The 72089-nt window shown below is 40.3% G+C and overlaps 1 protein-coding gene and 1 pseudogene across 2 annotated transcripts; one reads left to right on the plus strand and one right to left on the minus strand.

Moving 5' to 3' along the window:
* Positions 1-10759: 10759 nt before the first annotated feature.
* OBI1 (ORC ubiquitin ligase 1) lies at positions 10760-54620 on the minus strand. 2 transcript variants are annotated; one of them, XM_032151066.2, is made up of 6 exons: positions 54500-54620; positions 40387-40522; positions 37661-37752; positions 35058-35306; positions 31288-31376; positions 10760-13602 (listed from the first exon to the last, which is right to left on the minus strand). In XM_032151066.2, the coding sequence occupies exons 1-6, from the start codon at positions 54569-54571 to the stop codon at positions 12060-12062; spliced, it is 2181 nt and encodes a 726-aa protein (XP_032006957.1). In that variant the 5' UTR covers positions 54572-54620; the 3' UTR covers positions 10760-12059. The 2 variants fall into 2 exon arrangements, with proteins under 2 accessions (XP_032006957.1, XP_032006958.1); XM_032151067.2 differs by lacking the exon at positions 40387-40522 and having other exon boundaries at positions 54500-54575.
* Positions 54621-69312: 14692 nt separating this feature from the next.
* LOC116810428 (large ribosomal subunit protein eL21-like) overlaps positions 69313-72089 on the plus strand; it is a 100212-nt pseudogene continuing 97435 nt past the window's right edge.

Raw genomic sequence — 72089 nt, forward strand, 5'->3', positions numbered from 1 at the left:
CTCTGACCGCGCAGAGCGCCGCGCGCCGGCCTCGCGGTCCCGCTTCTCCGAGAGCTCTAGCCTCGCGCGCCGACGGGATGCACTCCTCTTACACCTGAGCCCCACTTCTCGCGGCCGTCCCGGGGAGCTCTCGCGAGAGCTCGCGGCCCCACCGCGCTGACAGGCATCAGCTGTCTCCGTCTGTCTGGCGCGCGCTCTCCTTCTCGGCGGCCCCGTGCGTCTCCGCGCGCGCGCGCTCGTCCGGCCGCGACCAGCGCGTGGGAGCCGCTCTTATAGTGACCACCAGCAAGGACAGCGCAGGTGATGCACCTGTAGCTACCCGGGCATGCGCACTGCCCGCCTCACCTTTCCCACCGTGGTCTGGAAAGATCAGAAGGTCCAGCTATTGTCTAAGGGTGGGCACCTTTTAGAAGAAAAAAGAGATGCGCACGCCCCTCTGTGTGTGTGTGTGTGTGTGTGTGTGTGTGTGTGTGTGTGTGTGTGTCTGTGTGTTTCTTCCCCCGATCGCAAGCCTTGAATATATGCGCATTACTTAGGCATTCCTCCTCTTCGGGATGCCTAACAAGCTGTTATATAATGTATACAGCTGGACATTTGTATGTTAAATTATGCCCGCGCATTCCTCTGTATACAGTATAAATAACAACACAGAAATGCAGAAGGTGCTGTCTTTTGCTGCAAGAACCTGTTTCTTTAAAGGTTCATAAATAGGTTCCTGGAGAATAATCGCGGTGACAGACATTTGTTTGAAGCAGTCAGACGCTATTGATTTCCATATAATTTAATTTCCTCCGCATACTTTTTTGTTTTTGTTGTGAATATAACTGTGTCAGGCACCGCCAGTGACAGCCACTTAGGAGCCACAAGGAGCGTGTGCTTTCTACTCGGGAAAAGCTGTTGAAATGAAATTGTGCATTTCTCTTATTGTTTGTCTCCTTCAACCATGTACAAACCCACGTTTCAAACGAGCTCCGGGTGATCTAAGGCTTCTAGTAATCAAAAGGAAAAAACAGTTAACAGGGTGTAGTTGGGATCCTTCCTCCCCTCAGCGTACACACACACACACACACACACACACACACACACAGTTTATGCTGGGAACTTCAGGAAAACTGCTTCAGAGAAAAGGGAGTAAGATGTTGAAAAGAGAACTTTCTTTTCCCTTCCATCGTTTTGGCTTTTTGCCTCATATCTCTGCTTGCTTATATATATATATTTCAATAGGAGACAGATCAAACTAACTTATAGGAAAGCTTGATTCAAAAATATTAAATCAAGCCAATTTGAAAGAACGGGTGCAAGCTCTGGTCCAGTTTTTAAATTTTTAAAAAATTATTGTGAAATTAAGACCTAAAAAGAATAAATCAATTAGCCAACCTGTTATATGGCCCTTATGTGGCAGCAGATCAAGAGACTCCCAGGGGAGCCACAGCTCAGGTGCCAAAGTCCCCAGGGAAGGAGCACTTGCTCGCGGTGATAATAACCTAACAGCCCAGATGTTATCACATCTGCGGTAAGAGAGCTGGAGAGCAGCAAGGGGCTGCTTATGGAAAGCAGAGATCAGATAAATAATCTTTCTGTTCTCTCCCACACCAAGGAGGTCTGTATTTCCACCAAAGAGCAGATCTCATTTCTATAAACCTAAATTTGCGTTCCCGTGGATTTTATCTTTCCTCTGCACAAACGCATGTGTATTTAGCATACCCACTCACCTACTCAGATTCCAAGAAGAGCCCACAGGCGTCACCATGGCTTTTTCTTTCTTTCTTTTCATGTTCCCCCCCACCCCCTCCCTTCCTTCTAGCTCCAGAGGGAAGTGAGAAGGATGTTCACTTGCTGGTGAGAGAAGGAGCTGGTTCCATCCATTATGCAGTCCCCTGGGAGCGCTAAATGCAACTTTATCTCAACGGGGAGTGGACGATGAGCAGGACGTCGCTAGAGGGAAAGAGTGAGTCCTACGGTAGTCATCACACCGGGAGTCCGGGCTTAACCTAATCCTTCCTGACACCCCTGGTGGCCGTTCCCTGCGCTGTCTCTTGAGGGGAAAGAAAAGGCCTCCACAGAGGGTGAGGGCCTGGAGCCTGCCCCTCCCCTCTCAAGGAAGCGCTGGTCTTTAGGGACCCTGAAGGGTACAGGGGCGACAGAAAGGCAAACAGTATAGGTTTGTGGCCGGGTGGGGCCTCTGAGAGCCAGGTGAGCTCCTGAGTACCCAACAGGCACGTCGGTTCACCCTCCAACCCTGGGAGCCTTCCATTAAACCCAGAGGAGAGATGCCACCTTAGCCTGAAGTTAGGAGTTAGTCCCACCAAGATTTCCTTCCCTGTTTACCTCTCTTTCGACAATAGGAATACCCCATCTTGGGGTGAGGCCAGATCTTTGCTCGGGGTATTGGGTGTTTTGATGGGACCAGAAACATGAGGGCTATGGGTACAATCTTCCCTCCCCTCCCACCATGGAAAGGAAGCCCATCTAGGATACATCCATCTTCACTATAGCACTTAGGGCGGGGTTTGTAACAGGAAAAGTACCCCACCAAACAACACATGTGTGTAGGAAGGAAGAGAGGCCAGTTTCGGGTAGCCTGGGGGAGAGGTGGTGGCCTAGGGGCTGTTCGACAATCCAGGGCTGGTTGGAGATTGCAGGAAGAGCCCTGGGTGGGTGGGGGAGGTGTCTACATTCTCCTTAAAAAGGAGGAGTGTGTTTTCCCCAGGCAGAGCTGTAAATTTTGATTCCAGCCTGTTCTTTTTCAGGAGCCAATTATTTCACTCCTCCCTCATTAACTTGCTACCTTATCTTCCTTCCTCAAATGCTTGCTGAGCAGTAGTCCGGCCCAGTACAAGACACTGGAGATAAAATGAGGTATACAATATGAGTACCTGCCCTGCAGGAGGTGACACTGTATGTGCATGGGGCAGCCACGGATAAAAGGCATCTATGACCCAGGTATAACCGGTGTGATGAGAGGGATGTGTATAGAAATATGGGGCGGGTGATGCCTGGACAGTTATCATGCCTCATCCTTGTTGGTTCTCAGTCCCAGGCTAAAGAATAGGGCATGCTGGCACATCTGCAGGCAGTTCCCTGGACCATATCAAGCCTCTCCCTACTTTCCTCCTGATGCATAAAAGGAAAGGGTGGTGGGCTTGGGCTCAGCTCACCCATATGTCACTGTTTTGTTTTCCTGGTTTGGCAACTGCTGTAACTCGTTGGCCCGTGCCTGTGCTAATGATACCCACATGGGGTCTGAGCCTTGGCATAGATTCCTGGGCAATTTTTTTTCCTTCTTATTTAATGACCAACACAGATCTCCTCCTCCTCCTCATCTCATAGCTTTGCATTTTATCAAGAGAAGGATAATGAATGCACAGCTATTGATTTCCAAGGAATTTCCGCCCCCAGGGACAGGGAGTCTATCATCTGGATCAGAGACACATTTCTTTCCCTCATTAATTAATTTTCTCCTCCTCCTTTGGCAGGCCTCACTTCCCGTTTCCTTTGGCAGCGCCCTATTCCCGACCTAAGGGAGCAGACCTTCGTTGATTGGAGTGAGGACTTGGGGGGAGAGGTTTTGTGCGAGGATCCGCACTGTCTGGGGTGAACGCTCCTCACCTTTGACCTGAACCGCCACCTTCCCATCCTCCACTTCTGGTGAGCGCACCTGATAGCTGCTGCCCACCTGGGCACTGACTTCCTCCTTCCAACGGGGTGCGGAGAAAGTTAGTATTTGACTCCGCAGCCACTACTCGCCCCACCTTCTCACCTCCGGGGTGTTGAACCCGAGTTGTCTGTCGGGGTTTAGGGACTCAGGATCGGGTCTGAGGGACGTCGACATAAGTGCGTGGAGGTAGTGAGTATACAAGGTAGGGGGCCGGGCCCCTCGCTCCTTCTGGAAACCGGAGTTCTGGCCCCACCTGCAGGCCCGGCCACCTCGGGTTCTGGTGGCCGAAGCCGGAGCTGTGTTCCTCGCAGACTCGGGGAGCCACACTGTGCGTAGGCAATTGTTTAGTTTGAAAGGAGGCACATTTCACCACGCAGCCAGCTCCCTGCATGGAGGAGAAGCCCCCAGGGCCCAGGGTCGGCTGGCTTTAGAGGCCGCTTAGGTTGTTTTAAGCACGTGTGAAAGGGCAGACAGCAGGGGAGCAGGGTATGGGTAAGAGCTTCGGGTCTCGGAACAGGGGCTGCCCTTGGGCTGTCCCGGCGCCCTGGGCTCTGACACTGAAAGGTGGAATGGAGGAAGGAATGGAGAAAGGACGGTGGAACTTTCGCTTCTCCTCTGGGCCGCCTTCCCAGAGTCATGCCTCAGCTGCTTTGATCCCAGTGTCGCGCATCTTGGTCCGCTACCTCCCGGGCGATGGCTACTGGGCACCTCGCTGGCCTCACCGGGGGCCATCCCGGGCAGTGGCCCTGCCCTCCGAGGCCCGCGGGACCCAGCCCAGAGCTGAGGTTGGAGTTTCCCGGGCCGCGCTCCGGGTCGCTTAGGCTCGGAGGTTTCCCGGAGACCGTCGTCCTCCCTTTCTGCTTGGCACTGCGAAGCTCCCGCGGCCTCTCTCCTCCTCTGGTCCCTAAGGCCCGGAGTGGTTGGCGGTACTGGGGCCCGTGGTCATCTCTGCTTCTAAGGCATTCAGACTGGGCTCCAGCTGGGACCGGCAGAGGAGGTTCTCAAGGAAACCGGTGGGAAATATACTGTTTTCTTTAGTCTGGTCGTTTAATTTAAATGCAACTTCCTTTGGGGACATTTTCCTGGACGTTAACCAGCCCACCTTGAGATGTCGTTGATGACTTAGCGACCCAGATGATGTGTCCCAGGAAAGTTCAATGCTGACTATTGTCACTCTTGGCGTCATATCTATAGATATAGATCTATGTATATATCTCCACCCTAATCTCTCCGTGGACATGAAACCCACCTACCTTGTGAAAGCCCTACGGGTGACACATGATTACTACGTCTCTGTCCCAACAGGGGCTGGGCCTCCCCTGCTAATAGTTGCCAGAAGTTTCGCAGCCCAAGTGAACAATGTCTTACGGCTGAACATGGCCACGGACCCCTGTGATTTAGGTCCCAGGAGGAGCAGAGGCCTCCCCGCCCCGCCTGGGCCCTGCCGCATTCAAAGCTGGAAGAAGGCGCTGATCAGAGAAGGGGCTTCCAGGTCCTGGGTTAAAACAACAACAAACAAACGAAACTCCACAACAGACACGCCTGCCCATGACCCCACGCAAGGACACGGGAAGTTCTGTCGCCTTCCTGCTCCGCGGATAGCTGCCTGCCGGCTGCTGCCACCAGAACGCACGGACGCTCCGGGTGGAGGGAGCTCTGCGGTAGTCAATGGGCAGGAGGGGATCCCCAGCCCCCACAAACGCGGCTCCGAGGACCTGGAAGCGGGTGCCTGTCGCTCTCCGCAGGCTCCGCTCTGCCTCCAGGAGCAAGATCCCCAAACGGGTCTGGAAGCCGTGGAGAAAACCGCAAGGACGCGAGTCCAAACCCGAGAGTGCAGAGCTGGGTCCTGTCGCCCGGCTCCAACGCTCGCCGGTGCCGCCGCCAGCCGCCCCTCCTTCCCGCCGCCCGCACAAATCAAAGCCCCTTGCGAGGGACTGGGAAATAGTTGCCTTGTCATGTAACACATTGCCCTGATTTATTATAAAATTTTAACGAAATCATGCATATTTTAACAGCCTTTAATCACTGCATGAAAATTTAATTCATGGACTGTAGCGCGTTTAAATAAATGAAGTGTTAATTCATTAGGATTAATTAATTTGTTAAAGGATTGTGTGCAAGGTTAAGGTGGAAAGAAAACTCTTTGTTGGTTTCGCGTCTTAATCGCCAGGTTTCACGAGTAGTAATAAAACGAAAGGAAACCTCAGGTCGGGCCGTTCGGGTGGGGCTTGGGCGGGACCAGCCGGGAGTGTCCCCGAGAAAGTGGGAAAATGATGCTGCAAGGGCTAGGGCGCGTCTGTCTTCCTGAAACTGGGGAGTGGGGTCCGGTGGGGGCTAGAGGGGAAGGGAAGAGCGGGCACCGGCGGCGGGAATCCGAGAAGGCCGAGTTCGCTGGAATCCCAGGGAGAGAAGAGGGCTCAGAGCCGAGGCTGGCGGGCCGGACCCCATCTCCCCAACCCGAACACAAAGATGACCCGGTGGGTTAGGCGAGGTCGCCCCTTCCTGCCCTCAAAAGGTCAAGTCTCGTCTTAATGGACAGATGATGGGCCAGCTCGCCACCGCCTAAGCCTTCCAGCGCCCAGGGAGCCACTGTCTCGCCATCAGGCCGCCGGCTCAGGAGGTTGGGGCAAGCCCAAGAGCCTCTGGGGACTCCGAGAGGAGGCGGAGCAAAGCCAAACGTGTAAACCCAGGCTGGAGCAATCCGGGAAAACTTTTTTCAAATATGAGCCCTGACGTTAAGGAATGGTTTCTTCAGCACCTCTTTTGAGACAGAGGCTAAATAGGCGTACCCTCCAGCACAGCCCGACACGCAGGAGAGAAGTCCGCTTCCGCGCAGAACTCTTACTCACCCTTCAAGACCCAGTACGAATAACAAGTCTGTGAAGACACCAGACTTTCTCACTGCTCCACGCTATCCCCAACAGGGGCATTTTTCTACTCACAAATAATGTAAGTATCAAAATGCATTAGAATTGCATCCTCCCACCTCCCAGTAAGTCTCAGTAAAGGGCCAAGCCAAATCTCTTGGGAAAAGGATCTTTATATCCCCAAATTACAAATGTCACATAAGGCCCACACTTCTACACACCAATAAACTAACATTTATTAGAGAGGGTCTGCTCCTTATTAAGACATAACACTTAGAATCTAGGATAATGAAAAGAAAAAGACACAGCAGGCCTAAGAATCCGCCTTCTTTCTGAAGTGGAGCTGTAACTCAAGGCATTCTAGACTGCCTCAGTCGTATAAAACTGAAGATCGCCCTAACTTGCGCTCCAGGTGGGTTCTGTAAAGAAATCTGCATCTTCACAGATGCTTCCTAGCTGAGTGGGGTTCCGAGAATTAGGCAATAAATGTTCACTGTGCACTCAGAGATCATTGCTTAAAAGGTTTTCTCTGCCAAGTATTATTAAAAGGATCAGGTTACATCGTGATAGGCAAAAGCTGTGTTGTAGGACTCCCACAAATGGGAATGAAAGACCTTCTTATGAGGCTCTGGGAAACCCTCCCAATCTAATAAAGTACATCCCATAAAGTTAATCTTAGTTTGATTCTCTACAAATATCATCCAAAGGTACAAAAGGGGGAAAAATCTAGGGTATGTATTTCACTTTGAATCATTGAAAACCATTCAAGTAGAAACAAGAAGTTCCTGAAATATTATAGATTCAAGACCAAGTTGTCTTTTTCAGTAGTTTTTTCAAACCAATGTAGATGGCCAAGAGATGATTGGGAAACAAAGCAGACTTGAAATTAAGGGACTGTAAATCTTACTGTACCATGTTCTTTTTTTGTGTCAGCTAACTCCATAAAACAGGAAAAATACTTGTCATTTTTGGATGGAATGATTTTAAAAATAAAAGATGAATGCTAAGTCATGACCAAAAAACAAAACTGCTAGCATCCTGTCACATTCCCATAGCCAAAGCATTTTAAGCAGTCAAAAGATATTTTTCTAAAAACATGAACTGTCTGCTTCCGTATCATGAGTACATCTTTTTCTATCATAGCCTTAGTGAAATTAACCAAGACAGGAAGGTTAACTTAATCTAAGTGTCAGAGTCAGTGTGAATCTCTTAAGTGGCACACACACAACTCCCACCATTGAGCTTCTGTTTAGTAGTCAGACTCAGGAACTAAATGCTACTGTAAAAAAAACATGCTAAGCCCAAGAGGTCAAGGCTGAAGTGAGCTGTGTTCGCACCACTACACTCCAGCCTAAGAGCGAGAGACCCTGTCTCAAATGTAAAAATAAAAAATGAACATGCTAATACTTCCAAAATACTTTAAAAATAATTCTTGGAAAATTTCAAATCCCTTTGTCCTTTAGTCTATAACTGTGAATTCTTTATTACACAAGAAGAGCAGAAGCTCTAGAGCCAGAGACCCAGCTCCAAGATATGGTTCATATCTATTCCAGCTGTGTTATTACTCTTTCTCAATTTGTTTTTCTGTAAACTGGGGACGATAGTACTTGGTTCACAAAGTTTAAAGAAGGGATTGGATGAAATAAGGAATTAGATGAAATAGAGGTTAGCTTAGCAAGATACTTAGTTTTAGTATAAGATAGGGTTGTTTTTTGTTTTTGCCTGTAGTGTGTGTACATAATATATGTAAAAATTTACGAAACCACCATATTTACCATGACATCACATTATGGTCGAGTACAAATGAGAATGTGTGATTAAAATCAAATCCTACACAGATTAGACCCTTTAAATAAATGGCACACATTTAATACGTGGAATCCTGTTTTAGGGAGAATGGAGGGATGTTTCTGAATATAAGCAGTGGGAAAATACCTTAGTCCAACATAGATGCTTTCACCTAGGTTAGTCATTAGTAAATCAGGTTACACACTCCAGATATCCATGTCACAGTGTCAGTGTGTATTTGGACTAAAAAGACACATCCTTGATTACAGATAGAACTACAATGAGGCTTACCGCTTGTCTTCGTCCGTCCGTACTGCTATGACGAAATGCTTTGGACTAATTTTTAAACAATACAATTTTATTTCTCATTGTTCTGGGAGGTCCAAGATCAAGGCACCAGCAGATTCTGGTGAGGTCTCACTATCTGCTTCAAAGATGGTACCTTCTAGCTGTGTCCTCCTCACATGGCGGAAGAAGCAGGGAAACTACCCCAGGCTTTTTTTTTTTTTGCAACCTCGACCTGTCACCCAGGCTGGAGTGCAGCGGCGCGATCTCGGCTCACCGCAACCTCCGCCTCCCGGGTTCGAGCGATTCTCCCGCCTCAGCCTCCCAATTAGCTGAGACTACAGGCGCCCACCACCATGCCCAGCTAATTTTTTGTGTTTTTAGTAGAGATGGCATTTCACTGTTAGCCAGGACGGTCTCGATCTCCTGACCTCGTGATCCGCCTGCCACGGCCTCCCAAAATGCTGGGATTGCAGGCGTTGAGTCACTGTGCCTGGCACCCAGGCCTGTTTTATAAGGGCACTAATCCCATTCAGAGAAAGCAAAGCCCTCATGACCTAATCACCTAACAAAGGCCCCACCTCTTAGTACTATTACCTTGGGTGTTACAACATGTGAATTTGGAGGAACATAGATTTAGATCATACCACCCCTAAATTTAACCTGTGACAGAAAATTTTTAATTTCTATATTTGAGTTTCTAACATGTAGTCATATTATCGAAGACATTTAAAGTGCCAATAGCTCTGAATGTATCCATTAGCTTTAACATATCAGAAAAATGATTGGAAAATATGTAACATAAAACAAAATTCTGCTTTAAATTAGCTCTTTCTGGCTTTTTTTTGAGACGGAGTTTCGCTCCTGTTGCCCACACTGGAGTGCAATGGCATTATCTCCGCTCACTGCAACCTCCGCCTCCTGGGTTCAAGCGATTCTCCTGCCTCAGTCTCCCAAGTAACTAGGATTACAGTCATGTGCCACCACGCCTGGCTAATTTTGTATTTTTAGTAGATACAGGGTTTCTCCATGTTGGTCAGGCTGGTCTGGAACTTCCAACCTCAGGTGATCCGCCCGCCTCAGCCTCCCAAAGTGCTTGGATTATAGGCATGAGCCACCACGCCGGCCTCTGGCTATTACTTCTATAAGTGGAGGACATGATTCTTCAAATTACAAATGTGAATTGTCACTTTTATGGTTTCATTGAATCCTCAGTCTATTATAACAAGGGTTGGCAAATTTTTTTTGTAAAAGACCGGATAGTAAATATTTTAGATGTTGTAGGTAATATGTAAACAAATGAGTGTAACTGTGTTCAAGTAACTTTATTTAGAAACAATGAAATGTGACTTTAATATAATTTTCCTGTTATGCAATAATCTATGGATTTTTAAAAACCATCTAAAACTGTAAATTCCATTTTTTGCTCACAGGCCTTTCAAAGGAGATTTTTAAAAAAGATTAAAATGCATAAAATTGAATTTTATGATTGGCCAGGTGTGGTGGCTCAGCACTTTTGGAGGCTGAGGCAGGAAGATCACTTGGGCCTGGGAATTCAGAACCAGCCTGGGCAACATAGTGAGACGCTGTCTCTGCAAAAACTAAAAAATCAGCCTGACATGGTGCGTGTCTGTAGTCCCAGATCTGTGGGAGAGTGAGTGGGGAGGATGGCTTGAACCCAGCCCACCCGAGGCTGCAGTGGGCCATAACTGTACCACTGCACTCCAGCCTGGGAAATAGCCGCAGGCCAGATTTGGTCCATGGACCACAGTTTGTCAATGTATTATAAAATCAATTAAGAAATGGTAGTTTTTTGTAATCCCAGCACTTTGGGAGACCGAGGAAGGAGAATCACCTGAGGTCAGGAGTTCGAGACCAGCCTGGCCAACATGAAGAAACCCTGTCTCTATTAATAAAAACAAAGATTATCTGGGTGTGGTGGCAGGTGCCTGTAATCCCAGCTACTCAGGAGACTGAGGCAGGAGAATTGCTTGAACCTGAGAGGCGGAGGATGCAGTGAGCAGAGATGGTGCCACTGCACTCCAACCTAGGTGACAAGAGTGAGACTCCATCTCAAAAAAAAAAAAAAAAGGTAGTTTCTCCTGGTCTTTATAGGCTAATTCAATATACGAGACAAAGAATCATCATCAACATCAAGGAATACAGTGCTTATGACATTCTTTATTCAATTCACATAGAAAAGCATGCAGTATTAATGTAAAACAGTACAATATTAATGTAAAATGTTCAGTGAACATTAAACAGCATACAAACCCATTTTTAAAGGCCTATATAGGCATACCAAATACATTTAGAACAATACACTTTTTCAGAGCCTAAATTAAAAATTGTGCTTACCTCTTACCTATCTTCACCCCCTCAACACTCTTCACAGAAATGTTTTGTCCTACATAAAAGATATTCTATCAGCCAACTGAAACCTCTTTTTCTTAAGTATGGAAAACACAGCAAGCAAAAATGCTACCATGCATAGTTTCCACAAAGAACAGTAACATGCAAACAAGAAACATACTACTCAAAAGAAAACTCCCCTGGAATGCAAGTGGATCAAGAACTTGGCGATGAGCTCTTTCAAACCTGTACATCTGGAACAATGAAGCTATGTTTTAGGTTCCTGTAAACCCAAGTGCTCCATGCCTTCTTTCCATAGTATGCTAAATTTCTGATTTTACACACATACACACACACACACACACACACACACAGAGGAGAAAATATAAGCTACCTAACATAAAACAAATGTCTTCATACAGAAAATGTATTCTTTCATACTAGCAGAACATTTTCACAAAACTGGACAAAACACAATGCTAAAAAATGCAAACATATATATAAAACCTAAAAAAAAAAAGTAAATCAATATTGGACTAAGGCTAGAGTGCTATTTCTCCATCATGGTCCTGCAGAAAAATTAGGCCATCACTAAACATAAATAAAAAGGGACAGGTAAAATAATTTCCACCCTAGGAAAAGCTTAAACTCAAGTGTCTTATTGAGCAGTGTATAGACAACACTAAAAGTTTTATTTAAGAAATCCAAGTTCTGAAGACAAGTGGGGCTTATCAACAGGCCACTGTATCTAACAGTTAAATAACATTTTTTAAAAAACAATGTACATCCAACCGAGATACATACCAAATTCAGTAAAAAAAAAACAAAACCAAAAACAAAACCAACCAACCAATCCCAAAACACAAAAATAACCTCCTCCCTAACTTCTCTGGTCACAAAGACTCCCAAATAAAAATGAAAAGAACAAAGTCTTTTTCAAAGTGAACAAAAAGCATTCTGGGTACAGGTTAATCCACCATCCTGACTTGATACTTGACTAAAGATTATCAATTCCAATTTGTATAGAACTTTTATGAGGAAAAAAGGTAACTTTAACAACTTTTCTATTTCTCTCAGGACAAAACCACAAATGACACCTTTCTAATGAGTCAACTTTTAGTTGCTTTTGATGGGCTGGCATTGGAAAGGCTGCTCTGGATTTTTCTTTTTGTTGATTGATTCACATTTTTATTCCTCTTTTCAGGCACAAAAGAAGTAGACCAAGGAGACTGAAGGTGGTTATGAAGACTGTGCATCTCTGAGGACATCTTAAACAAAGATGACCCAAACCTTTGATCTTCAAATAGTCGATGTGAACTGCTTAACAAAATGCCCTGGGAAAACTCTGTCTGAAATAAGCAGCTTGGGGGTTTGATTTCATTAGTTACTGGACAAGAACTTGAATGGAGTGAAAAATCTTCATTCATTTCTTGGTCAGATGGAGAGAGGAGAAAAAAAGAAGTGGGTTTCCATTCACTTCCATTTTCTAACTGATCATTAGTTAGAGAACCTTTGGAAAGGTTTAGCTCAGTTTTTTCTTCCAACTTATCAGGTTCCTCAAGAAATTCACTGCCTTGAGATGACTTTGATAACCCATCCAAATCCAGTGACTTAAAACCGTTATTACAAGGGCTCTTGCTGTTGTCTGACTCTGACATCATTGAATCCAACTCAGAGATTTTGTCAAGGTAAGCAGCATCCATCGATGCTTCACTGGATGTTCTTGTCCGGTTCATTTCAAAAGAGCGAATAGAATTCAACCTTTTGGATACACATGAGCCTGATTTCTCACTCAATTTTGAAGATATTTCTCCAACAGAATTTGCTATCGTGTTCCCCTCTGAACTTTCAAAATCTAAGTTTTGGGCATAGCTTGTGGAACAACAGTCCCAAAATCCTGTCTTTGGGGAAGAAAAACATTCTGATTTCTTTTCATTTTCACTTCTACTTATATCATCTTCTGAAGAATCTTTATTAGAAACATTTGAAGAATCACAAAAATCATCAAACACCAACTTTCTGAGATGGTTTGAGTGCTTTTTGGAACCTCCTGCTTGCACCACAGAGCTCTCTCTATTTTCTGGAGTACTGAGCTGAAGGCAACTAAGGGACAAAGGAGTACAAGGAGCTGGAAGATCATAGAGTTCTTCGTCTTTGTAGGGTACACAATCACTTGGTTTATTCCCCCATTCTCTTTCCAAATAAGTATCCATACTTGTATCTGTCACATCTAACATTACTTCTACCTGTTCTTGATATAGGTCTTTGTTCTTAGAACAGTTAAGTTCTGCTTTGCTGGTACTTTCCTGCCTCGCAGAACTGGTGTCACACAGTCTGCTGCTGGAAGGCTTTGCTAGGTGAGAAGAACTGGAGGTGGATGAGCCAGGCTGCTTTCTGGCACTATCGCCTTGATTCTTTGATGCCACATCCTCCTCACTGCCTTTGCTCCCTTTGCCATCTGCAGAAAGTGCTGTCTGGCAAATGGAATTCATAGCTTCCTTCTCCTCACTTGAATTTTTTAGCTGTGCAACTTGAGATTCTAGTTCCTCTATATACTTATCACTTCGTTCCAGGGCTTTCTTGAGGCGATTGGTTTCACGCTCATACTGTTCTACTTTGGACTGAAGAGCAGCAACTGCAAACCTTCCAAACCTACAAAGAATGGAAAGATAGTTAATCTTATAACTCAAGCTTTTTTCTTTTCAAGGTTTGAGAGTGCAAACTGTCCCAGGCTATTCTAATTTCACCTAACAATGACATTTCAGACCACTCAATGAGTAGGGAAAATGCTAGATGTATATTTTCAAAAAAAGGTTTCCCCACTTACATAATAATAAACATATGATAATAATAGCAAAACCTAATAGGATATTTTTGTGGTTGAATCAGACCTATGGTAGCAGAGAGGCAGAAATGCACTGATGATTTCCCCTCGAAGAGCTGGCTCTATCAATTCAGCTCATATATGCATGAAGAGTTATCCCCTAAAACAATGGCAAAGATTTATGATAACATTTGAACAGTGGTCTACATCTTGAAATATTTACATTCAATCATTTTCCTATCATACAGCAGTGTTTTACAATACATTTCTTATACAATGTCACCTTGTCAAACATAAAATGCCAATTTGAAATTCAGAAATCTTAGCAGTCCCAGGAGGGGTGGTTTTAAATACTAATTTGGGCCCTTTCAATTATAGCCACCCTTGATCTGAAGCTTTTCTGTGGCTTTTCAGAGCACTGGCCTTTAATTCATGTCAGCACTACTTATTTTTGGCATTTTACAGCTGTGTGGGACATCAATCTCATTTCTTTCAACTTTGAAATACGAAGTCAGTGCTTGTGATTCTAATATACTAGGCAAAAAAAAAAAAAAAAATTTTTGTATACTTTCTGAAAGAGAACATTTTGGAGAGTAACTGAAAAAGAATTCCTTTGTTCATAAAAAATCTACTCCTTTTACACCAGGATTATCTTGCTCTTATTTCCATCAAGAATGAGTACTGTGTTAAGCTCAGGAAACAATTTTTGAGTACCTAGTATAGGTTAGGTGGTATATTTGGGGCTGGGAACACAAAGATAAAAAAGACTGTCTAGATAAAATATCTACCTTAAATTCAATCTTATCTCCAAAAATAAATTCTATCTTTCAGGAAACTTCTTATGAGCCAATAAATAACATAAGCCTTACGTTCTAATCCCATGAAAAATACCTTATCTCCTCCAAAATTCTTTTCAAAGCCTGTTCTTAATCATCTTTTTGATGATTTATATATTGGCCTATTTCTAAGAATTAAGGGATTGTCTGTTTGGAGGAAGCTATGAGAAGGTGACTTTCGAAAATTATTTTTATCTTTGGGTTTATCATTTTCTTCCTTTTTTCCCCTAATTTGAAAAATAATTATGATTAAGAACATGTATTTAGTATTGAAAAAAAAAAAACTACAAAAAAAGTAGAAGCCAATAGCAATTGCCCCTCTCAGAATCAACCACATGTTTTCAACTCCCACTTAATGCCTATCACCTCCTAAACTACTAGCCCAATTCATTCCCTATCTCAACCCCTACATAATCCCTGCACTCTTATCACTGAAGGAAAAAGCAGAGGCAAAGGTAAATATAGAATCATAAAATCTCAAGATTAGAAAGGGCTTTAAAAGACATGATTGCTGAATATTGATCTACTCACTGCAATTAACTGAACCCCCAGAGAGAGCATGCTCCCTTCAACTTCTAAAAAAACACAGCAAAAACCACAGGTATAACAAAAACAAAAGCAACTATAACAACAAGCCTCCCCATTTTAAAGACAAAGTTTACTACTGTATTTGGTTAAATGACCTGGGATTTTTCCTCTTTGTTAAAAATGTTTTGGCTTATAAATGTAGTACTTCACAGAGTTGTAGTTCTGTAAGAGAACTTTTAAAAAGTGGGCAAAGACCTTTCAGTACATTAAGTACAAATGTTTGTGAGTTCTTGATTGTAACTACTCTGGCATAATCAAATAACCCACGTTTTTAAATGGAAAAACTGTGTAGTATGTTTATTTAATACAAATAAGCAAAAGTGACAGCCTTACATTTGCTTACCAAGATAAATTTTTTCAAGTAAAATGTTTTATAATAAAGGTATCTCCTCAGATAAAAAAATCAAATGACTTAAAATCAAATAATGCTACTAAATACTAAGTCAGTTGCTACCAAAGGATATCTTTGGGAACTCAGAGGCCTACACACAGAAAGACTACTCAAAAATAAAGAATGCCTCCCAAAATATCACCAGCTTCTTGTTCCAGGGTTTTAGCTTGGAATTTCAAATATAGTATCATCTTAAGATACTGTATTTGCCTCTATATATATATATTTTTTTTTTTTTTTAGAAATTATGTTTTTAAAAGAAGTAACATATGGTTTGGAGTTGAAGTCAATGAGAGCCCTAAACATAATTTTTGTGTTATTTCAGAGAGAAGTAACAAAGGCCAGCAGATCACATATGAGAGACAAGCAAGCAGAAGTCACTGATGGCGTTAGGCTGTTTTCTAAAAGGCCACTGCCCCCAATTTTCTTAAGTTTCATTTCAATACTGTATAAATCTATAATACTTTCGGTGATCAGGCTCTTCTCCCATGCTAATAAGGGACCTGTGCTGGTGGGCAGACTGACAGAAATGTATACTAAAAGCCACGCAACTGATCAATTAATCAATTCATGTAATTTATTTGCTTTCTTTCTCCCACGTTAGAACAGAAACTCAAGGAGAGCAGGTAGTCTGTCTTATATTCACTGCCAGATTCCTAGAACAATTCCTGGTATATGGCACTTGCCTGTTGTGTATTTCTTGAATAAAAGTCATCCTCTCACTTTAAGATACACTAGTGCCTTACATTGAGACAGGGTTGACACCACAGGATAAACTAAAGGTCCTTGGCCTTCTTTTACATGTTAAGTATTATGAGTCACTGTATTACTGAACTAAACATGTTTAGTTTACTACATTTGACTGTTTACTTTATTTCACTGACACCCAGGAAAGCAACAGACTGACATATATACAGTACAGCCTTTTTTGCTACAGGCTTGGCATTCTATACTGCTCCACCCCAAAAAACTTCACCTTACTGAGACTGCAAATAGATGGGACTTTTGACATGTGTCAGGAGACTTTCAGCTTATCCAAGATAACTATATTAAATTTGGCAAAGGGCAATTTATCTTATTATAGAGAAATAACAATTAGGGATAAGTATCTGATGCTATACTTCCATAGAAGGAGGATATGAGCTTATTTATCTTTGGGTTTTAATACTTTTGTATTCACACTAATTCTAGATATTTCAAGTACATAACACTAAATGAAGCTATGCCAAGGCAAGCCGGAGGGATTTCTAATATCATTTACCATACTTCCTCCTTTTCTTGAGCAAATTTCAAAACGGAGTATTTTTATAAACATTCCATTAGAGACCAAAAGGCTTTGATTTTCAAAGTAGCAGTGATGGCCAAAGGCTTCATTGTGCCAGAAAAAACACTGTAGAGCAGTTTGGGAGCTACAACTGGTATGGGAAGTGTATTCTGCCAGAATCTAACAGAAGCTTAAAGGATTTTTCAGCTTGCAATATTAACTGATACATACATTCTGGATGAGAGAAAAGGATGCGAGTTCCCCTTGTCCAAACAGCTCTAAGAGATACAAGATCATTTCTGTCCCTAGTGAAAGAGAAATGGAAGTCGTATTGGTATGACCTTTGAGGTGGTATAACTAAACTAAAGAGCATCTCTAACAACAGAAAGTTCCTAAGACCGTATTTTCTCATAGTCTATCACACAGAAAAACAGGATGTGTTTGAAGAAAACAAATGTGGTAAAAGAATATCACACCTGAGTACCAAAAAACTAATACGCTCTAGTGCTACGCTACTATCCTCGAGCAATTCACTTTGCCTTTCTGGTTCTCAATGGCAATTCCAACAAAATGGGTAAATGCAGCAAGCCCAGTGGGTGGCCAAGACTGCCAAAATTCAGAAATGCCTTCTTGAGGAGGAACAAGGGGGACACTGGGGAAGTCAGTCCACTTGCCTCATCAAACTTTGACTTTATATGTTTTCCTCACTTGTTAGCTGGGGTGATGAAACAAAGTGAAAGCTGTCTTTGGACCTGGACCAGCTTTTGTGGTCTGGCCTATCTGACAGGTTTTCAGTGTTGATATCCTTGCTTAATATGGTTCCAATATGCACAAATTTCAGTAACCATGGTTTAATTTACCAGTCACCCAGCAACATGGTTCAAATTTCAGTTACCACACCATTATTAATGAGTAACTGCATGAAGTAAAACCTTCACTTCTAGCTTTTCAGTTCAAAAAACACCACATAAACAACAGACGTGCTTCATGATCAGTGACCCATCAAGTCACTTCTTTCAAGGTCAGTCAGTGATTAGTCACTGTGCATCTACCTGTTTTTCAGTTAACATACAGATAGCAAAGCGTGCAGCTGGGATGCTCCTTGTCTCCCAGTAAAAAACCCACATGACATTTAACAAAAACAGTAAACAAAGAGACAGAACTGGTCAACAAAGATGAAGGTGTAACAAAGAAATAAACAATGATAACACTGGAAGTGAAACTGAAATCAAATGTAAATGTAGTTATGGAAGAAATCACTGACTGTGGGAATATTACAACAATGTCAGTCCATTCAAGAAATTCTAGATATGCCAGAAGCACTTTTGGAGGCAAACTTATTGACATGGATGAGAAAAGTGGTGGTGCAAAGGATGAAGATGTCCAGAGAAAATGACAGGCTGACGAAACACTTCACACTAAAGCAATGTGGAGCTCTTTCACGATATTGAGAGCAAAGGATAAAATGTTGGAAGTTGATGCAAACTTAGGTCTGTGAAAATTCATCAAGGTATCAGAAATGATGCTAGCTTCATATCATAAATTATATGAGAAGGGAAGCACTATTCAAATAATTCTCCAGAAGTTTTTCACAAAAAAACCACTAATTCTCAATATTTCTCATGTTTCAAATTGTACTGCATAAATATAAATGTACTAAATATTACTTTTACTGTTTTTGCCTATCCATATACATATATAATTGACAATAAGAGTTAAAAGTTTTGACAAAGTTGCTAAAGGTCATCGAACAATTGTGATTTTTCCCATTAATTACTAAGATTGCTTTGGTCCATGGCTCATGCCTGTAATCCCATTGCTTTGGGAGGTGAGGCAGGAGGATGGCTTCAGCTCAGGAGTTCAAGACCAGCCTGGGAGACATAATGAGATCATGTCTCCACACACAAAAAAATATATATATATATATCAGGCACAGAAGCATGCGCCTGTAGTCCCAACTACTCAGGAGGCTGAAGCTGGAGGATCGCTTGAGCCTGGGAAATCAAGGCTGCAAGTGGGCATCATAAAGTAATGGTTGATATGGGACAAAACCAAATACATTTATGTGTCTCAAATATTTTTCTTTAAAGAACTGCCACTTAATCTGAGAAAGAATGATCCATTCATAGAATGGATTTTATTGTGGACTTGCCTGTCTACATAGCCATAGTAGCTTCTCATTTCCTGAATTTCAGAAATATTAGTAAAGTATCTTTTTTATTTTAAACACAGGGAGGTAAGGTTTCAGAGAGAAGAGCTTTCCATTTGCCCTTTCCTTTCTTAATTATATCTCCCAACGCACAATCTACCAGTTTCAGATTCTCTGAGTTTCCTAACTCCTCTTTTTGATTACACTTAATAAATGAGTAGCCTTAACAGGAGCTCTGTAGAAATCTGAGTTTTGACAGAAGCAGGAAGAAAAATGAAAAGGTCCTGGTACTGGTATCTATCTTGTGTACATGTGTGCAGGGTGGGTGGTGCATATTTTAGGAAAAGCGGACAGGGAGGACCAGAGCTGTAGGAAACTCAAAACTGTATTAGGTGGTGGGGGAAAAGGTTCAAAGCCTCTGGCATCTCTTTTCTCTCACCTGCTTCCTATGGATTATTTGTGCATTACCCATCCTTGTATATGTGTTGGGAGGGTAGAGAGGAAACATTCTGTCTTTAAACTACTAGGGAAGTTTTGGGAAGCAACCCATACAATTTATACTGTTGCTGAGCTGTATAATTTGCCAATGTTTCCTCAAGAGAGTTTTCTCTTTTTAAAATTAAGCTCTCAGTTACAAAACTGCTACATTCCTAGAAATTTGTTAATCATATAAGTACTATCTATGGTCAATCCTAGTCACACTTGTTGGTTCCACAAAAATGTTAAGTGAGATATACTGAAAGAGAACATTTTTTTTTTTTTTTAAAAAAAAAGGAAAGTGAACTTTTGGCTGGAATTTACCAAAAGTAAGTGTAACAAATACATCTTTAACATTGTACAACTGACTACTATTGACAATGATGACAAAAAGAAAAGCAGCTGCCACAATTCATTAAGTGTTTACTTGGTATCAAGCACAGTGCTATATGCTTGATATATATTATCTCATTTAATCCTCATATCAACTTTATGAAGCAAATCCATTATTCTTATTTTAAAAATGAGAAATGAGAAGCTTAAAATGGGCTTAGCGGCAGGAATAGGACTTGAATCCAAGTCCTTCTGAACCCGTACACCATCTTTGAAACCATATTTAATACTTGAACATAAGGCCCTTCTTAAATAATATCAGCACCTATATCATATCAAATGTAGACTAGATTTTTCTAGGCACAATGTGTATTACAGAGTCAATGAACTAGCATTCTTGTGCTGTTTATTGGTACATACATTTGCTAATAGAAACACAGAGAGGAAATATAAAAATTGTAGGAGACATACAGTATGTATGCACAAATTCAGTAAACATTTATCAAACAATCACCATATTTTAGGCACAAATCCAGTAATATTTTGAAATTTTAAAAGATCATCTATTAAAGTGGCCTTGCATGAAAGTACAGCATTGACAGACCACCCTGGCAAATGCCAACCCAAATATTTAACCAGAGACATAAAGACTAAGTCTGAAACAGAGCTGAAAGCATAATACTTAAATGTGCTATGTATAGAAAGTATGTATGATAAAACTTGCCTGGTTCATGTACAATCAGCAGGTATCTTCAACTACAAGTAAAAGATGTTTTTTATATGAAATGAGAAAAACTAAATACAAAATTTTAAGGCCTAAACATCACATGGTTTATTTCTCAGGGTATAATTAAGAGAAATAAAAAAATACAAGCTACGTTATGTTGCATCTTAGTTTTATCACAAAACAGAAAGTGTTCCAATATTTGCAAGAATAAAAAATGCCAGAATTTCACCCTTAAAGACAAAGTTAATAAAGACAGGGGAACAAGAAAAAGAATTATGCCCTTGCAGTAATTCCTTATCCCTCCATCTTCTAAAAGTACCATTTAAAAATCAAAGTAGAGTTTGCTTTTCAAGTTTTCAAATGAAGAGCAGGGTTAATAATTAATAGCTCATATTATTAACACTATATTATTCATTTATTTTTGAGACAGGATCTCATCCTGTCACCCAGACTGGAGGACTGGAGTACAGTGGCATGATCACGGCTCACTGCAGAACAAAATTTTAAAGGAAATTCTTTGTGTGCTTATCTTATTAAACCAACTATGCATCTGTAGTTAAAAACTGTGGTGAAAATTCTAGCTGAGATGCCTTAGAAATTAATAAAAATGACCTGAGTGTTGAGCAGCATATGTGAACTGAAGAGGAACAGACAGGTCCCTTTTGTGGTAAGCCTCTAAGGGCTGACCCACATAGTACTGGGTCAGCAGGTGGATAAGGAGAAATACAGAACTAAACTGTGTTCCATGCTGGCCAATTTCACTCTACTTGCTTCTATGGCAATTGGGACATGGTCTCTGGCCTTCTGTTTGGAAACTGCAACTAGTTAGCCTCCATTTCCAAGGCTTCTTTCCTTCTCTCTGGGCAGCACACTGGGCAAAGTAGCTCAAAACAGGATCCCTAACTAAGTACTACTTTCTCTGCATTGCCTGTGAGGACAGACTACTCTTTTTACTGTGGAATAAATTCTATTCTATTTGACAAATATATCTCATTTTGATTCCATGCAGAAATGCCCTCATTTTCTCCCCTCTGTTCCCTTCAACCAACCAAGATCAGCCTTGAAATTTGCAGGACATTAACAGGGATCCTAATCTGTCATGGAAAGGAGAGAACATTAAGCCATGCTATTTCATATCTTTTAATTTCTAAGAGAAATAAAGGACTTACACCTTTTCACAAAATAAAATAATCTTAACAACAAAATCTCAATACTGTAAAAGAGTGCAACTACTGTTGAGTGATAAACAATATACTTAAAAATCTCTGGATTAGTATCTACCTGTCTATACATTTTCCACCTTAACAAAATTATCTCTTATTCTCTCTCAGCATGAAACAAAATCTGAAAGAAAATGAAACAAAACAAAAAACTGATCTACATACCCTGTAATTATTACTCAGATGACAGTTATTGAGGACTAATGTGTGCTCAGGGGCTATGAAGAAGGAAAACAAAGGAAGCAGAAGTGATCATTCCTCTTCTCAAACAGTTCATAATCTCTCTGACAACCTTACTGCTTAGTCATTAGCATGCACTGCTGCCTCCCCAAGTACCTTATCAATACAATAAAGACAAACTGACAGAAAACTGCAGTACCTGTCTATCCCCAATTAGCTGAATATCCAGAGAAGGGTCCCTCAGGCAGCCAAGGGGCCTGAGCACAACTGGCTGTCACAGTCTGGCCCCAGGGTATCATCAGGCTCCCGACAGTCTACAAGTTCCCCTTCCGGGAAAACCAAAGGGCATAGCAGAATCAGTCACTGGATCAGGCTAGGGTCAAATACTAGGAATCACATTTGTCAGAGAAGAATCGTGATAAACAAAAAAGGCCAGAATAGATCAAGAAAGGACAACAGCAAGAGCCAGCCAGACCAGCGGTGTTGATGAGGAACCAAAAGGTTAGAGCATTACTAGCGCATCTTGAGACATAGTTTAGAAAGAGCAGACCTGTGAAATGGAACTGCACAGCTCAGAGTCAGCATGGAGACAGGTAAAGGAAGGAAAATCTGGTTCAAGGAAATAGATGCAGACAAGAAACTCAAGACTGTAGCCAGACAAGTCCCTACTATCACCTCCTCTGTTTCTCTTTCTAACTCTGAATCTCTGGCATAACTTAAAGAGGAAAGCTTCTAGAAATCCTTTGCCCTAATTTGGAGAAAGTTCCAGGAATCTCTGATTTCCTGTTCTCTTACATCCTTTGTACTTTAAGCTTCAAGTATTAGAGTATAAGGACTCTTTCCTTCTGTAAGACTCCATAAAAGGAAGATACACACACACATATATGTATTTTGTAGAAATACACAAATGTGTATTTAAAAAATATGTCTTGGTGCCAAGGAGCTGCCAGATTAACTGGGTACGACAGTCATGGAAATGATCAATATACAACACGATCATTAAAACAACAGGGTAGAAGAAGAGTAATCAAAAGAACAAGAGGAAAATGCTACCTCTGTCTGGGAAAATTATGGAGGGCCTCACATATAAAGCAACAACTGGGCTAGATCTCAAAGGACAGACAGGGATTAACCAGGAAGAATAAAAACAAGAGAGGCTAATGTGGAGAACCAGGGAAAATACAATATGATGAATGTAGGCCCAATGAGAAATTCAGCATAGCCGGAGCACAGCACAAGAAGGGAGGGGCTACAGAAGAGGCAAGGATATTAAACTGAAGTTATATAGTAAAGACCCTTTTATACTAGACTAAGAATATTGGAGCCAGGTGTGGTGGCTCACACCTGTAATCCCAGACTTTGGGAGGCCGAGGCAGGCGGATCATGAGGTCAGGAGATCGAGACCATCCTGGCTAACACAGTGAAACCCCATCTCTACTAAAAATACAAAAAATTAGCCAGGCATGGTGGCGGGTGCCTGTAGTCCCAGCTACTCATGAGGCTGAGGCAGGAGAATAGCATGAACCCAGGAGGCAGAGCTTGCAGTGAGCTGACATGGTGCTACTGCACTCCAGCCTGGGTGACAGCACAGGAAAGAAAGGCAGGCAGTAGAAAGACTGTTACAACAGGCTAGGCAAGAAATAATACGGATCTAAACTAGTGAAAATGAGATGGATTACAGAGGCATTTTAAAAAGGCAGGCTACAGAGAACATACTATAAAGTACTGAAGTCATTAAGAAGGACAGGAACAAAGCGGATCTTTTGCATGGGATGGGGGATTATGAATATGATTTTTTAGACATACACATTCTCCTATCCAACCTGTTTTATTTATTCTAAAAAAAAAAAAAAAAAAAAAGGGATACATGTGCAGAACATTCAGGTTTGTTACATAGGTATACGTGTGCCATGGTGTTTTGCTGCACCTACTGACCCATCCTCTAAATTCTCTCCCCTCAGCCCCCACCCCCTAACAGGCCCTGGTGTGTGCTATTCCCTTCTCTGTGTCCATGTGCTCTCAATGTTCAATTTCCACTTATAAGTGAGAACATGTGATGTTTAGTTTTCTGTTCCTGTGATAGTTTGCTAAGGATGACGGCTTCCAGTTTCGCCCATGTTCCTCCAAAGGACATGATCTCATTCCTTTTTATGGCTGCACAGCATTCCATGCTGTATATGTACCACATTTTCTTTATCCAGTCTATCACTGATGGTCATCTGGGTTGGTTCCATGTCTTTGCTATTATAAATAGTTCTGCAATAAACATATGCAAGCATGTATCTTTATAGAAGATTTATATTATTTTGTCTTCCCATTCTTTATATGACACATCGTGTCAAGGTAATAGATTTCCTTTAATCCTCACAATAACGCACCCTCATTTTATGTTTAAAAAAAAAAGACTTCAAGGTTAATTTATCCAATGTTATTTACTTATTTATTCATTCATTCAATTATTCAAAAAAATATCTATCAGCTATCTTCAGATACTGGGGGCTTTGGAAGTGAAGGGGATAGGCAGCAAGGAGCTTAGAGTTTAAAATGGAGCTTAGAGTTTAGAATGGAGGAGACAGACAACAAGTCACGCAATTAAATGAACAAGATAATTTCATTTATTTCATTTATACTATACTATATTCAGACAATACTATAATTTCCTTTATACTATACTATATTCAGACAATACTATAATATTAATTGCTAACTATGGACTCTGTTAAAAGGGTATTTTAAGTTTCATTTCATTTAACTCTTACTATTACTTACAAGATAGGTAGTACTATTAACCCTATTGCACAGAAGATAAAATCTGAGACACAGAAAGGTTAAGTATCTTCGTCTAAATCACAGAGCTAGTAAGTAGACAAGATTAGTGTTCGGTCATATGGAGTCTGGCTCCAAGGTTTGTGTTCATAATAACCATGCTCTACTGTTTTACCCAACCATGATTTTATTATCATGGTCTTCTGTTAAGGCAGTAGAAGGTGCTGAGTGAAAGGGCTGCTTTAGATTGAATGATCAGAAAAGGCTTCCCTGCATCTGAGGATTGAAGGAGACAGCCATGTAAAGATCTGCAAGGAGAATATTCTAAGCAAAGGAAATAAACACAGTATGTTTTAGAAACAAAGTCTAGTAGAACTGGAGTAGGATGAGATGGAGGAGTTAAGAATTAGACGAAGAAGAGGTGGCAGATGCAGACTAGCCAGTGAAGAATCTGGATTTTATTCTAGGAAAACACTGAATAGTTTTAAGCAGGAGATTTAAATAATTTGATATGTACTTTATTAAAAGACATATTTTTTGAATATGGTGAAAATGAATTGGGTAGGGAAAGGAGGGACAAAAAGGAAGAAGGGAAATTTGAATCCAGGAAGTCTGATTCCAGAGTTAAGCTCTTAACCACCATGCTCTGTGGTTAATTTGAGGTATAGAATCTCTGGTAAAGGCACAAAAAAGATAGATGAAAACATGAACCTGCAGTTCAGGAGAGAATGTGAGGTCAAAGATTTTGATTTTGTTTTGTAATCTCTGACATATAGGCAGACAATTATTAAAGCCCTAAGTTAACTGATTTTAAATTTCATTTCTGATGGCTCAACAAATAAAAATAGAGCAAAAAAGGAAGCAAGCCCAGGTCACAATCAATGAAGCCTATTCCTTTCTCTTCAGAACACTTCTTTTCATATATTAATAACAGAAAATATTACTTACTGCCCAGAGTATCTAGAGCCTTTATCCTCCCCCAAAAGGAGCTGAGGCATTGGTGAAGACTTGTCCATAATGACAAGCCTTGGGGTTGCTGTACAGTAAAATGAATTGCACTCAGGGAGACATTATCAAACCCATAGATCTCACTAAAGACACAATGACAGAACACATAACATTCTTGCATACATATTTATAGAAAGAAAAGCCATTAATTCAATTATAACCAAGTTTGATATAAATGACCTAATAGTATATCCCATACTATTAAGGTGAGTTAGTGGCTGAGGATAAAAATACCTGCTCTACTAAATCCTCATAATAGTTGGTGACATAGCACGATCCCTGCCTCAAGTGGCTAAAGGAAAAAAAAAAACTGGCACAACTGAACAGAAACATGGAGAGAGGGCACAGAACTTTCAAATGCTTTACAAGTCAATTCTTCACATCTCTTCAAGTTAAAAAATCACTAAGGAACTTCTAACTCTACCAAGGATAAGTATATCCACATTGCTTGGCACACTTTAGGAGTAGTAATTAAAGTCAAGGGAATTTAGGAATACGAGAATCCAGTACTTAAGTGTTCCCTTCAGCTTCTTCCCTTTCTTGATGTTTCTTATCATGTGGAGGTGTGACACGCTTCACATTCCCCACTAAATATTCAGACTGAGAACAGGCCCTTCTGCTTAGAGTAGAAAGTGGTGGATGTAGTGGAGTCATGCTACCAAGCTATAAAAATAGAGTGATGATGGTCACAAAAGAGACATGTAAAAATTACATGGACCTTTGCTCTGATAAATTTGAGAAGAAAGCTAGTGTGCTTCCTGAGTAGTACCACGATATGTGGCTACTACTACTGGAGAAAAAGGACTAGGGCTGAAGGGACCGCTTAGTACTCCCAACGGCACATGCTGTTTTCTCTCACTCTGAATGCCTTTCTCCTCCCTGAAATCTCCATCCTTCAAAGCTGGGCTTAAGTCCTTTTTGATAAAGATCTTCCTTATCCCTGCAACCTAACCACCATTCTCTGAACCCATACTGCTGTCTCTATTATTTGGCTTAGTATCTGTTTAGCATTTGTTTCATATATTTTCATGTCATCCTTTCATTAACTACTTTTCTGGAAGCAGGGACCATGTTTCGCTGGGGTTTTTTTCCTTAATATAAAACATTTTAACCATTCACAGAAGTAGGGAGAACATAATAAACTCCCATTTACTCATAACACATATTCAACAATTATCAAGATTTTTGTCTTATTTCCTTTGTATGTATAGCCTTTGCCTTTTGCCAAAGTATTCTACAGTTCATGTTTTAGGATGCATTTCCAAAAGAAAATATGGTGCCATAGATTAAATGTTTGTGTCTCTCATAAATTCTTACGTTGAAACCTAATCCCTAATGTGATGGTATTTGGAGGCAAGGTCATTAGGAGGTGATGGTATAATATTTAAAGGTAAAGGCTTCTGGGGCCTACAGGTCAAAAGGTTCAAGCCCTCATAAGTGGAATTAATGCCCTTAAAAAGATGTCCCAGAAAGCTCCTTTGTCCTTTCTGCCATGCGAAGATACAGCAAAAGGACACAGCTGTCTATGAAGCAGGAAGTGGGTCTCACTAGACCAGCTGGCACCTTGATCTTGGACTTCTAAGCCTCCAGAACTGTAAGAAATAAATTTCTGTTGCTTATAAGCCAATCAGTTTACGGTATTTTGTTATAGCAGCCCAAAAGGACTAACATAAATGGTGTTTTCTTAAGTAATCGTGATACCTAAACAGAATTAAGAGTGATTCCTTGCTATTATTTCATTTAATACTTGCTTCATATTCAAATTTACCCAGCTGCCTCTAAAATGTCTTTCAACAGTTTGTTACTAATCAGTATGCTAACAAGTCCACATTGCATTTGCTTATTATGTTTCATAGTTCTTTTTTATTGTAAAGCAGCACCCTCCTTCAATGACTTAATGGAGAAACCTAGTCATTTTTCCTATTGAGTATCCCACATTCTCGATTTGTCTGTATGTTTCCTCAGTCATAGGAGTTATGCTTTTTTCATTCATTTACTCAACAGATACGTAGTAGGAGCAGCATGAGAGCCAGAATCCTATAAAATGCAGTGGCTGCAATAGTGACTACATATTATAGCCCTGGCTCAAACAGAACAAAGTCATAAAACAATTACACAAAGTGTTAATTATTAGCAGTTGTGACATTTGCTAAGGGAAAGTACAGGTAATAAGAAATCGCAGCAAGGGAACCCAACCTTCTTTAGGGGTCAGAGAGAGTATTTATTTTGTTCAAAGCATCTAGCACAATGTTAAGTAAGAAAAAATTCATTATTTCTGGGTTGGCAAGTGGAGTAAGTCTTCTTCACATATTACTCTTGTAAACTTAAAGGTCATATCACCACCCCTTGAGCTCTGAAGATCAAATCCGAATCTCTAGGAGTCCAAGTTAGGGGAAACTGAAGGGCCAAACAGGTGGTTTCCTCCAGGTGAAATAAATTTAGAAGTATAGTAAGAATTCAGAAAGTGGCTAAATAGATAAAGCCAAAGGAAAAGATTGCATTTTCTGGACCACGAGTTTGGATCTTAGGATAATGAATTTTTGGCAAGGAACAGGATGAATATTATTGAAACCTAGAAGAACATGCTTAGTAGGCTATCTGCCACATTGCTCGAGAGGGCTTTAAGTTAAAATTGAGGAAGGAAAAACGTCCAGGTACACTATCGCAGAGGAGATAAATGATAACCAACACCTTCATTTTAAAAGATTATAGTATTGTTTTTAAAAGATTGTATGTAAAATATATTCATTTTTATACAATATCATGTTCTTGAGACCAATGTAAATTTCCTTTGTTCGTACCAGATTTTAGCCAAGTTTTTGGAAAATAGCATGGTATCTGTTGGAGCATCTTAGAAAGAAATATGTTCTGTGCTGGACTGAGCCATGTCCTCACCCTTCCCTCCAAATTTGTATGTTGAAGCCCTGACCCCTAATGTGTCTGTATTTGGAGATAAGATCTTTAGGAAGCAATTAAGGCTAACTGAGGTCATTAGGTGTTCTTTTAAGAGGAACAGAGACCAGATTTCTCTCTCCCCCCAACCATATAAAGACATAACAAGAAGGTAACCATCTGCAAGCCAGGAAGAGAACCCATATCACAACCCGACCCTGCCAAATTCTGATGTAGAACTTCTAGCCTCCAAAACTGTGGGAAAATAAATCTGTTGTTCAAGCCACTCGCCTATAGCATTGTTATGACTATCTGAGCTAATACACCTTCCTAATATTTTTCCCCCTCTAGTGTCTAAACTTTAAAGCTCTCTCTTCTGTATGATTTGTAGAATACTTCTGCTCAACTTGTAGGATACATTGGAGACTAAGGCCAAGTGTATAAAAAAGTATACCCTGACACCTAACCAAGTAGAAAAGAGAAAAATAGTTAGTCAAGGCATTTCCTAAACCAAGGGATTAAAATAGAATGGGTGATTTTTATTTGCTTGCATTTATTTGTGAACTCTTGAAATGTCTTACTCTTTTCCATACAAATAGGAGCTCTCCTCAGGTGAACCAGATCTGGGTATTTTCAGCTGTGGTCAGCGTCTCTCTGAATCCCACTAGGGTTTGGTAATGCAGAGTAAACAAAGCTATAAATCAAATGCAATGCATTTAATACCTCAATGTATTGCAAATTGATCTGGAATACGGTTTTCAGCTCAAATCGCTTTTCAAGTGCACTGTTCCCTTCCCCTGAAGGGAAGCAATGGAAGTTAAAGATGGAAAATCCTAAAGTTATATTGGATTCAGATGTGCAGCTCCTTTTCTGAGCGCAGACAGAGGCCAAGTTTCCTCAGGTGAGATTCTTCAGTTCTTTATCCAGTTTGAGCCATGGATATTTTAAAACACACATCCTTGTGGCTGGCATTAAATGTGAAACCTGGTGGGCAAGTTTTCAAGAAATAAGAGCTACAAACAAAATAGCTTTCGTTCCATTCAGCACGCTGTGGGAAATGGCTAATGGACAAGCATTACTGTGACTGGCAAGGCAAGCTGCCAATAAATGATAGGCGTAGAGATTCAAACCACTGCATAACAGTAACACTTCCTAAGCTTATTTCACTCATTTGTCAAAGTAGGGCATTATCTGAAGTGAAAGAAAAACAGGGTTGGAGAGCACAGGGGAAGAAACTATTTAAACGTAAACGCCATGCTTCTTTCTCATTGGTTAGTTATCTCTGCCTCCAGTAATTATGGTTAGCTTTTGCCATCTCCTGATACCACATCTGGTTTTACCAAGAGCAACATTTCCTCCTTTTCAAATGACAAGCAGAGAGCTATTTCTGGTAGGATAAATTTCCACCGTTTGCTTATTCCTGCATTGTCTTTTTCCATTAGAAAGAAATGAAGTCCAGTGGTTGGATGGGAAGAAAGTGTGGCGTTCTCACGTGCCATCCCTCAGAGAGGTTGCTGGACATTGGGGGCTATATTGTCTTCTCATTTGTCATCTTTTTTTTCTAGAAAAAGAAGAACCTTAAGAGCTGTCTGTGATCTTTTCTCCATTTGCAACCCTTAAATCCCAACTCTTTCTTAAAATATTGAACAGACAAACTGTTAAGCAGTCCAATACTTGCAAATTCTTATCTTCTGGAATGGAATAAAAACTACTCCATAAGGGAAAAATAAGATCACTTAATTGTATAGTTTTAAATCAGCAAAAAATTCAATGAACAATGTCCTAAATTCTATTTCAGATAGGCTTTTTAGTGTAATGGTTAAGAGCACAGACTCTGGGGCTGGTCTATCTAAGGTCAAATCCTATTTCTTTTTGTTGTTTTTGAGACAGAGTCTCGCTCTGTCATCCAGGCTGGAGTGCAGTGGTGTGATCTCGGCTCAATGCAACCTCGGCCTTCCAGACTCAAGTGATTCTCCTGCCTCAGCCTCCCGAGTAGCTGGGATTACAGGTGCCCGATACCACGCACAGCTAATTTTTTTGTATTTTTTAGTAGAAACGGGGTTCTGCCATGTTGCCCAGGCTGGTCTCGAACTCCTGACCTCAGGCAATCTGCCCAACTCTGCCTCCCAAAGTGCTGGGATTACAAGCATGAGCCATCGCATGCCGCCCCCCCGCCCCGGTCAAATGCTATTTCTAACACTTCCACTTGTGAAGATTTAGGTAAATTAATCTCTTTATGCCTCCATTTTCTCATCTGAAATAAAGAATAATAATAGTTCTTCATTATAGGTTGTTGTATCTTGCAAAGAGAAAGAACTATATGAACATTAACTATTACTAAGACTAAGAAAATAGCTAAAGGGCATTACCTTAATCTCACTACTATGTTAGTACTATTAAACAGTTATATGTAAAACCAAGTCAATGCTCACTTGTGTTAGGTCACATTATTCACCAGATAAGAAAAAAGTACAGGCATAAAATTCCTTCTTTAAAATTAGCTTTAAACGAGACTAAAATTTTACCAACAACACGAAGTATAAACTTGACTTTTAAAGGCAAGACATTCTACCTAAATCTACATGATTAAATGAAGAGTCAAACAAAAAACAAACCCTCACAGCAGCCTAGTCTAAAATATTGACATAATCTGAAGCATTGCTCTGTGAGCAAAATACATACTTTTGAGGTGATCTGTTATCAACTTCAGCCTTCAGTCGTAAATTCTCCCTCACCAGGCCACCATTTTCCAATTTCAATTTTTTATTTGCCTAAAATAACAAATTGAAAATAAGTAAGCAAAAGCTACAATAAAAGTGCCTTGTAAAAATTACAGCATGAGCTATCTGTATTTTTTAGAGTGATAATATCAGAAAACTGAATAGTAGAACATGGCCTTCAGAAACTTAAAATCACTACTGGGAATGACTTCAGAAACTGTGAATACTACTGAGCATTTTAAATCCATATTCCCCAAGCACTTTGCAAATCTCCTATCCAGGGAAATAAACGAAACTATGTTAGTTAGCTTAGCGTCATTAAGGGACCATACTAATGGCAAATATATGTGTGATTTTTTTCTTTTTCACATAACTGAATACTCTAGGCAAGGTAACATTATACCACATGCAATATCAGCAAACTAATGCTGAAGAGTTAATTCTTGAGCTTTGAAATTGATTTCCGGGGTGCTGTTTAAAAATATTTTTTTCTAGTGATAACAAATCTAATATGATTTAACCACTTGATTTTTTTTTCTTCAAAAAGGCTTTTCCAAAGTTCTGGCTCACAACTTCTAGGGCCCTCAAAATTGGATCGATCTATCTTCTATCTATCTATCTATCTATCTATCTATCTATCTATCTATCTATCTATCTATCTATCTATCTATCTATCTATCTATATTTTTTGAAAGAGTCTTGCTCAGTTGCCCAGGCTGGAGTGTAGTGGTGTGATCTTGGCTCACTGCAACATCCACCTCCAGGGTTCAGGTGATTCTCCTGTCTCAGCCTCCCGAGGAGCTGGGACTACAGGCGTGTGCCACCATGCCTAGCTAATTTTTGTATTTTAAGTAGAGACGGGGTTTTGCCACAGTGGCCAGGCTGGTCTTGAACTTTTGGCCTCAAGTGATCCACCTGCCCCAGCCTCACAAAGTGTTAGGATTACAGGTATGAGCCACTTGCCAGGCCTGGATAAGTATTTTCTAATAAATTCTATGAATTGTTCTTTGATTAAAAAAAAAAAAACCTTCCAGGTATGATTTTCTTTCTTAAATTGTATAACACCTAAAAATTACCTAACAGGTCACCAATTGCTAGAAAATCTAGAGGCTCAACACTAATTCTGGACACACTGAAAACCAGTGTGCTTAAATTTTAGAGTCTTCTTGGAAGCTACTTCCTTTAAATTCCCTACTCATTGCTTTTATGTATTACAAAGAAAAATAACACTCCCTAGACTAGAAACCAACCTCACTAACCTGGGAAAGGAAAATGATTTGACCAGAACATTTACATTTAAAGTGAATGGGTCACAAGAATAACTGTCACCAAAAAAGGTTTAAACCAAGAAGCCTTTAAAACATATTTCAAAAATTTGGCTATTACTTTGATGAATTTCCAGAACTTCTGACTGTATTACTTACCTACCCACATAAGCTGCAGCGCAAGGATCACAGGAGAAATAAGGTATAGAACATTATTTGGGGGCTTAAAGTCTAACTCCCTTACTTAGACCCATCCAGGTTCCCTCTGGGCTCTAGGCACCTGCTTATCTTTATGAATGCACACCAACCAGGACTGTGGAGAGTTAATTCTTTAAGTGATTGATAAACACCATTACTGCTTCTCTGAAGATATAAGGAAAGCCATTTACTTCCTCATATATGCAGACAATGAATTAAGCTCTCAAGCATAGCACCATAAGGGGAGGCACTTAGTGAATGCTTTTTGATGATTACGACAAGCTTAAATTAGAAACTCATTTGATTTCCCTTCCCCTTCCCTGCCCCCCACCACTACTGTATGGCTATATTTCAAAGTCTCTCAACAGTCCTTTGACTCTCTAATACTTCTCATTACAGGCTGGCTAGTTCCTCAACTATCAGAGATCTTTTCAAGTTCAAGAGGGTTAGGTGAGTAAAAGTTATGAAGGGCAGAGTTCTGCCTACCTTTTACACCTAAAAGAATAATGAATATTTCAGCTAACTCTCCTGCATTCTCAACACTGATTGGGTAATGACACTGGCCTCATGATGGTTCAAAACTCACCCATTCCAGGTAACATCAGAAAAAAAGTCCATTTCATTCATGCTAAGTAGTCCTTTATCCTGAATCTTTTGTATTCCTGTATTTGATTATGTTGAGTATGTTATTACTCCACACTTTAGTTTTTGTCTCTGCAGTCCATGTTTTTTCATTCACTTATGTCCCAGTTTATAGCCTATTACCTACTAGCATCACTAGGCATAGAAAATGGGCTTATTCAATATCCCAAAGAATTCTGAAGTCCCAGGGTAGCTTTGAGTATTGAATTTAACATTTGACCATTAAAAGAGCAAAGGAAAATTAACTGTGCTTTATGTATTCTTCTTTAATATCCATCCCTCATATCACCCTTATAAGCCTCATGTTCTAAGAAATATTTACTGCCAAAACTTTAAACGAAGTTTAATAACTACAAAGGAGATCATATAGTGCTTACCAATGGCTCAAGAAGAACCAGGGAAATTAAAGGGAACAAGGCAAATTGATAAATACTGTAATTTCCTAGTTGGCATTCGTTTTAGTATCCTATTGTCTTCTAACAAATCAAGGTACTAACACTGGCCATCAATACCCAAAGAAACTATGCACTTCCCCCTCCTACACACTTATAACAAACTCAGTACAATTATGTCTGTAGTTTCTTTTTTATCTAAAAGCACTAGGTTCTCTCTCCTCCACACCCTGGCCTTTACTGAGTCCAAACAACATTTATTTTATATGTGGAAGATGGCTTACATCTAAGTTGCAAGTATTTCTCTTAACCTGAGGACCTGAGAGCCAATATACAGGGGAACTTCTTTAAAATACCATATGGAGCTCATTAATAATTTTGAGAGATAAGATTTAGTAATTTCACACGGGAATAGTATTTTAAGGAAATGCAAATAGTTGCATATGTGATTGTAGAACTGAGTACTACAAAGCCATCTCCTTTCAGCACAAGAGGACTCCACTGTGGATAAACTAGAACTCAAGCTAAAGGCTGGTCACTTGGGTCAAGATGGTGTTGTACGAGTTGACTGTAACATCTAGTGCTGATGGCATGGATCTTATCTCTCTTTCTAGGCTGAAAAATCCTAGAGGTTTGCCTTTTTCACCATGCTGTATCTTGTTCAAAGAATAACTGAAAAAAACGAACCAGTTTCATAAATCACAACATTCTTTTGCATGAAGTAGTCTAAAGCAGCTGCTTATTGCCGTCCTGGAATTAGTCACTAAGCCTTTATTTATCTATCTACAATCTTAAAAATAAGAGAGTGGTAGCAATAGAAAAGATAAGGTCAAAACTTTTCCTTTCATTGGTACGAAAATGGGTATGTGTTTGTTTTTAGGTACACAGGGGAAGTCGCTGATATAAGCTTAAAAAAACTATGGCAAACCACAAAGAGGACGAAACAGAAACACATCCTTCAAATTGGTATTACTCTTCTAGAAGAAGATGCAATCTTATACAGAAGCACAACAGTCTCTAATTATAGTCACACATGGAACCACCTGATATTTCTTGGCAGTTAATGACATTTAAATGAGAAAAAGTCTTCTTATTGCATATAAATGCTCATCCAGATATTCTGTCCTTTCCTCACAAATCATCTGATGATGAGTCAAGATAATATGGCTATTTATGCTTTTGAAGGTACTTATTTTAAAAACAACCATAATAGATTTTTAAAAACCACAACTTACCTCCTTTAGCTTATCCACATCATCTTTCACTTTTTCATAGATTTCATTAGCTGTTCTGAGTTTTTTCTTCCACTCTGCTACAGTTTCTGGGTTAATTTTACTTGGATTATCTGTGACTAGATGTTTGTCTTCATTTTGGTTGCCCTGAACCAAGGTTAAAGGATCCAGAATAGTTTTGATCTGTGACTCCAAGCTGAGATTTTTACTCTTAAGCTCTTCTACTTCTCTCTGTAAACAATCTATTTCGTCCTGAAAAAGCATTGCATAGTCATGAGGCAGGCATAGACACTAAACACATACACACATATGCTAAACTGAAGCCAACATGGTTTGAATTTTGTACTTAAAATTCTGTAGATACACAGATTCTTTACACATCAAAAGAGTTTTGCAGGGAGAAAGTCACATATAGTTTAAATTCTCAAAATGTGGCCTGACCGATAAAAAATTGGGATTTATGTTGCCTTCATTTTAATTCAATGTTAGTTGTGATTTTTAAAAATGCCAAATCTTTGATTCTATTTAAGATATCACCCAGAAAATAAGAAAAATCACATGAATTCCAACAGGGAAGTAGATTCCATTTCAAAAAAAAAAAAAACTTGAGGCATATTAAACTGCTTTACTGAGGGGAATTTAAAAGTACACTGAGGGGGGCCGGGTAAAAAAAAAAAAAAAAAAAAAAGGTACAGTTTGTCCCCACCTCATCCCCACATCTACAGGGGATTGGTTCTAGGACCCTTAGGGATACCAAAAATCCGTGGATGCTGAAGTTCCTGAAGGAAAATCGCTAGTGCTGTATTTGCATATAACCTATGTATATCTTTCCATACATTTTAAATCATCTCTAGATTATTTATAATAACTAATACAAAGTAAATGTCATACAAATAGTTGTTAAACTGCATTATTTTTATATATATTTATTTTTTTAATTTTCCATCTTGGTTGTTTGAATCCACAGATGATGAACCCTTGGATATGGTGGGCTGACTGTACAGAGTTATCAAGATGATCATGCCTGTAATCCCAGCACTTCGGGAGGCCGAGGCGGGTGGGCCAGCTGAGGTCAGGAGTTCAAGACCAGCCTGGCCAACATGATGAAACCTCGCCTCTACTAAAAATACAAAAAATTAGCTGAGTGTGGTGGCAGGCACCTGTAGTCCCAGCTACTTGAGAGGCTGAGGCAGGAGAATTGCTTGAACCCAGGAGGCGGAGGTTGCAGTGAGCCGAGATCGTGCCATTTGCACTCCAGCCTGGGTGACAGAATGAGACTCTTGTCTCAAAAAAGAAAAAGATGATCGTTAGGGTTTTGATATTTATATTTTCACTTCTATATTTGAAGTATGAGTGAAACCATCTACCATTTCCTTCTACTTTTCAGTCCAGAATAATATCTGTAGTTAATTTTGAATTTTTAACTTTTCTGGATTCTGGTTCTTCAATTACTACTGTGACTTATTGCAAGTATTAGCTTTCCCACTCTGGAACTGTTTATTATCTTAAAACCAGTCACTAAACATTTGGGTTAGAACTTCTTACTATGATGCCATTTATTCATCTATAATAAATATGTCACCTTAAATTGAGGTTGTTAAAAATTCTCTTAGAAAATAAACTCCCAAGTAGCTCAAGTGATCTCCCAAAGGATTAATTTGTTTACTGAGTATGATAAATATTCATTATATAAAAATACATTTTAGCATTAAATGTCACACAGATAGTACTACTTAGTATTTTAAATTGCAATACATTTCAACTTAAATAGCATTTTCATAAAACAAGCAAATTCATATATGTAAGGAACACATATATGAATAAACATATATTCAATCATGTATTTATGCCCCACTGCATTCCAAAAATTTTTGAGGCAGTTGAGGCACCTTCCATGTATACAGTTAAACTGAAAGATATTTTGAGTCAAGAGGGGATCGATAATATCTCCTTCTTCAGTCAACATAAAATGACAACTGGGCTTAATGTGTACTATTCAAAAGTGTATGTATTCTATTAGCATGAATTTATTTGTAAAAATAGCATCACCATGTCCAATCATCCTGTTCATTCACCTCTAGACAATAATTAGGAAATAGCATGTTTCACACTAAAATCTCTGTGCTGGCAGTTGACATAAGGTATAGTATTTACTTTACTAGAATTGATCAGGCTTATAATCATCAGTAACTTCATAGGCAGAAGCAACTGATGACTGCAGAGGTCGGACTGGCTTTCACAGGGAGATTTCCTTTTTCTCCCAACTTCTTGAGGAAGCAAATACAAAATGACATGTCTGTAGAGGTACAAATTTTAACTTAAAAAAAAAAAAAAAAGAAAGAAATGCTTCCATCTGTTTCTTTTTTCTGGAATCCCATTCCCCCTTTCCTTGGTATTTGAAGAAAAAAAATAAAACAAAAAACTCTTTCCTCAATTTATAACACGAAAGGAAAAAAGAAAAAGAATTTATCAAACAATTTCTTTTTATAGGCTTTTAAAACAAAGTTTCATTGGATATTTACTCTAAGAAGTCTGGGGACTGAGGTAGGTCAGTTTTTACCTTGAATTCACTGCTAACAAAATTTTAAACTTTGATTATTGTTTACCTCATATTCTTTGTGTAGTAATTCAAGTCTAGTTTTCCGAAGATGCTTCCTGACTGTATGGCTTAGCATAGGTTCACTTTCACTTGTTCCTCCTGTAGGAAAAAAAAAAAAAATCCTAATTTTTCATTCTGATTCGGCAAGAATGAAAATGATCCTTTTTCGTATTTTTTATATAGCTTCCCAGCTTCATATCTACCCTTCCCCTTACGTACACACTTGGGGCTAACATTTAGGCCTTTTCTCTGTCCTAATCTTGAGGAAAAAACAAATATATCAAATAACACCATAAGAAATACCTTCAGTAATACATCACATCGTGTTTACATATCTGTATATCTTATCACAGCAAACTCAGCGGAGGAAAGGGCTATATATTATCACATTTGGACTACTTCAAATTCTGAAAACTAGACTATATTTAAATAATAAAACCAATTATTACATTTACATTTAACCAACAGATTATATAAAAATGTATTACAGGCTGGGTGCGGTGGCTCACGCCTGTAATCCCAGCACTTTAGGAGGCCAAGGCGGGCGGATCACGAGGCCAGGAGATCGAGAGCATCCTGGCTACAGTGAAACCTCGTCTCTACTAAAAATACAAACAAACAAAATTAGCCGGGCGTGGTGGCTGGCGCCTGTAGTCCCAGCTACTCAGGAGGCTGAGGCAGGAGAATGGCATGAACCCGGGAGGCGGAGTTTGCAGTGAGCCGAGATTGCGCCACTGCACTCCAGCCTGGGCGACAAAGCGAGACTGTCTCAAAAAAAAAAAAAAGTATTACTGCTATATACCTATGTATATAGATTAATGTGTCTTTTCACAGATTCTAACAGCCTAGTTGTAAGTCATGGCATTAACTGCATGTCATGACTTGTTACAAATGCACTCATAATGAATTCTTCCTGAGAGCTCTTCACTGATGCTCTGGTTACCTTCTTTGTACTTCTTAGCATTATAATAATAGCAAAGGTATTTTACAGATGTTCTTTTTCAGGATGTTCTATCAAAATGCAAAAATGGATGAACTATTTTCCTTGAGAGAATTTATGAAATATCACTTAGGTATGAATGAATAAAGGTAGGATATGGGATGAGAAGAAAAGCTGGGGGAAAATATTCAAATAATCAAAGCTCATATTCTGCAAGAAAAGACTCCTTGGTGAAATTCAGCAGGTATAAAAAAAACAGATAGAGGTTAACCCCGTAGCATGCAACACAGCAGAGAACTAGTCCTCTACCAGACTTCACCCAGGTACCAAGAGCCAACTCTGATTGCTCCTTCAGATCTCTTATTTCCTAAGTCCTACTAGTACTTCTTTAGCTCTGTAGCATATATATTCCTTTCCATTTCCTTTGTAGAAATCTTGGCTGGGCACGGTGGCTCACGCCTGTAATTCCCAGCACTTTGGGAGGCTGAGGCGGGCAGATTACCTGAGGTCAGGAGTTCAAGACCAGCCTGACCAACATGGAGAAACCCCGTCTCTACTAAAAATACAAAATTAGCTGAGCGTGGTGATGCATGCCTATAATCCCAGCTACTCGGGAGGCTGAGGGAGGAGAATCGCTTGAACTCAGGAGGCAGAGGTTGCGGTGAGCCGAGAACGCGCCACTGCACTCCAGCCTGGGCAACAAGAGCAAAACTCTGTCTCAAAAAAAAAAAAAATCTTATTTAAGTCCATTTTCCCTAACTTGGGACTATTACAATGACTTCTTAAGTTTTCTGAAAAATGTTTTCTATACTTGGCTAATTATAGATTCACTTTCAAGTTTTCCTATAGCAAAAATAAGTAGAAATCATTTTAATTTTTACAACCTAAAATAAATAACTTACATGAGTAGAATAAAAACCAAACTCTAAAAAGGCTCTTTAGAAGTTTTCCTTTTCAAGGATCCTCTAGTTCAAGTTTTACTGCTCCCCCGCCCCACCAATATTAATGTGGCATGGAATTTGTTTTTTACCCTTAATCCAAACTTACATTTTCTATCACCTAGGCAAAAGCCTCCTACCAGACCTACTCACATCCTATCTACTCCTATAGTCCAACCTATGTATTACCACATGAGTAATATTCGTAAAGCACATTTTGGATCATACCACTCCCTAGCTCAAAACCATCATGCCCAATTCACCCTTCTTCTTAGTCCTAGAGCAAGTCCCTGATTTAGCTGTCATTCAAGGTTCTCTGCACTAAAGTCTCAATTTACCTTTTGTCTTATTTCAGTAGTCGGACCCAAAGTAGACTACTGATCATTTCTAAAAACATGCTCTGTGTTTTCCTGTATCTAAACTTTAGTTCATGCTATTCTTCCTGCAGGAAATGCCCTCCTTAATTTTCACCACTGAAATGTTATCCATCCTTAAATTTAAATGTCCAGCTTTAAGGCCACCTACTTTATGAAGCCCTTCTCAGTGTTCTTAGCTGAAGTTTCTTGCCTGAACTCTCTGGGGTTTTTGGGGGCCCTTAGCACTTGCTGCTTTTCTTTTGGTTCAGTTGCTACGAAAATGTAAGTTCCGAGGCTCTCAGGGTTATTCCTCTTAGCACCTCTCAGTGCCTTGTGCCCCAGTTGCTCCACATATACATTACACAAATTACTCATCTACTCAGTATTATGTTGGCCAAATAGCATCATTGAAAATAGTCTATTTCAGTCTTCCCCAAAATATACATTATTTGGAGATTGTTTCAACCTATTCCTATGCATATATAAAACAGGCCCTTACCTATAATTTCTTTGCAAGGATTTTCAGGAGTGATGGGGACTCTGCAAGCTGGACACTGGCTATTATTCTTCAACCACAAATCAATACAAATCGAACAAAATACATGGTTGTTGATGCATATGACAGGCTGACGTACCTTTGAAAAAAAAACATCACTTTTAGTACAGGACAACAGTCATAATTAGAAGATCAAATGGTTTAGTTTAGAGCAAACTGCTTCTCTAGATTATAGCAGAGTAGGTGTTTAAGAAGGGATATCTAGGGCTTTTAAAAACACTGCTTCTGTTGGTCACTTTTCTTTTTACACATGTTTAACAGAGATACTAGCTGAGATACTGGATCATGGAGACTGAAGCTTTTGACATACAAAATGCTTTATTTTGTACCTACACCACAGAATTCATGCCAAAAAGAAAATGCTTTTTGTTCCACTAAGGCTAGGACAATTTTGCTCAAACTCTTCTATTTTAGCATTATAGAACAGCAGGATTAGGTTTTTGAAAATATCATTTAGCACAATCATCCATCTGATGCCCGAATCCTTTTCTCAATTCATTCCACTGTGTTACAGAGTAACAGCAACTATTAAGTATTGTATTGATATTTTACTAGAAATTCCCCAAAACCAAACAGTAATGAAAGCTAAAACAACCCAAAAGGCATGAGCTTCTCTCTCAAGTAGTTTATAATCTAAACAGCAAACAATGCAGACAGAATTACTGAGATACACCAAATACACAAATCTTTGACTCCAGACTCCATTTAAACAAGCACAAATAATACCTTACATTTATAGCCTTTTTTTTTTTTTTTTTGAGATGGAGTCTCGCTCTGTTACCCAGGCTGGAGTACAGTGGCACCATCTAGGCTCACTGCAACCTCTGCCTCCTGGGTTCAAGCAATTCTCCTGTCTCAGCCTCCCAAGTAGCTGGGACTACAGGCACCTGCCACCACGCCAGCTCATTTTTCTATTTTTAGTAGAGATGGGGTTTCACCAAATTGGTCAGACTGGTCTCAAACTCTTGACCTCAGGTGATCCGCCCACCTTGGCCTCCCAAAGTGCTGGGATTACAGGCGTGAGCCACCGCGCCTGGCCTGTAGTCATATTTTACAAACGGCTTTCACGTGCATCTTTCACTGCCCCAACCCTTTTCCATCTCTCTTTTTAAAAAAAACACAACTTGGTGAGGTAAACAGGGTAATATGCTTTACAAATAAGAAAACAAAGGCATGAAGAAATTAGGTAGCTTGCTTAGGGTTAACTGGGTGTGTTGACTGTTTGTAGTTGTTTTATCAGGAGGAAGAAAGAAAAGAGAAGCTGCTTTGGTTTTCTCCACAGCATTTACATTACCTGATATTATACGTGTGTTTACATATTTATTGTCTATCTCCCTTATCAGAATGGAAACTCTATGAGAGCAAGAACTTCTTTACTCTCATTCATAACTAAACCTTTAGTGCCTAGAAGATAGCTTGGTACTTAGCAGGTACTCAACAAAGGTTTGTTGAATGATTAACTGCTATTAAGATTGTATCAACATTCAACTAGTTGGGAAAGTTGTCAGAAGGAAATGATTAATATTTTTTTTCAAATAGCACAAATTTAACAATACAAACAAAAACGGCACAGAAAAATTTAGTCTTTCACTTGATTTACGTGGTATCTTCACGGTGGGACTCAAAACATTTCATAGCCATTTTCAATATTTCCCTAATAGTAATTACAGTATAGAACCCTTCTGCACTAGGAACTGGAAGACTAGGTCAAGGGAAAACAGAGTAAGTACAGGGAGAATGAAGAGGCAGAACCACCACAAACCACTTTTCTCGGAGAAAATGCTTGTGCTACTCTATGTCTGCCTTAAAAGGATACTACTGAGTATTCATTAATTTAAAATGGGCCCCCACTTCTCAAAGAAATAATAGATGCATGGCTATTCATGACTGTAGGGAAAAGAGAGATCAGACTGTTACTGTGTCTATGCAGAAAAGGAAGACATAAGAAACTTCATTTTGACCTGTACCCTGAACAATTGCTTTGCCCTGAGATGCTGTTAATCTGTAACTTTGCCCCAACTTTGCTCACAGAAACATGTGTTGCATGGAATCAAGGTTTAAGGGATCTAGGGCTGTGCAGGATGTGCCTTGTTAATAAAATGTTTACAGGCAGTATGCTTGATAAAAGTCATCACCATTCTCCATTCTCGAGTAACCAGGGGCACAATGCACTGCGGAAAGCCGCAGGGACCTCTCCCCAGGAAAGCTGGGTATTGTCCAAGGTTTCTCCCTATGTGATAGCCTGAGATATGGCCTCATGAGATGGGAAAGATCTGACCGTCCCCCAGCCCGACACCCGTGAAGGGTCTGTGCTGAGGAGGATTAGTAAAAGAGGAAGGCCCCTTGCAGTTGAGATAAGAGGAAGGCCTCTGTCTCCTGCCTGCCCCTAGGAATGGAATGTCTTGGTATAAAACCTGACTGTACATTTGTTCAGTTCTGAAATAGGAGAAAAGCCACCCTGTGGCGGGAGGCGAGACATGTTGGCAGCAATGCTGCTCTGTTACTCTTTACTCCACTGAGATGTTTGGGTGGAGAGAAGCATAAATCTGGCCTAGGTGCACATCCGGGCATAGTATCTTCCCTTGAACTTATTTATGACACAGATTCCTTTGCTTACATGTTTTCTTGCTGGCCTTCTCCCCACTATCACCCTGCTCTCCTACTGCATTCCTCTTGCTGAGACAGTAAAATAGTAATCAATAAATACTGAGGGAACTCAGAGACCGGTGCTGGTGCAGGTCCTCCGTATGCTGAGCACTGGTCTCCTGGGCCCACTGTTCTTTCTCTATACTTTGTCTTTGTGTCTTATTTCTTTTCTCAGTCTCTCGTCCTACCTGATGAGAAATACCCACAGGTGTGGAGGGGCTGGCCCACTTCAATGATGGGCAGGTAATCATCTGAGTCTCATTACAAAGAGCTCTCTGGTCTCAGTCTGGCTTTCTGAACATTCTGGATCTCCCTTGATTATGAACACTACCCCAAGAAAACTAAACAAAGATAATTTGGAATAGATTTAAACTTCTTGGAGAAACTTAATTCTAATCATTCATTTCAACTGGTTTGACAAGATTCATTAAAAAAAAAAAAAATCATGAACCATAGTGTTTCAAAGTCTTCTCCCAAAGTGGTCCTACCAGCAGCCAGGAGTGAACGCTTATCTATAAAGTATTCCTGGTCATAGTCTCAAATGGCAGACAAACCTGAACTTTCTTTGCAGGTTCTATATTTTTCTTAAAAATTCATGTGATTTGCAAGTCCAGACCATAATATATTCAGATATGTTTTAATTTCATCTTTATGTCATGAAATATTTTAAGAGCACAAAAATCCCAAACCAAGAAGATACTGCCTTATCTATCCTGTAACTTCCCCCGAACACACACACACACACACACACACACACACACACACACACACACACACGTATCATATCCCTGCAATATTCCTAGAAGTACTATATGCCCCCAAATTAGGAAGCTCAGGTAAAAAAGGAAGTTATCTACTGGTATCTACTTTTATAGTAAGTTATTTTTTATAAGTTATGAACTCATCTGAAAATGGATAAAAGCCAATGCTCAAGACATAAAAATGTGCACATTATATGAGACAATTCAAGATACTCTGCCAATCTTTCCATAAAAAAAACACATTTAAAAGCAATCAGTAGGTCGGGCACGGTGCTCACTCCTGTAATTCCAGCACTTTGGGAGGCCAAGGTGGGCTGATCACCTGAGGTCGGGAGTTTGAGACCAGCCTGGCCAACATGGAGAAACCCCATCTCTACTAAAAATACAAAATCAGCAGGTCGTGGTGGCATGTGCCTGTAATCCCAGCTACTTGGGAGGCTGAGGCAGGAGAATCACTTGAACCCGGGAGGCAGAGGTTGCGGTGAGCTGAGATCGTGCCATTGCACTCCAGCCTGGGCAACAAGAGCAAAACGCCATCTCAAAAAAAAAAAAAAAAAAAAAAAAAGGAATCTATTTTTCATGTATTTGCTCCCACAACAAAGGTTAAATATTATCTCCCCAACCTATGAAGTGGTTTTGAGCAACTCTGTAGTTGGTGTTATCTTATACTGAAGTGGCAAAGACAAGAAAAGTAGCTTTCGCACAAGGTAAAAATCAGGAATTCTGTTTTAGCCATGCTAAACTTGTGATGCTAAGCCCATTTTTAAGTGGACAAGTTCAGCAAGGCAGGTTTTGAGTCACTGCCATAAAACATATGAGCATATAAAGCCATAGGACTGGAGGAGATCCCATGAATGGACAAAACAGCTGGAAAGAAGAAGGCACTCCAGCAAGCAAAGGAAGAGGAAGAGCAACCAGCAGAGGAAACTGACAAGGAGGGGTCCTGTGATGTAGGAAAGTAGAATATATCACAGAAGTCAAGGCAAGAAAGTTTTTCAAGAGAGAGGCGTCGGCCAGATAAGTAAAACATTGATGAGAGATTGAATTTGATGTGCAGTGAGATGTGACTATGGGATTTAACTGCTTGGAAGTCACTGTGATCAGTTCCCGACAAGCACTGTTTCAGCAAATGTTGAGGATGGAAACCTGACTGGAGGTTGAGAGACAATGAAAGATGAAGAAGTGAAGACAGAAAATACAGACAATTCTTTCATGTTTTGCTGTAAGGGAGAGAGCATAAAAATGAGACGACGGTTAGGAATGCCAATGGGAATGATAAAGAGAGGATATTAGTGATGGAGGAAGAGTGATGGGAGTATCACAGCAATAGGCAACAAAGTCCCTAAGAAGTCAAGAGGGGAAAGGGATCCAAAGCACAAAAGGAGATTTTGGCTTATACAGGAGTGAGGGTTTGTCTTCTTTTACAACAGAAGGGAAAATAGGGGGTGTGTGAACAAATACAAAGGGGTTGGAAGATCTGTGGATGGAAAAATGAGGAAATTCATGTTCCAACTATCTCAGCTGCTTATCTTTTGTCATCGAATATGAGGTGAAGTTATCAGCTGAAAACGAGAAGGGAAGTGGATTACAGACTTGAGAAAACAGGAGAACAAAGCAGTAATTTTGAAAAGTGAGAAAGCAAATTTACTAGGGATATGTAGCAGATTGCTATACACTATTAAGTTCCTTTTCCAGGTCTGTGGTTTCTAATGCAAAGTAAGATTAATTAACGTAGGTATGTATTTTTCTTGTCAATATTTAGCTGTGGAGACTCAGGCAGGAAGTAGATGAGTAGTTTGGTTTACCCAGAGTTGGGGTTTTGCCAAGGAGGAAGAGACAGGGACTGATGATAACAAATGACCACGAATAATAAGGGAAACAAGTACATAAGTGGTAATGATGACAGTGAAAAAGTGATAGGGTCAACAAAAATGTCTCGGTAAGGTTGAAGTAATGGTACAGAATAAGTATGATAGAAACAGGATCAGAAAGTGGGATGCTTATAGTCAAGATACTAAAGGTGGTATAACTGCTTTCTCTAATGTTTTGTTTTGGGCCATCTTATCTGATGTGTTCTATTTTCTCTCTCAATCTCATGTGTCACATGGCATTAACATCTATTCTATGCTGACAACTCCCAAGTCTCCCTCTGTAACTGGACCTCAGTAAGTGGCAGAGCTTAGGCTCTGACAGACGAACCTGGGGCCAACTCCAGTTCTGCCATTTATTGAGCAGTCTGACCTTGGGTACCTTTAGCTACCGTGGGCATCAGTTTCTGCCTCTGAAAACTGTGGCTTAACCTAGCAACCTTTTCATTCAGGTTTAAGATAATATAATGGATGTCAGCACAGACACTTCTACATAGCAATCCCTAAAAAAAAAAAAAAAAAAAAAAAAAGGTAATATTACTATATCCAAGTGCCTAGGAGCCAACTACATATAAGGATCCTGCAGCTGCCTCAACCATAACATGCCCAAAATCAAACTTGGCCTCTACTACACACTTGCTCCTCTTACTGCACACCCTCCCATCTAAGTTAATGAGATCACTACTTCTCCACTTGAGCTACAACAGAGCTATCTCTGAATCACTCTTTTTACTTATCCTCACCATCCAAACTGTCACCAGACGCTGGTATTATACATTAAGTCTAAGAAGCCACAGATTTGAAGATTCACCAATATTTTATGTATCACTAAGAATGAAAAACTGTCAATTACAATTGTTAAGATACAACCAGATTCCAGAGACGTTATAATTTGAAAAAAAAAAAAATGTACATCTCAAAATAGTCAAAACATGACAAATCTACCTCCAAAGATTCTTTCACCTCTCATCTATCCTTTCCTTTGCATCTTCACCCCAATGAATTTAAGGTTCTCATTCTTTTATCTTTGATCTACTGCAATGACCACCTCCCAAGCTTCCAAATGTTCATTTCAGTACACCTTTCACAATGATGCCACAGCTACCTTCCTAAAATATGAATAAGCAGCTTTCACTCCTCTCCTACAAAACAGTAATGATTTTTTTCTGCTCATAGTTCGAGGTACAGCCTTCAAAGAACATAATCTAATTCTTAAACAGCCATTTCCCTTGATCTACTATTTCAATATTTGACACAATGCACACTTCAACCTCATAGGTCTACTTATGTTCACCAATAAGAATATGAACGTTGGGGGCTCCCTGTTTATGGGGCTCCCTATTTATGGAGCTCCCATTTCTCAGCTTGATGTATCCTCCTGGTCTCTCCATCCTCCTGACAGTAATAATAATAAAAAAAATTCCTTCCCTCCTTTTAAGATGCAAATAAAATGCTACCTCCTCTGCAAGCCCTTCACTAATCTTTTTCAGAATTAACTAAGTCTTTGATAGGGCACTCTCTGTTCATTTATTTAATGTTCACCCCTTTCTGCATTGTGCTGTACTTAGAAACTGCTTACATTCTGTCTTCCTTATTAGATTTCAGGCTCACTGACAATAGGGTGAGTGTCCTTCTCATCTCTAACAACAACTGTAAGATTAATAAAAGTGAATTTTGATGTACTATAATAAAAGGCTGAGACAACAATCCTAAAAGTGCTTCAAGCAGCAAAAGGTCAACAGCCACTATCAAACTGTAAAAAAGCAAAAGTTTAACCTCCCCATTTAATATGCCAAAACGATGTGGAACCACCACCACAGGCTGACTGCTTGGCTCTGTCTGGTAAGAGTCATTAACAATGTCACCCACAGGAAAATTTTCTGCACTGTTGGGTACCTGGTATTATCACCACCTTTGTGTTGGGATGATTTCTGAAACAGGTGACTAATTCATTTCTTTGGAAATGAATATTGGAATGAGTATTTATCAGATGATGATTTCTAGACAACGGAATCAATGAATTTACCTTAGGAGAACAGAAATTTCTGAAGAACTACTAAAACAAGTTACTTGTTATATATTTGACTGTAATCTGTGGTAGCAAAACACAAAGAATCTAGCACCCATCCTATTCTACCCAGATCCTGCTCTGGGTAGAACAAAACACACACATAATTTTCTTTAATAAGATCTTCCCAAGACAATAAAAAGAAAAGGTCATCATTTGTCACATTATTAGACTTTCTATCCAATTTACTCTCAAATGAGACCTGTGGCAATAAAACAGTACTCATGAAATAAAAATGCAAGACAAAAAAATGGCAATGGTAAGTAACATACAATTCCAAACTCATCTGGAGTAAGCATATTAAAGTGGTATCCTAGGGAGCGGTCCCCAACCTTTTTGGCACTAGGGACTGGTTTCGTGGAAGACAATTTTTCCACAGACTGGGGGGTTCCACCTCAGAACATCAGGCATTAGAATCTCACAAGGAGCACACAATCTATATCCCTTGCATGCACAGTTCACATTTGGGTTCATACTCCTATGAGAATCTAATGCTGCCTCTGATCTGACAGGAGGTGGAGCTCAGGTGGTAATGCTATCTCACTCCCTGCTCTCCTTCTGCTGCACAGTCCTGGTTCCTGATGGGCCACTGACTGACCAGTACCAGACCGAGACTGGAGACTCTTGCCCTAGGGTATATCCCCCAGGTGTAAAGGATGGGCTCTTCTTACTGGAATGGGCCTGAGGGGGGGCAGTTCTTGGGGCAGATATATTAACCTTACAATCTGTTACTCTGATATTTCATTTCTTTTAAAGATGTTCCAGTCTTAAGAGAGTCCACTCTACCACCAAATCCCCTTTCTTAAAAAAGCAAGTATACTTGGGCAGAGACATGCCTAAGGCTGTTGTTCATTAATATCCATATCATCCTAGACTCACCCACTAGGAGTTATACATTGGCTTCAAACAGCGTTTCTCAACTTTGACATTACTAACATTTTGGACTGAAGGAATTTTTGTTTTAGGCGGTTCCCTGCATATTATAGGATGTCTGGCTAGCAGCATCCCTGGGCTCTACCCACTAGATGCCAGTAGCAGCCCCTTGAAAACAATGAGAAATGCCTCCACACACTGCCCTATGTCCCTGGGGGACAAAATCTACCTCCACCTAGTTAAGAACCACTAGTATGGGATATTCAAAGGAATCTTACTAATAAGCTAGTGGGGCTGTTAGTATCAAATCCATTTTCAGTTGTGGAAATTGAGACTCTAAGAAATAATGATACGGGTTATAAATGGTAGAGCTAGCATTTGTACTCAATGTGATTCAACTGCAAAATCATGTGTTCTTTCAACTAAGAAACAGTTCTTTCTTCCTTGGAGCAGGATTAGTGAACAATAATCTGGGAGAAATAAATACAGGACGATGTGCCTGAAGGAAGTGAGATCCTGGACGCTGATGGAGGTGATGGGAGTGAAAACGGTATTGATGAACTTTACCAACTGGTCTTGCAATTATATCTATTATAAAACCAACTCCCCTGCTCTTCTCGCATCCTCCCCTCACTAGAGACAAGAGCCAACTCTGCTTCTATAATGAATATTATTCTTTCTTGCACCTTGTCAAAACTTTATCGGTTTCTCTAGTGAAGACCTGGAAAGACTATGAAAAGGATTAGTCTTCAGTGTAAAAATGACTATGGTAAAGGCACCACTACTTCAATATTGGGAATTTGCAAACTTTCCAAAATAAAATTCCTGGATAGCTCTTGGTTACGTTTTAAGAAATCCCTGGCTCTGGGCCAGAATTTAGGTCCTATAACTTAAGGAAAAAAAAAAAAAAAAAAAAAAAAACCTGTGTGAAATAAGTCACTTAATGCCTATAGAACTGGTTCCCCATTCCTGTCCAGGTGAAAAGGAGAGATGATACATCTCTTCTCTTCTACCTTCATCCCCACCAGAAATCCTTTAGGATAAACTGGAATTGTATTTGTCAAGTAAGTATGTCAGCTATTACATACCAACCCTGATAATTACTAGGATACATCTACGATTTTTGAATTAATTTATTATGCACTATGTAAAAATGCAATATTGTTATACTTTTCTGAAAGTGACTGAATCCTTCAAACTTATTTTAAACTGGAAAAAAGAGAAAAATGTAGAACTTGCAGTCCATATGGCTTTTTTCCAAAGCAAATTACTTATGACAATTATGTACAAGGCTGGTTCTTAAATCCACTCTTGGGAACTAAGAGGCAATCAGGACTCAAACATGGGCTCCATGTACTGACGTGGATGACTTGCTGGTCAATCAACAGCTCCAAGTGAACAGTGATTAATGAATTTTGTCATCCTAGAGTGAGGACTCTAAGTTGCATAAGGCTTTGTCTCTAGCCCTATCTTTTCAATCATTTAAATAAACAATATGGGTGAGAAGCAGAGAGGCATCCCTGAAAGAAGGGATCCTTTTGATAGCATTCCTTATGGCAAACAGTCAGTCTATTAGAGGATACTCCAAGACACAGGAACTCTTGCATTATAAGGAAGCTGATTTCATTTCTGGTTATTTCAGCCAGAACACCTGCCCTTAATATTAAGCAGAAATCATAATTTTATGGAGCCACACAAGGCTTGAGTCCCTTCCAAATGAAAAATATTTTATTTAAAGATTCTCTATCATATCCATTCATTCCAGCACTATTCCAGTCCACCTACATCCCAATCCCAATTTCATTCTCTCCCAAATGCTTTCAAAATACTCTGGTTTACTGTTTATCTTAAAGAGTAGGACCCAAAACTGGACTCATAGTCAAATGAGAAATAACTGAATATGATACATTAATGCTGAACAGCATTAGTTGCTTTGCACTTCTCTTGAGAATCTCCACCCTTTCATAAAACCAACTGTGGGCCACATTTGGCTTTCGCTCATGGCAAAATGCATACAGGGCAAATAAAAAGTATTACATGCCATAATTTGGTTTCACAGCTTGAGTCCCAATTAAAAAAATAAACCCTGGAATTATCTAGAGGTAAACTGGTTTGTAACAGCCTGGTGGCACTATCAAAATGTCACTTAACAGATACCCTGGGATAGATGATTACTACATTTCTGCTTGCTGGCCCACTAGTCTAACAAAGAAAAAAAAAAAAAACAGGGAAGAATAGGCAAGAAAATATGTTATACGTAAATCATCCCACGGGATGGTACCTAACTTCTTCAGGCCACACAGAGCTCTTACTTACAATATTGGCAAAGTAACTAAAAACATTATTGGGTAGAGAAAATTCACCTTTAAGACTGAAGTAGAGACAGAGGTCTAAATTTTCCAATTTTAAGTGCAAAGACAAAGCATTAACAGGTGAATACTTAGGCTCTCTCTCCTTCCTCTCCATCCCCACTGGCATCTATCTCTTCAGATTTAATGCCCTGACCTCATCTCTCCCCCTTCATGGTATCCACTTTGTGACCCTCCAGGAATAATGGTCCCTAATTCTGTTGAATAATCAAAAGAGAAGATGCTGACTGTGAGATCTGGGGACATATGGTGACAGTGGCACAAGAACGATTATCTTTAAAAAAGAGCTAGGCACGAAGGACCTTAGGACCATTCTTAGAAGTGGCCAGAGATGCTCTATGTCAGGGAAGCAGAAGCGAACCTGAGGACACGCCATTTTTAGTATCTCACAGTATAATATGTGTAGAAGGGTGAGCAGCACAATCATACTGAATTTGCTTTCACTATAAAAAAGAGACACGGAACCAGCTGAAAATTCTGGATGTACTGTGGCAATTTCCAGAACAAACAGGTCTCATTTGGTTGGGAATGCAAATCTTCATTTAGAAGTGCTCCAGCCTCACAGAGCAACTGGGAAGAACAATTACTGGAAAAGGCTGGTTTCCTCAGTTTGAGGGCTGGCCTCAATGCCTACACAGTAAAAGCTAACAGTTATTAAATATTATGTGCCAGACTTTATGCTAAACTTTGCACATGCTTTGTTTAATATTTTGAAAACTGAAAGGATAGGGAGTTGATGCTATTACCATATTTCTACTGTTACAGATAAGGAAACAGGCTCAAAAGAGTTAAGTAACTTAAGCCGGGCGCAGTGGCTCACGCCTGTAATCCCAGCACTTTGGGAGGTCGAGGCGGGCAGATCACCTGAGTTCGGGAGTTCAAGACCAGCCTGACCAACATGGAGAAACCCCGTCTCTACCAAAAATACAAAATTTGCCGGGCATGGTGGCACATGCCTGTAATCCCAGCTACTCAGGAGGCTGAGGCAGGAGAATTGCTTGAACCCGAGAGGCAGAGGTTGTGGTGAGCCGAGATCGCGCCATTGCACTCTAGCCCAGGCAATAAGAGCGAAACTCCGTCTCAGATAAAAAAACAAAACAAAACAAAACAAAACAGCATCACATCACCTTTCTGCTTCCATGGTACCTGGACGGGGGAGGGTGTGGGGGGGAAGCCTGTTTAAAAATCCTTAATTAATTAATTAATTAATTTTAAATTTTGAGACAAACTCTCACTCTTGTCGCCCAGGCTGGAGTGCAATGGTGGGATCTCAGCTCACTGCAACCTCCACCTCCCAGGTTCGAGCAATTCTCCTGCCTCAACTGGGATTACAGGAGCCTGCCACCACACCCAGCAAATTTTGTATTTTTAGTAGCGATGGGGTTTCACCATGTTGGCCATGCTGGTCTCAAACTCCTGACCTCAGGCGATCTGCCCGCCTCCACCTCCCAAAGTGCTGGGATTACAGGTGTGAGCCACGGCACCTGGCTTAAGTTACTTAAGTCTTTTGAGCCTGTTTCCTTATCTGTAATGGTAGAAATATGGTAATAAGATCAACTCCCCATCCTTTCAGTTTTCAGAAGATTAAACAAAGCATGTGCAAAGTTTAGCATAAAGTCTGGCACAAAAGATTAACACAAAAGTCTTAATCTTTTTATCTTTATCGGATTTTTATTTTAGAATAAAGTTAACCAATACAGGAAAAAAAAAAAAAAAAACACTAAAAGTGCCTGCTGTCATGGATGAACTTAGGTGAGTGTTTTACGAAGTAATCTGAAGACAAATGGTAATAATAATAGAGGTTCAACTATGAAGACTCAAAGCCTTAGTATTCTGAAGACACAAATGATATATAGAGGTTCAACCACAGACTCTAAGCTTTAGAATTCCTATTTTTAAAATGGAAAAACCAGCCCTATCTTAAGCATTGGTATGAAGAGTAAACAAGATAATATATGCATACAAAAGCACTCTGTAGTCTGCAAATCACTATATTCTATGAGGTATCACTCTCATTAAATACAAAAAGTATAGGTTTGGTAAATCAAACAGAACACTGTCAACACAATTGCAAAAGACAGCCTATAACTAATGGAAACTAGGTATAACGTGTACAAAATTACTTCCCAAGAATATTTTTATCAGCCTTTAAAGCCAGTGTTGGAGGAAATTAACTCAGAATTTAACACATATTTCCAGGAACTTTATGTCAGGAGCCAAATGTAGACTGTGGCAAATAGAAACATCGCTTCTTCCCTCCTCCTAGCCATGCGTGCAGGCAGTAATAGCAAATGCCAGCTCAAACACCACCCTCGATGAGGCCATCCTTGATCTCTCCAAATTGATCGAGCCATCCCCAATACATGATCTCCCAGCACATTTGCTTTCATTGGCATTTCATTCTGACTGCTATCAAGAATTATCAGATGCTTCCAATGCTGACTTTCTTCTACTTTTTGAACCCAGTAAATTCACATAGAACTTCAAACACCCCAGGCAGATCGTATTGGCCGGCACTCAAATGCTTGCTCTAGAAGTTTGTATTTCTCAAATCTAAGTCTACGGCTGTAGTTTCAGTCTGCGCTGGGGGGTAAACACACAACCTGACACACCACAGACGTAAAAATAATTCAGGGTGGAAAAAAGTTGGTGGTTGTATCTTTCCCCTTCTTTATCTATTCGGTAAAGAAATGCTCTTTAAAACACCGAAAGTGAGGCACAAATGGAAATGAAAGAGGAGAGGAATGCATTAGAATATTCAAACCTCCGTTTCTAATTCAGAACCACTTTCCCTACCTTGTTTCACAAACACATTAGGCACCTCTTGCATCACAAAGAGAGAGTATTCTATCTCCTGACTGACCCATTCTTGGAGTTAAAGGCCACACCTCTTATTCTAATACCCTGCAGGAGCACTTACTATTTACTTTTCAAATTAGGAATTCAGAGCAAAGGTCATCCTCAAGGCCAGGATAAAGGCAAAGGTCTTGGAAATGGAAAAGACCCAATACATAGCACCGCAGGCCCCAGAAGATGAACACTAGTTACAAAGGACTAAGAAGCCCGATGAGGCTCCCAGGAAATGTGTTTTAATGGGCTTCACTACACGCCACGCGAGGCTGCACAGAGAAGTTAAATATCCCTGCTTTGCGTTTCTGATGGGGCCTCCTTCGAGGCCGGCGTCTTGCCAGTGTGAGGCCGCGGGCGGTGGCAGGGCCGTCTCGCCGCCCTCCCGGCAGACCACGGGCCGCTGTCACCCTCCTCCGAAAGGCGCCCAGATGAAACCATTAATGACGGTGCGCTACCCCAGTCTCCCAGGACGCGGCCTCCCATCAAGCACGCGAGTTAGCGTTTTCTCCCATCTCAGCGCCTCACGCCCCTTCCCCGCCCCCGCACGAGACCGCCCTCGGCCCCGGCGAGCGACTTCATATCCAACCCCGTTTTGTAGCTGTGCCGACAATCACCCATTACCTTCCCCAAGCAAATGTGGCACGTGATGGGCAGAGTGAGCGACAATGTAACATTCTGCACGGTCTGAGCCATGGCAGCGTTCAGAATCCCGCCAACACGGAAGTCCCGCCGACCTACTGCTACTCCTTGCCAAGACTGGGCACGCGCGGGCCGGCTACGGCGGCCCGGTAGGGCCTTAATCCGCCCGGAAGAGAAAACGAAAACGCGCTTTCGAAACGGGATCTCCAAGGCATTTTCCTTTCATTAAATGCTCATCATCACTGGCCATCAGAATGAGATACCACTCACACCATTAGAAGGCCATCATTAAAAAATCAGAAAAAAAGGGTTGGAGAGGATGTGAGAAAAGGAAATTACACTGTTGGTGGGACTGTAAAGTCAGTGTGGCGATTCCTCAGGGATCTAGAACTAGAAATACCATTTGACCCAGCCATCCCATTACTGGGTATATACCCAAAGGACTATAAATCACGCTGCTATAAAGACACATGCACACGTATGTTTATTGCGGCACTATTCACAATAGCAAAGACTTGGAACCAACCCAAATGTCCAACAACGATAGACTGGATTAAGAAAATGTGGCACATATACACCATGGAATACTATGCGGCCATAAAAAATGATGAGTTCATGTCCTTTGTAGGGACATGGATGAAACTGGAAAACATCATTCTCAGTAAACTATCGCAAGGACAAAAAACCAAACACCGCATGTTCTCACTCATAGGTGGGAATTGAACAATGAGAACTCATGGACACAGGAAGGGGAACATCACATTCCGGGTACTGTTGTGGGGTGGGGGGTGGGGGGGGCGGGGACAGCATTAGGAGATATACCTAATGCTAAATGACGAGCTAATGGGTGCAGGAAATCAACATGGCACATGGATACATATGTAACAAACCTGCACATTGTGCACATGTACCCTAAAACCTAAAGTATAATTAAAAAAAAAAAAATTCACTGATTAGGGAGCTGCAAGATTCCTGCGAATGTGTAGGAAGGTAGTTTACTACAAGCATCGAGGATCTTGGAAAATCTAAAGGAAAGCGTAATAGTGGAGAGAGAAGAGGAAGATACGGAAAGGCGATTTTTTAAATCCCCAAATTGTTTTCGGGGATTGGATGGGGTGAAGGATGGAGAGTTTTTCGCCTAATTATTAAACCCCACACATCCACCAACACAGCGCAATCAAAACATGAAGAGAAAAGACGTTATCTACACGTTTCAATTTTTTCAAAACAGCTTCCCACCTCTGCCAGTTCTCTTTCCACTCAAATAATATAATGTGCTTCCAGAGGGCACAATAATTCACTTAAGAAAACAGTGATTGTCTCCTTATCTGTGTCCGAGACGAGCTGGATACACTTAATCGCAGCTTTCCCTGAAAATACATTTTTACTGTGGCCTTCTCTGGGTTTTCCATCAAAAGGAGATCTAACGTTTTAACGTCTTCATTTCAGGTTCATGGTTGCATATGAAATGTACCGCTGTGTTGCTGAACCCCAAGGGAGAATTTGTGAGGTTATAAATTGCGTTTCCTACCAACAAAAAAGAAAAAAACCTAAAAGTTCCTAAATTCATCTTAAATGCAGTATAACAGATTTGGAATTTATCTGCAACTTACTTGAAGCGAGGAAGAGCTGATGTGATAAATTATGCTAACAAGTAAAATCTGTGAGTTGAGAGATTTAAAAACAAGACCATTGGGACAACTTTTACTAATCTTTCTGAAAAAGACGCAGTATGACTTCAAGAAGCAGCCTCATGGTTAAGAGAAAGGGGTTCTGGACCTGGGCTGCTTCAGCGGAAATCCCTGCCGCCAACAACTTCCTACCTAAATGGTAGCTCCATGGCTTCAGGCAACTTTTGTTTTGTTTTTTGAGACAGGGTCTAGCTCTGTCACCACTAGGTGCCAACACAGCGACCTCCCAGGCTCAAGCGATCCCATCCGCCTGCCTCAGCCAGCCTCCCGAGTAGCTGGGATTACAGGCATGCACCACCATGCCTGGCTAATTTTTGTATTTTTAGTAAAGACGGAGTTTCATCCTGTTGGCTAGGCTGGTCTCCAACTCCTGACCTCAAGTGATCCGCCTGCCTCGAGGGTCGGGGAGTGGTTTCCCCATGTTGCCCAGGCTGGTCTTGAGCTCCTGGGCTCAATGGATCCCCCCTCCTTGACCTACCAAAAGTGCTGGGATTACAGCCGTGAGCAGTATTCTGCTCTCTACTTCTGTGAGATCAACTTTGTTAGATTATACATGTGAGATCATGTGGTAATTGTCTTTCTGTGTCTAGCTTGTTTCACTCAACACAACGTCCTCCAGGTTCATCCATGTTGTTGCAAATGACAGGATTTTATTATTTTTTATGGCTCAATAGTATTCTATTGTAAAGACATTTCTTTTCAAAACATTTTCCATTACTTAATGGGGCAAGTTCATTTCCTTGTAAATCATCTTGTTGATGGGTGTCAATATGTAGTCACAAAGATAATTTTAAAAATCATATCCTGCATTTTAAGTAAAGTATTAAAATCTGGACTATTTCTAACATCTCTTTCCACATTTCATACCATTGTCACAGCTTCTCAGTGTTTCAGTGCACAGTCCATACAGCTATTTCTGTGCTGATGACGTTGTATTATAGTTGGTGATGTGTTTATCCCCACAACAGGCTATGTTTCTTGAGGTCAGGGATTGCATCCAATTTATCTAATGTCTGTAATAGGTTACTGTTCCACAAATAGTAATATTCTCATTTGCTACAGCCTACCTTTATAATAAACCCGGGCTGTTTTATTTTAAACAATTATAAAAATAACGTATGCTCATTTTAAGAAAAATAAGCCATTAAAAAGTATACAAAATAATAAGTAAAAGTTCCTCCATATTTCTTCCTCACCTCTGTATCCAGTGTAGAAATTACTATTAACATTCTAGAACATATCCTTAAAACATATTAATTCATCTATTACTGTATACATAAGCACAAACAAGGTCATAGCATAACATACCTGCTTTATTCACTTAATGTTTTATGGATCAATACACATATACCCTCACACATGCACACACATATCCAAATAATATTGTTAGCAATATAGATTGATTAGGACTCTTCCTCAGTCCAGATGGATGCCAGGCTTGTTCCCAGGCTTTGCTTTTAATAATGCAAGTGGCCTAAGGTCAGGAATTATCTCTTCTCTGCTCTGTAAAGGACATTTCCCATTTTTTGACAATTCATGTTCTAAATAGATGTCTTTTGGCCCAAATCACTAAATGATCCTACCATTACCCTAATAGGAAAACAAAAATTACGTGGTTCACTGCTGCTTAATTTTGATCACCACATCTTGGTAGCTTTATGAGCAGCCCTGTGATCTGACGAGTTCTATTACATTTGACATCTGGAATGGGCTAAAGCTATCCTACATCCTTAGAATTATAAACATTTAGAGCTAAAATGGCTCTTAAGGTTGTTATGCAGGCCTTTCCTTTCACAGATGAGGAAATCAAGGCCTACATAAGGTAAATTACCAGATAACAGTAGAATTGGGGCTAAATCCTAGATCACACATGCTGGACTCTCTGAGAATGTTGGCCCAATGCCTTTGTGTAACTGCAAGATGTATTATTATTAATAAAGTGTCTCAGTAATAAAAAGTCAGTCATAATTGAATTTCTTTGCTAAGAAAACCATCAAATAGCCATGGAACACCTTTTACCCCATGTTTAAATCAGATTCATTTTGATGATAAATTATTTAAAACCAAGTTTAAAAAAATATGAAATCTTAAGTGCTATTAAAAATTGATTAGGAATGCATTATTCTTTCATTGACCCAGTTTGGATTGTTTTTTAATTTTTTTGGTCAAAGCTAATAAATTTGAGTAGATGTTTCAGACAGACGTTTTGTAATCATTTGGTCATCAGTCAATTAATCACAACTTCATAAATATTGATTTCAGCTTACATTTATTTTTCATTCCTGAAAGACTTTTTTTTTGTTTTAAACTTGTACACCCCACCTGGATTGTGGTTAACACTGAGGAAACTCATAAAGATACATTAAAAATTAATCAGGGGTGCTGGCCCAGTAGCATGAATGTCAGGTATGGTACCGTCCTCTCACAGGCTGGGAATTCTGAACTAAGGTGTCTCAAGATGTTGGCATGAAAGATACTTGTTACTGCTACTGCAGCAGAAAACTTGGGTTTCTCTTGAACAGTGGGTTTCGGTTTTGGTTTTGATTTTTTAGAATAGATTGACACATGTTGTCCGCTTTCACTGTTAAACTCCTAGAAGTTAGCAGTCATTCATTTAATGTATTTTTACTAAAAGCATTAAGGCACAACTAACTCAGACAAAGCTCCATCTCATGGAGCTTACATTTTAGTGGAAAAAGTTATGTGGCACTGTTTAGGAACTAACACTAGCCTCTTGAGTAGCAGTTGAGATTTTAATACTGAACCCGCACATCAGCTTTGTATGTAATCACAGTATAGTAATTGCAAAATAAATAAATAAATAAATAAATAAAGTTAGTTATTTATTTGTTCAATACACCAATATTTTAAACTTCTTTCATGTGCCAGACACTGGTGTAAGAGTAGGTATACAAATGTGAATCAAACAAACAAGATCCTTGCCTTCATTTATTCATTCAACAAATATTTTATTTACTACCAATGATGTACCAGCCACTGCACCATTAATGAACCACTTTATAAATGGAAGAACTCAGTCCAACTCTTCTATTCAATCATGAAATGTCTATTTGTATAGTAATTTCTCTCTGGATGCTCTTATTTCTCTCTTGTTTAGCCTCTGGCCATTGTGACACAGCAAGTTATAATTTTAAATATTTTTAAATGTTGCAAATTGGGTGATTGTTTTAAATTAGGTCATTTGAAAAAGAATATTTTAGTTCTACCTAAGGCTTCACAAATGTTTGTTGAGTGCTGGAGAATAAAGGAAGGAAATATCACTTCTAGGAGTATTGTAACAGGAACCACCAAGGCGGAGAGGTTGTGGGGCAAAGTAGCAGAATAGGGAACCCAGCTCTGAGATACTGACTGCTTTTGTCTCTTAAGTTGCCCATCAGAGCATATTCATTTTCTTCCTACTTTATTTTATGTGTGAACAGAAATTCCGAGGTGCCGCTCCGCCACAGGAACCCAAAGTCAGTCCCCTTTTAATAAAACTAATGTTTTCATTCTATTTACTGAAGCTCTACAAATAATTGCATTCTGTCTGAGGGTACCACTCCCACAAAGGCATGCTAAACTTGACCATGGAGTTCTCAAGTTGCTTTTCCTGGAAATAGGGCTCAACACCTCTTTTATGCACTCAATGCTACCAGTCATTGTGAAGCATACTCGTTGTCGGGGTAAATACCAAGGTTCTTGATCTCACGGCAAGGAAATTGAGGTTGCAGAAACACACGCACACACACAGGGAGACTGGAGCAGGAGTTCAATGGGCAAAAGGAAATAACAGCTTTCTGTCACAGAGAAGGGTCCCAAGCGGGTTGCCAAGTCGTGGTAAAAATGTTAGGGTTTTTATAAATGGGCTAGTGAGGAGTGGGGGGTGGGGAACTTATCTTCCTAAGGCCCAAAGATTTAGTTGGGGCCAGGTGTAGTGTCTGCATAGAGCAGAGATTTCTATCAGCTCTCACCCCATTCACCCCATTCCTTGATTATGTCGGCCGACTCTTTTCTTTTTTTTTTCTTTCTTTTTTTTTTTTTGAGACGGAGTCTCGCTGTGTTGCCCAGGCTGGAGTGCAATGGTGCAAGCAATCTCGGCTCACTGCAACCTCCGCCTCCCGGGTTCAAGCAATTCTCCCACCTCAGCCTCCCGAGTAGCTGAGATTACAGGCGCTCGCCATCATGCCCGCTTTTTTGTGTGTGTTTTTGTACAGACGGGGTTTCACCATGTTGGCCAGGCTGATCTCGCACTCCTGACCTCAGGTGATCCGCCTGCCTCAGCCTCCCAAAGTGCTGCGATTACAGGCGTGAGCCACCGTGGCGGCCATAGGCAAACTCTTCGTCTGTGCTGCTTTGTTTTGCTTATCTAGGAGTGAGGGTTTCTGTGTCTGTTCCCAGACATCTTCTTGCAGCTGCAGGTATCGCCCCCACCTCATCCCAGAGTCCGCTTTTAGCTTCCCTATCTTAGTGTGCCTAAAGGGAAAGGAATGTGCTTATTAAGGCCCACTGTTTTTCCTGGGGCCCATTGTATGAGTGTGAAGTTTGGTGATTACCCAGGAGACTCTCCGACTCTTTTGTGCCCAACCTGTTTATCTGTGTTTTTACAGCCTGCTCTTTCAGGCTGTTCTTTGTTAGAAGAAAAGTGATTTCTTTGAACTGCATGAGGTTAGAAAATTTCTTAGCTGTTTTTTGTTAGAAGGAAAGTTTTCTGCCGGGGACTCTCTTTACCCTGTCTACCTAATAATTTCTTTCTGTCTCGTATAAGTATTTCCCCCCTCAGGAATAGAATCACTAGCTGCCTTTGGGTGAATTGGGCGACTACTTCCTGCTGGAGAGGAAAGTGGTATGAGAAGAGCAGCTAGGGCTCCTCCTGGGGTTTATTTAAGGGTCCGTGGTAGAAAAGCGGTTTTATTTTTGGCCCCATTTGCAGCACCATTTAAAGCTTGATGGTTTCTAGGTGAGAAGAGACAAACTTTACAAGGAGGTTTAGAATATAGGGTTTAAATATGAGCATTAAGACTACCGTTATTAGTGGAGGCACTATAGGCCATAACCATGACAACAGAGTTTTCTACCTGTGAGCCATTTAGATGGGATGTGCTGTTGTAAGTGGGTGTATGGGGCTTGTCTTTGTTAAGCTTTCTTGGTTGTACTTCCTCCCCCCGCCCCCGCAAAAAAAGGAAACTTTGGTTTATAGGTTACCCAGCAGGATGGATAGGATAATTGCCCAGAACTAGAACATTGTTCTGGAGTTTTACTTTACCCGTCCCTTTCTGTTTCCTTTGAGCCACAGCTGAAGATTGGTGGTTGGCTTACAAGAAAAAGCATGGTTAGTTTAAAATGTAGGCAAGAATTTATAAATGACTAATGAGACTAGAAGTTAATGATAGATGTATGATAAGTTTTTTGTTGTTGTTTGTTGGTTTTTTTTTTTTTGAGGTGGAGTCTCTGTCTGTCCCCCAGGCTGGAGTGCAGTGGCGCGATCTCGGCTCACTGCAGTCTTCCGCCTCCCAGGTTCACACCATTCTCTTGCCTCAGCCTACCTAGTAGCTGGGACTACAGGCACCTGCCACCACGCCTGGCTAATTTTTTGTATTTTTAGTAGAGACGAGGTTTTACCATGTTAGCCAGGATAGTCTCGATCTGCTGACCCCGTGATCCGCCCGTCTCGGCCTCCCAAAGTGCTGGGATTACAGGCGTGAGCCACCGCGCCTGGCCAATAAGTTTTAAAACATAATTTGTGGCCGAGCGCGGTGGCTCATGCTTGTAATCCCAGCACTTTGGGAGGCCGAGGCGGGCGGATCACGAGGTCAGGAGATCAAGACCACGGTGAAACCCCGTCTCTACTAAAAAATACAAAAAAAAATTAGCCGGGCGTGGTGGCGGGCGCCTATAGTCCCAGCTACTCGGAGAGGCTGAGGCAGGAGAATGGCGTGAACCTGGGAGGCGGAGCTTGCAGTGAGCCGAGATTGCGCCACTGCACTCCAGCCTGGGCAACAGAGCAAGACTCCGTCTCAAAAAAAAAAAAAAAAAAATTTCAACGTTTGCATTAGTTTGCTATTAATGTTAACCCTAATTTTTAATGAAACCTTATAGACAATCTTATTTAATCTTAACCAGTTTGACTATAAAGTGAGATTTTCACAAACCTTTTATAACTCTCTGCAAGTTTTGCTAAAGAGCAGATTGGCATCTTAAGAAAACCTTGGGCCAGGTGCGGCAGCTGACGCCTATAATCCCAGCATTTTGGGAGGCCCAGGTGGGCAGACCAGGAGGTCAGGAGTTCGAGGCCAGCCTAACCAACATGGAGACATTCTGTCTCTACTAAAAATACAAAAAATTAGCTGGGTGTGGTGGCGTGCACCTGTAATCCCAGCTACTAAGGAGGCTGAGTCAGGAGAATCGCTTGAACCCAGGAGGCGTAGGTTGCAGTGAGCCGACATCACGCCATTGCACTCCAGCCTGGGTGACAGAGCAAGACTCCGTCTCAAAGAAAGAAAGAAAAAACAACAACAACAACAACAACCTTGTTGTGCTTTTATTTTAGTGTTTAATTTACAGATAAAAACATATAATACCCCTTTGAATTTAGTTAATATGTTCACACACAGTTCTTTTGCAAGATAAATTTTTACCATCTTTTCACAATTTCCTTAAACCCTTCACTTTATTTTATTTAATTTAAGACAATCCTTTACTTTTAGGCAAAATGTACATTTCCATGCCTTTTTATACTCTTTAAATAAAAACACCTTTTACTGGTTTTTATACACCTTGCATGTAGATTTATATTCAGTAGTTTCGATTACATGTCATAATGGTAACTTAGCAATTTTCAACTTTAATGTAAAACCTGGTAGGTTGTTTTAATTATGTGCTGGATGTAGAAAAAGTTTGACTTATTTTAGATGTAGATAAAGTATGACTTAGTTAGGGGCATGCTTGCTTCCATATGTTCCCAGGCCTTACCAATTGTGAAGCAGGCAAGTTGACAGTTTTTAAAGGCTAAGGAAGCAGTTTACAACCTCAAAACATTTAGCAAACCTGTAGTGTTTGACCTGCCTAATTTAGACCACATTTTTACACCTTGAAGACCTTTGTATTTTACCAATAATTTCTAAAACTATTTTTATTTTTAAAGATTAAAGTTACATGAACTGAAAGCTACCAGAGCTTTTACTTTTCCCTTAAAAATATTTGATTTAAGCACTTACTGTTCTTAGCCCAATTAATTAGAGCTCTTTTTAAATAGACATTACACATGTAACACATATATAACCACACGGACCAACAGAAGAAGATCCAGTTCTTATAAGATTTTTTGTTTGCTAGTTTCTCAATTAGATTATTGGCCTCCTGATGAGACCCTTTAAGAAAAGGGCTAGGAATACAATTTCCAGCTTGTCTGCTAAGACAAGCATAGCCGGAAGACAAAGACAGATTTTGAGAGGCACTTATTCACCTCTAATTCCAGGGGTTTCATGAAGAAACCAGATTTTTTCCAAAATGGGATTTGTGGTGACTTTTCTGTTTTCCCGAGGAGTCCTAGGCCGCCAGAAGTCATTCTAGGGTCTTTCATGCATGCACCAAGAGTGGCAAGCAACAGTGAAAGAAGTAATTCAGTTGACAGAAAAAAAAAAACTCTTCCAGAAAAACAAGATTTATGAAGAGAAAAACATAAAGGTCTTTTAAATATACCCATTAAAAAGAAAAGCCTTACCAAGGACTCCCATATCCTTGCTATCTGCCTAAGTGATTTCTCCTTAACTCTTATATCATAACCCCCAATGTGAAAGTATCTGAAGATAGATACTGTTAGATAGTAATTAAAGATAAATGAGGTCATAAGGGTGAGGACCTCATCTTATAGGACTGTGGCCTTCTAAGAAGAGGAAGAGAGATCAGAGCTCTCTTATTCCCCACCATGTCAGGATGTACAAGAAAAGCAGAAGAGGGCTGTCTACAAGCCAAGGAGAGAGCCCTCAGCAAAACCTAACCATATTGTCACTCTGAAAAGACTTCCAGGCTCCAGAACTGTGAGAAAATAAGTTTCTGTTGATTAAGCCATCCAGTCTATGGTATTTTGTTATGGCAGGCTGAACCAAGACACTTTTTTCCTTATTTATGTCTTTTTCTTACTTATTTATACTTTTTTCTATTTATGATTTTTATTTATGCTTTTCTGATTTTCTTAAACTTAAAAATTACTTTCATAACCACAAAAGTTAACAGTAAAAAAAAATCAACCTTAAAAGCATCATCATTATACTATATTTTACTCAATATGTTACCTATGTTACCTTTATAGTGAGCAAAATTCAAGGAAAATCCACATGAAAACCAAATTTCAATTCAATTTTGTGGAAATATATTGAGGACCTGCTGGGTCTAGCCAAAGCCCTAACAAGTGCTATACTTAACGGCCTCACACAAATCTCATACCTGTCTTTCAACAGTTATAACACACATCATTTCTGTACTTCACGAACTTAAATGGTGACTTGCAGAATTGCTTTTGGTCTCCCTAGAGTGTTCCTTGAGATTAATGTAGCTGTGAAAAATTTATAATAATGGTCACCAAAATCTACTTCTCCTCCCCTTCCTGGAAGACAGTTATATTTACAGTCCTATTGAAGTTGTCTTGATCATGGTGCTTTCTTTTGCCAATGAAATATGAGTAGAGGTAATATAGATAGGTGTCTTCCACACTCAAATTTTAGAAATATGTATCTACTTCCTCATGCCCCTTTTTCTTTTGCTGTGAGTACTGGAAGTACGTCAGTAGAGGCTTCTCTGTAAGCCTGGCTCCTACAGTGAAGACAGCATAGAGAAGAATCTCAAGCCACATGCAACAGGCTTGAAACATAAGTTAGAAATAAATCTTTATTGTTATAAGCTACTGACATTTTGGAGTGTTTTTTTTCAACAGCTGCAAATGCTAGCTCATCCTTCCAATACAACAGCCCTGCCCTCTAAGTGCTCATGTTTTGTGAGACCATATATGTCTCTGTCTATGTATACAGTACAGGCTAGCCCTTTCTTGGAAAAATATGTGCTGAACACAGATAAACCACATAGATTTTATTTCAGGGGGATCTTGTTGCTCCACTTGTTGGGAGAACTGTCAGCAGACGCTCTTCAGCCTTCATCCCCTTCAGGGTTGGCCTCAACTACAGAGAACTATCTCAGTCAAGGTCATATCCTTCTGGGGGTGGCTCACACCTGGAGACTAATGGAGGCAGGGATATAAAGGCTCGGCTATTTGGGGACAATGCAGGACAACTGTAATGGGTGACTTTAGCTGTAGAGCTCCCTGTGGGATCTGATGAAGTGTTGATGGGTCTGCATCCCAGCTTGACTTCTTTCTGTTCCTTACCCTACTTCCCTCTGCTACCCTTTCACTGGTATTCGTCACAAGGGCACTTCCTGACAAACCTCCTGCATGTTCAACTCTGTCTCAGAGTCAGCTTCCCAGAGAACCCAACCTGCAACAATATACCGTGATCTTGGTTTTGGTACATAGGATATGCATGTGTGTGCATGCATGTGCTCATGTGTGCATTAATGGACATGTATGTTTAATTATCTGTGCATCTAATGCTGGCTTCATGGATATCTCCATAATTATTCTATAAAGAAACAACTGGGTTTAAGAAACAACAATAGGAAAGAAGAAAGGAAGGGAAGAAAGGAGGGAGAGAAGAAGAAAGGTGGGAAGGAGAGAGCAAGAAAGAAAGAGAGAGAATGAGAAAGAGAGAGATTGAAAGAGAATAGAGAGACATTTCCAGCCCAAAATTCTTTTCTTTGTCCTTGTCCCAAATTCTACAAGGATGTATTTGACACTGGGTTTTAGCTCCCATTTCTCTTGGTTTTCACTGGAATATCCTACTCATCTTTATGCTTTCTCTCTCTGACCCCACATTAGGACAACCTAAACACATTTTACTGTAACGTTATTGACTACACATTCGATTCTCAGCAGTCTCAGCATTAACTACCCTGGGAATCCAGGAGGTAGAAGGTTACCTTGGCACCACACCTTACCTACCTGCATGACAGAGGGCAAGTCATTGCACCTCTGTGGGCCTCAGTACTCCCAGCTGCATGTCAAGGAGATTGGGCAAAACAACCTCCAAAGGTTCTTTCAGGTCTTAAAAGAAGCCTAAAACATTGAATCTAATTGCTAAATCTAATTATAGCATAAAAACAGCTACCAAATATAGAAGTTCCTCTTATAGTTCTAGGGAGGGTATAAGTGGCTGAGGAATTCCAAGGGACCAGTGGGACACCCAAGAGCTTTGGGACATGGATAGAAGCATCAGAAGAACACTGTAAATGGTGCCATCATTCTTCACAGTTGGCATTATGTTGGTAAATTCAGCCTGCTTCAGATTTGACTCTCAGCTTTGAAAGTCCAGAAACTGCAATATATCAGTTCAGTCAATGCTTACCAGGTTCACTTTAATCAAACTGACCACCACAGATACATAAAGAATAATGCAAATGCATGAATTTACAAAGAAGGAAACCCCTTTCTGGTGACTTGAATCTTTCATTTAGCAGCCATTACTTTAGGGCAAAGGAAAATGGCGAGTCTGGAGGGTATGCTGTTTCTGGGGTGCAGAGAATTCTAAAGAGTTAGGACCAAGGAGACTTCTCCTCTCTGATCTTTGCAATCAGTAGCTCTCTCTGCTGGAGTGGGTTGGGCACACACCTACTGCGGATAGGCTTTTGTGCCTCAGGGTCTTCCCACTTTCCTCCTTTGGTTACCCGTTTGTTCTTGAGATAGGTCATTATTACTGATTAGCTGCAGCCCCTCTGCTCCTGTGGGCCTCAGAGACTATTTTCTTCTAGAGGATATGGTAGAGGTGCAAGTTTGTCTTTCAGAAGGAGACTTGGTTTTTATGTTGAAAGTCATTGAGGGAAACTCCTTATCAACTACAGGTGTATAAGAAGGACTTTTCAGAAGTCAAAAGGCAGGGCCCCTTTTTTGGTTTTTGGTTTTTATTTTTTAAGCTCCTCAGTATACTTTTTTATGAAAGAAAATGCCTACACAGTATTACAGTATTGTAGTATATTTTGAAGATTTACATTTAACAAATGAATTTCTTTAACACAAAAATGTAATATAAAAAAGTTCACATTGTCCAAGAAAATTATAGGATTTGTTGTAGAATACTAAGTACTGGGCACTACAAGAAGTGCTGTCTTGGGAAGTTTTTGGTTTTTTCAATCCATGGGTCACATCTCCATCACTGGATCATGAAATCAATTAGTGGGTGAAGAGCAGAGCAAACGAGCAGATTCAGGTGTAAAAAAAACTCCTTCACCTCCCTCCCCCGAGCCAGGGTGGATGGGTTGAAAATTTTTATGTGGGATTTGTATTTTCTCCCCACTCCCACCAGCCTGCAGAAACTTAGTAATTTATACTGACTCTATCCACCTTTCCCATCCCCTCACCTTCACCTGATTGCAACCTATACCTTAAGAAAGTTTCCAGAAAAGAGAATGGAATACAGATACACAATGTATTGCATGTGGTAATGGTAAGTATTGCTTTGTGCTGGTTGTGATGTGCAATAAATTTCTGACTGTGGTTTACACTAAAAAATTTCAGAGCTAATATCGTAGTATACAAGTTTAGGCTGAATGATCAGCATGTCCCTACAATGAAGTGTTTACATTCTTTTTGAGATGATGTTAAATGTCAAAACTTGGTTCATCTGATAAATGCAAGACTTGGGCCAAATTAATCTTCTAGTATTCCCCCACCCATCCACCCTAAGCAAGAAGGTGTTTTACCAACCCAGTGGTGCCTTGATTAACCACTTTTTTTTTCTGTCCCCATTCCCTCCTCACCTCACCCCTCCACCAAAACATAAAGTTAATCTTTATATATTTTCAAGAAGTAGTCTCAACTTTATTGCTCTGGCTTTGCAAAAACTGAGTGCAAGCAAAAGAAAAGAGTATGACTTTTGTTGTAATTTCTTTCTCAGACACAAAAATTCTAGCAGGCTTGATATGGTTTGGATGTGTCCTCACCCAAATCTCATCTTGAATTATAGCTCCCACAATTCCCACATGTTGTGGGAGGACCCGGTAGGAGATAGTTGAATCATGGGGGCAGTTTCCCCTGTACTGTTCTTGCCGTAGTGAATGAGTCTCACAAGATCTGATGGTTTTATAAGGGGAAACCCCTTTCACTTGGTTCTCATTCTCTCTTGACTGCTGCCATGTAATACATGTCTTTTGCCTTCCTCCATGATTGTGAGGCCTCCTCAGTCACGTGGAACTGAGTCAATGAAAACTCTTGTTTTTTTTCTTTTTTCTTTCCTGCTTTTGTTTGTTTGAAACAGAGTCTCTCTCTGTCACCTAGGCTTGAGTGCAGTGGTGTGATTTCAGCTCACTGCAAACTCCACCTCCCGGGCTCAAGCAGTTCTCCTGCCTCAGCCTCCTGAGTAGCTGGGATTACAGGCACAGGCCACTATGCCCAGCTAATTTTTGTATTTTTAGTAAAGATGGTGTTTCACTATGTTGGCCAGACCAGTCTCGAACTCCTGACTTCAAGTGATCCTCCCAAAGTCCTGGGATTATAGGAGTGAGCCACTGTGCCTGGCATACCTATTTTTCTTTATAAATGACCCAATTTTGGGTATGTCTTTATAAGCAGCCTGAAAACGGACTAATACAGTACTGCAAAAGGTAACCCAATATGAATAGTGGTTCAGCCCAGCAGACATTCTGCAGTGTGTACTATGTGTTCTTAGCAACAAACCTTATAGATAGACTGTCATTCTGTTTTATAGTTCAGAGAATTGAGGTTCAGAGAGGTAACAAAACTACATAGCTGTTAAAATGCCATTGATGAATTTTCTGATATGTGTTCCAGTGGCTGCTTATTCACCAATCATTTGTCAAGGATGCACTATGTCCTGGAAACTGTGTATTAGGAAACCTGGAAAATATTAAATTAAGACATAGTGTCTGCCCTCAAAGAGCTTGAGTCACTCTGTGGCTATAGATACATTTCATACTTAATCAAATATAGTAAGATAATATAGCCATAACAGCCATCACTTAGGGAGCATTAACTTTGGGCCAGTCATGAAGTCTGCACTGTGCTGTGGGCATCCTGTGGAGAAGTCTCCTTTAAGGGTAGCGATCAGGTAAGTTTTGCCATCTCTAGGAAATAGTGGTTAGAATATTCAGCAGCAACCAAGGACAGCAAAGCCCTCAGGACAGAGGAGACTGCCCATGCAGAGAAATTGGCTGGGTGAGAGAGTGCCCTTTGTCATGGGGATGCAAGCAAGGGAAAGACAGTTGGGAAGATTTCAGGATTACTAGCTTGGACAACAAAGTGTGGGGTAAGACAAAAGCAATCACTAAATTTTGTAAGTTTACTCAAGATTCAGTATTGTGGAATGATCTCAGTTATCTGTGGAATCTAAAAAAGTAAAACTCAAGCTCAGTGGCTCCCACCTGTAATGCCAGCACTTTGAGGGGCTGAGGCAGGAGGATCGCTTGAGCCCAGGAGTTTGAAGCTGCAATAAGCTATGATGGTGTGACTGCACTCCAGTTTGGGTGACAGAGCAAGACCCCATATTTTAAAACAAACAAACAAACAAACAAACAGATAGACAAACAAAACAAAAAGAGAGAGCAATGTAGCTCTGCTGTAAACAGTTGGGAAACAGCTGCAACTGATAGTCCCTGCTGGCATGCTGCTATTACGGACAGGCATGCTCAGTACCTGGGGAAGCCATGTTGACGTTTGCAAGGCTAAGTACTGGGGCATCAGGCTTTGCAGGCCAGGCCTGAGATAGACATAAGAAAGCAGGCCTGTTTCTGCTAGTTAGTTTATTGCAATTCATTTTTGTAGCAGGGGGAAAATATCAGCAGGTTATCTTCCTTGCTCTCAAAAGGAGATTAGGAAGCTCCATTTTGAATTTCTTAGATTTTATATGCTATTGGTATGTATACAGCAACTCTCCTATAATTGGCAGCCTTTAGTTTATTAGTGTGTTTGTGTTTTTAAAAACTGCCAAAGTGTTGTTCAAAGTGGTTTATCTTTTACATTTTCACCAACAATGTATGGGAATTCCAGTTGCTCCACATCCTCGCCAACAAGCAGTACAGTCAGGCTTTTATAAGTTTAGCCATTGTAATAGGTGTGTAGTGGCATCTATTATGCTATTAATTTACATTTCCTGAAAGGATCTTTTCATATATTTATTAGGCATTCATATGTCTTCTTTGATGAAGTGACTGCTCAAATCTTTTACCCATTTTTAAAATTTCATGTTTGTCTTCATTTTTAGTTGTAAGAGTTTGTTATATATTCTAGATACATACGTATCTTTTATCAGATATGTGTTTTGCAATTACTTTTTCCCAGTTTGTGGCTTGTCTTTTGATTTTCTTAACAATCTGTTTTGCAGAGGAAAAATATTTAACTTTGATGAAGTTGTTCTTTCTCCTTCCCTATCTCTTTGATTCCTTCAAGTCTAGAAGTGGGGCAGATTCTTTTACCCTGCCTTGGCTGATGTGTGAGCAGGACCACGTCACATTGTTCCCTAGTTTAGTTCTGGCATTCCCCCTTTCTATATGTTTTTGATTCCCTGGTTTCTGTAGGAAGGAATTAAAGCATAGAGTGAAGGAGCCTCAGGTAAGATGAAGGCTTTATGGGACAATCATCAGAACATAAGTTCACCCCAGACCAGCATTCAACCCACTTTAAAGGATTCTTTTTTGTTTGTTTGTTTGTTTGAGATAGAGTCTCATTCTGTTGCCCATGGTAGAGTGCAGTGGCATGATCTTGGCTCACTGCAACCTCTACCTCCTGGGTTCAAACAATTCTCCTGCTTCAGCCTCCAGAGTAGCTGGAATTACAGGCACATGCCACCACACCCAACTTTTTTTTTTTGTACTTTTAGTGGAAATGGGGTTTCACCACATTGGCCAGGCTGGTCTCAGACTTCAGACCTCAAGTGATCCACCCACCTTAGCCTCCCAAAGTGCTGGGATTACAGGCATGAGCCACAGTCCCTGGCCTGAATTTTGAGAAAGCTTCTCTTCTATTCAGTGGAAGGAGATTCTTTGACAAGAAATTTTCTCCATAACTCACATTTTGCAACGATGTAAAATGTGAGTTATGGAGCAAGCCAGGGAAGATTTGAGTCTGAGCTGTGTGACTTGTGGTAGTAGATTTCTTTAAAGGACTCCTCTAGTGATTTTAAAGTATTGAATACTCCTGATCTATTTGCCTCGTAACCTAAAAGCTTCAAGTTAAAGCGACAACAAGTTTTCTTTTTTGACTAATCATTATTTAGAGAGAAAGTCAAAATAAGCATTAATTTCCAGAAAGATGTCTGGAATATCCTTTAAAAATAATAATTTGTGTTTCTCTGAAAACTGTTTCTAAAAATTTGTTCCTATGTCAGAATCATTTGAGTAAAAAGAGCTATTAGTCTCCAACCCCCCACTTACAGAATCAGAATTTCTAGGCTGCTGGTCTCCACGTGATTCTTATGTACACTCAAATTTGAAAATCATGGACAGAAATGTCATTTCTTGTATGTGTGTTTAATTATATAATGTGGATGCTGGCCTCTGTGCCAGGGCCACAGGGTCATTGGAAGGCAAAGTCTATGTTCTATCTCATGCCTTTTACAATAAAAATTACATGCTTCTAAAGAAAGTGTAAGAAAAACAGAAAGAGATTTCCACACCTGCCTCTGGGAGAGAAGGAGCTAACTTGCAGGATGCTAACTAGCTGGGCCAGATTATTACCTGCTTTAGGCAGGAATGCACCTAAGTCTATTGGCTGCAGGCAACAGAGTCCCTAAGGGGCATGGGGCAGAGGCATGTATGGTTGGGAGGTA

The sequence above is a fragment of the Hylobates moloch genome, unplaced genomic scaffold, assembly GCF_009828535.3.
Source record: "Hylobates moloch isolate HMO894 unplaced genomic scaffold, HMol_V3 SCAFFOLD_4, whole genome shotgun sequence".
Taxonomy (NCBI): domain Eukaryota; kingdom Metazoa; phylum Chordata; class Mammalia; order Primates; family Hylobatidae; genus Hylobates; species Hylobates moloch.

Excerpts from the sequence above, each read along its gene's own strand:
- OBI1 (XM_032151066.2), bottom strand. The coding sequence starts at position 54,571 with ATGGCTCAGACCGTGCAGAATGTTACATTGTCGCTCACTCTGCCCATC. Across the intron at positions 40,523-54,499 it reads GCCACATTTGCTTGGGGAAG|GTACGTCAGCCTGTCATATG; the intron begins GTAATGGGTGAT and ends TTTTTTTCAAAG. Across the intron at positions 31,377-35,057 it reads ATGTGGATAAGCTAAAGGAG|GCAAATAAAAAATTGAAATT; the intron begins GTAAGTTGTGGT and ends TTGTTATTTTAG.